This window comes from Phasianus colchicus, chromosome Z (genome assembly GCF_987193195.1).
Source record: "Phasianus colchicus chromosome Z, bPhaCol1.hap1.1, whole genome shotgun sequence".
In the NCBI taxonomy this organism is placed as follows: Eukaryota; Metazoa; Chordata; class Aves; order Galliformes; family Phasianidae; genus Phasianus; species Phasianus colchicus.
The window spans coordinates 6080306-6151876 of NC_143476.1; the positions used below are offsets into that span (position 1 = coordinate 6080306).

A 71571-nucleotide genomic window follows, 5' to 3' on the forward strand; every position below is an offset into this window, starting at 1 on the left:
CAAGGAAAAGCAATCTTTTACCTGCTGTGCCATGCTCATGGCAGCAGCAATGCAGATGCCAGCAGCTGATGCCCACAAGGACAGCAAGCCTGGACTTATTTTCATTACATATCTTTGTCCTGATGTCCTTCTAGAAGCTGGAACATTTCTCCATCTCAGCAGAAGAGGGCAGGAGGGGTCCAAGTTGCAGGCACACTCTCCACTTTTTCTGGCACACAAAGAGAAAGAGAAGATGAAAGCCTGATGTGTTTCCCTGCCTATGGCAAACACCAACCTTTCCATCCTTACAGTCCTTCCTGACATCAGCAGCAACTGAAACAAAATCCCACACACCCTTGCCATGTCTGGCAGAGGTTGCAGCTCTTTCTATTGCATCCCTCTAGCTGTCAAGTCAAGAGCTCCTGTGTCACACAAGGAAAAGCAATCTTTTACCTGCTGTGCCATGCTCATGGCAGCAGCAATGCAGATGCCAGCAGCTGATGCCCACAAGGACAGCCAGCCTGGACTTATTTTCATTACATATCTTTGTCCTGATGTCCTTCTAGAAGCTGAGACATTTCTCCCTCTAAGCAGCAGAGGGCAGGAGGTGTCCAAGGTTAGGGCACACTCTCCTCTTTTTCTGGCACACAAAGAGAAACAGAAAATGAAAAACAGATGTGTTTCTCTGCCCATGGCAAACACCAGCCTTTCCATCCTTACAGTCCTTCCTGACATCAGCACTAATTGAAACAACATCCCACTCACCTTTGCCATGTCTCGCAGAGGTTGCAGCTCTTTCAATTGCGTCACTCTAGCTTTCAAGTCAAGAGCTCCTGTGTCACACAAGGAAAAGCAATCTTTTACCTGCTGTGCCATGCTCATGGCAGCAGCAGTGCAGATGCCAGCAGCTGATGCCCACAAGGACAGCCAGCCTGGACTTATTTTCATTACTTATCTTTGTCCTGATGTCCTTCTAGAAGCTGGAACATTTCTCCATCTCAGCAGAAGAGGGCAGGAGGGGTCCAAGTTTAGGGCACACTCTCCCCTGTTTATCTGGCACTCAAAGAGAAAGAGAATTTGAAAACCAGACGTGTTTCCCTGCCCATGGAAAACACCAGCCTTTCCATCCTTACAGTCTTTCCTGACATCAGCACTAATTGAAACATCATCCCACTCACCTTTGCCATGTCTGGCAGAGGTTGCAGCTCTTTCAATTGCATCACTCTAGCTTTCAAGTCAAGAGCTCCTGTGTCACACAAGGAAAAGCAATTTTTACCTGCTGTGCCATGCTCATGGCAACACCAATGCAGATGCCAGCAGCTGATGCCCACAAGGACAGCCAGCCTGGACTTATTTTCATTACATATCATTGTCCTGATGTCCTTCTAGAAGGTGGAACATTTCTCCATCTCAGCAGCAGAGGGCAGGAGGGGTCCAAGTTTAGGGCACACTCTCCACTGTTTATCTGGCACTCAAAGAGAAAGAGAATTTGAAAACCAGACGTGTTTCCCTGCCCATGGAAAACACCATCCTTTCCATCCTTACAGTCTTTCCTGACATCAGCACTAATTGAAACATCATCCCACTCACCTTTGCCATGTCTGGCAGAGGTTGCAGCTCTTTCTATTGCATCCCTCTGGCTTTCAACTCAAGAGCTCCTGTGTCACACAAGGAAAAGCAATCTTTTACCTGCTGTGCCATGCTCATGGCAACACCAATGCAGATGCCAGCAGCTGATGCCCACAAGGACAGCCAGCCTGGACTTATTTTCATTACATATCTTTGTCCTGATGTCCTTCTAGAGGCATGGACATTTCTCCATCTGAGCAGAAGAGGGCAGGAGAGTTCCAAGGTGAGGGCACACTCTCCCCTGTTTATATGGCACTCAAAGAGGAAGAGAAAATGAAAACCAGATGTGTTTCCCTGCCCATGGCAAAAACCAGCCTTTCCATCCTTACAGTCCTTCCTGACATCAGCAGCAACTGAAACAACATCCCACTCACCTTTGCCATGTCTGGCAGAGGTTGCAGCTCTTTCAATTGCATCACTCTAGCTTTCAAGTCAAGAGTTCCTGTGTCACACAAGGAAAAGCAATCTTTTACCTGCTTTGCCATGCTCATGGCAACACCAATGCAGATGCCAGCAGCTGATGCCCACAAGAACAGCCAGCCTGGACTTATTTTCATTACATATCTTTGTCCTGATGTCCTTCCAGAAGCTGGAACATTTCTCCATCTCAGCAGAAGAGGGCAGGAGGGGTCCAAGTTGCAGGCACACTCTCCACTTTTTCTGGCACACAAAGAGAAAGAGAAGATGAAAACCAGACGTGTTTCCCTGCCCATGGCAAACACCAGCCTTTCCATCCTTACAGTCCTTCCTGACATCAGCAGCAACTGAAACAAAATCCCACACACCCTTGCCATGTCTGGCAGAGGTTGCAGCTCTTTCTATTGCATCCCTCTGGCTTTCAACTCAAGAGCTCCTGTGTCACACAAGGAAAAGCAATCTTTTACCTGCTGTGCCATGCTCATGGCAACACCAATGCAGATGCCAGCAGCTGATGCCCACAAGGACAGCCAGCCTGGACTTCTTTTCATTACATATCTTTGTCCTGATGTCCTTCTAGAAGCTGGGACATTTCTCCATCTCAGCAGCAGAGGGCAGGAGGTGTCCAAGTTGAGGGCACACTCTCCTCTTTTTCTGGAACACAAAGAGAAAGAGAAGATGAAAACCAGATGTGTTTCTCTGCCCATGGCAAAAACCAGCCTTTCCATCCTTACATTCCTTCCTGACATCAGCAGCAACTGAAACAAAATCCCTCTCATGCTTGCCATGTCTGGCAGAGGTTGCAGCTCTTTCAATTGCATCACTCTAGCTTTCAAGTCAAGAGCTCCTGTGTCACACAAGGAAAAGCAATCTTTTACCTGCTGTGCCATGCTCATGGCAGCAGCAATGCAGATGCCAGCAGCTGATGCCCACAAGGACAGCAAGCCTGGACTTATTTTCATTACATATCTTTGTCCTGATGTCCTTCTAGAAGCTGGAACATTTCTCCATCTCAGCAGAAGAGGGCAGGAGGGGTCCAAGTTGCAGGCACACTCTCCACTTTTTCTGGCACACAAAGAGAAAGAGAAGATGAAAGCCTGATGTGTTTCCCTGCCTATGGCAAACACCAACCTTTCCATCCTTACAGTCCTTCCTGACATCAGCAGCAACTGAAACAAAATCCCACACACCCTTGCCATGTCTGGCAGAGGTTGCAGCTCTTTCTATTGCATCCCTCTAGCTGTCAAGTCAAGAGCTCCTGTGTCACACAAGGAAAAGCAATCTTTTACCTGCTGTGCCATGCTCATGGCAGCAGCAATGCAGATGCCAGCAGCTGATGCCCACAAGGACAGCCAGCCTGGACTTATTTTCATTACATATCTTTGTCCTGATGTCCTTCTAGAAGCTGAGACATTTCTCCCTCTGAGCAGCAGAGGGCAGGAGGTGTCCAAGGTTAGGGCACACTCTCCTCTTTTTCTGGCACACAAAGAGAAACAGAAAATGAAAAACAGATGTGTTTCTCTGCCCATGGCAAACACCAGCCTTTCCATCCTTACAGTCCTTCCTGACATCAGCACTAATTGAAACAACATCCCACTCACCTTTGCCATGTCTCGCAGAGGTTGCTGCTCTTTCAATTGCATCACTCTAGCTTTCAAGTCAAGAGCTCCTGTGTCACACAAGGAAAAGCAATCTTTTATCTGCTGTGCCATGCTCATGGCAGCAGCAGTGCAGATGCCAGCAGCTGATGCCAACAAGGACAGCCAGCCTGGACTTCTTTTCATTACATATCTTTGTCCTGATGTCCTTCTAGAAGCTGGGACATTTCTCCATCTCAGCAGAAGAGGGCAGGAGGGGTCCAAGTTTAGGGCACACTCTCCCCTGTTTATCTGGCACTCAAAGAGAAAGAGAATTTGAAAACCAGACGTGTTTCCCTGCCCATGGAAAACACCAGCCTTTCCATCCTTACAGTCTTTCCTGACATCAGCACTAATTGAAACATCATCCCACTCACCTTTGCCATGTCTGGCAGAGGTTGCAGCTCTTTCAATTGCATCACTCTAGCTTTCAAGTCAAGAGCTCCTGTGTCACACAAGGAAAAGCAATTTTTACCTGCTGTGCCATGCTCATGGCAACACCAATGCAGATGCCAGCAGCTGATGCCCACAAGGACAGCCAGCCTGGACTTATTTTCATTACATATCTTTGTCCTGATGTCCTTCTAGAAGGTGGAACATTTCTCCATCTCAGCAGCAGAGGGCAGGAGGGGTCCAAGTTGAGGGCTCACTCTCCTCTTTTTCTGGCACACAAAGATAAAGAGAAAATGAAAACCAGATGTGTTTCCCTACCCATGGCAAACACCAGCCTTTCCATCCTTACAGTCCTTCCTGACATCAGCAGCAACTGAAACAAAATCCCACTCTCCCATGCCATGTCTGGCAGAGGTTGCAGCTCTTTCAATTGCATCACTCTAGCTTTCAACTCAAGAGCTCCTGTGTCACACAAGGAAAAGCAATCTTTTACCTGCTGTGCCATGCTCATGGCAACACCAATGCAGATGCCAGCAGCTGATGCCCACAAGGACAGCCAGCCTGGACTTATTTTCATTACGTATCTTTGTCCTGATGTCCTTCTAGAAGCTGGAACATTTCTCCATCTCAGCAGAAGAGGGCAGGAGAGTTCCAAGGTGAGGGCACACTCTCCCCTGTTTATCTGGCAGTCAAAGAGGAAGAGAAAATGAAAACCAGACGTGTTTCCCTGCCCATGGCAAACACCAGCCTTTCCATCCTTACAGTCCTTCCTGACATCAGCAGCAACTGAAACAAAATCCCACACACCCTTGCCATGTCTCGCAGAGGTTGCAGCTCTTTCTATTGCATCCCTCTGGCTTTCAACTCAAGAGCTCCTGTGTCACACAAGGAAAAGCAATCTTTTACCTGCTGTGCCATGCTCATGGCAACACCAATGCAGATGCCAGCAGCTGATGCCCACAAGGACAGCCAGCCTGGACTTATTTTCATTACATATCTTTGTCCTGATGTCCTTCTAGAAGCTGGAACATTTCTCCATCTAAGCAGAAGAGGGCAGGAGGGGTCCAAGTTTAGGGCACACTCTCCCCTGTTTATCTGGCACTCAAAGAGAAAGAGAATTTGAAAACCAGACGTGTTTCCCTGCCCATGGAAAACACCAGCCTTTCCATCCTTACAGTCTTTCCTGACATCAGCACTAATTGAAACATCATCCCACTCACCTTTGCCATGTCTGGCAGAGGTTGCAGCTCTTTCTATTGCATCCCTCTGGCTTTCAACTCAAGAGCTCCTGTGTCACACAAGGAAAAGCAATCTTTTACCTGCTGTGCCATGCTCATGGCAGCAGCAATGCAGATGCCAGCAGCTGATGCCCACAAGGACAGCCAGCCTGGACTTATTTTCATTACATATCTTTGTCCTGATGTCCTTCTAGAGGCATGGACATTTCTCCATCTGAGCAGAAGAGGGCAGGAGAGTTCCAAGGTGAGGGCACACTCTCCCCTGTTTATATGGCACTCAAAGAGGAAGAGAAAATGAAAACCAGATGTGTTTCCCTGCCCATGGCAAAAACCAGCCTTTCCATCCTTACAGTCCTTCCTGACATCAGCAGCAACTGAAACAACATCCCACTCACCTTTGCCATGTCTGGCAGAGGTTGCAGCTCTTTCAATTGCATCACTCTAGCTTTCAAGTCAAGAGTTCCTGTGTCACACAAGGAAAAGCAATCTTTTACCTGCTTTGCCATGCTCATGGCAACACCAATGCAGATGCCAGCAGCTGATGCCCACAAGAACAGCCAGCCTGGACTTATTTTCATTACATATCTTTGTCCTGATGTCCTTCCAGAAGCTGGAACATTTCTCCATCTCAGCAGAAGAGGGCAGGAGGGGTCCAAGTTGCAGGCACACTCTCCACTTTTTCTGGCACACAAAGAGAAAGAGAAGATGAAAACCAGACGTGTCTCCCTGCCCATGGCAAACACCAGCCTTTCCATCCTTACAGTCCTTCCTGACATCAGCAGCAACTGAAACAAAATCCCACACACCCTTGCCATGTCTGGCAGAGGTTGCAGCTCTTTCTATTGCATCCCTCTGGCTTTCAACTCAAGAGCTCCTGTGTCACACAAGGAAAAGCAATCTTTTACCTGCTGTGCCATGCTCATGGCAACACCAATGCAGATGCCAGCAGCTGATGCCCACAAGGACAGCCAGCCTGGACTTATTTTCATTACATATCTTTGTCCTGATGTCCTTCTAGAAGCTGGAACATTTCTCCATCTCAGCAGAAGAGGGCAGGTGGGGTCCAAGTTGAGGGCTCACTCTCCTCTTTTTCTGGCACACAAAGAGAAAGAGAAAATGAAAACCAGATGTGTTTCCCTGCCCATGGCAAACACCAGCCTTTCCATCCTTACAGTCCTTTTTGACATCAGCAGCAACTGAAACAAAATCCCACTCACCCATGCCATGTCTGGCAGAGGTTGCAGCTCTTTCTATTGCATCCGTCTAGCTTTCAACTCAAGAGCTCCTGTGTCACACAAGGAAAAGCAATCTTTTACCTGCTGTGCCATGCTCATGGCAGCAGCAATGCAGATGCCAGCAGCTGATGCCCACAAGGACAGCCAGCCTGGACTTATTTTCATTACATATCTTTGTCCTGATGTCCTTCTAGAAGCTGAGACATTTCTCCCTCTGAGCAGCAGAGGGCAGGAGGTGTCCAAGGTTAGGGCACACTCTCCTCTTTTTCTGGCACACAAAGAGAAACAGAAAATGAAAAACAGATGTGTTTCTCTGCCCATGGCAAACACCAGCCTTTCCATCCTTACAGTCCTTCCTGACATCAGCACTAATTGAAACAACATCCCACTCACCTTTGCCATGTCTGGCAGAGGTTGCAGCTCTTTCAATTGCATCCCTCTGGCTTTCAACTCAAGAGCTCCTGTGTCACACAAGGAAAAGCAATCTTTTACCTGCTGTGCCATGCTCATGGCAACACCAATGCAGATGCCAGCAGCTGATGCCCACAAGGACAGCCAGCCTGGACTTCTTTTCATTACATATCTTTGTCCTGATGTCCTTCTAGAAGCTGGGACATTTCTCCATCTCAGCAGCAGAGGGCAGGAGGTGTCCAAGTTGAGGGCACACTCTCCTCTTTTTCTGGAACGCAAAGAGAAAGAGAAGATGAAAACCAGATGTGTTTCCCTGCCCATGGCAAAAACCAGCCTTTCCATCCTTACAGTCCTTCCTGACAGCAGCAGCAACTGAAACAAAATCCCACACACCCTTGCCATGTCTGGCAGAGGTTGCAGCTATTTCTATTGCATCCCTCTAGCTTTCAATTCAAGAGCTCCTGTGTCACACAAGGAAAAGCAATCTTTTACCTGCTGTGCCATGCTCATGGCAGCAGCAATGCAGATGCCAGCAGCTGATGCCCACAAGGATAGCCAGCCTGGACTTATTTTCATTACATATCTTTGTCCTGATGTCCTTCTAGGAGCTGAGACATTTCTCCCTCTGAGCAGCAGAGGGCAGGAGGTGTCCAAGGTTAGGGCACACTCTCCTCTTTTTCTGGCACACAAAGAGAAACAGAAAATGAAAACCAGATGTGTTTCCCTGCCCATGGCAAACACCAGCCTTTCCATCCTTACTGTCCTTCCTGACATCAGCAGCAACTGAAACAACATCCTACTTACCCTTGCCATGTCTGGCAGAGGTTGCAGCTCTTTCTATTGCATCCCTCTGGCTTTCAAGTCAAGAGCTCCTGTGTCACACAAGGAAAAGCAATCTTTTACCTGCTGTGCCATGCTCATGGCAACACCAATGCAGATGCCAGCAGCTGATGCCCACAAGGACAGCCAGCCTGGACTTCTTTTCATTACATATCTTTGTCCTGATGTCCTTCTAGAAGCTGGGACATTTCTCCATCTCAGCAGCAGAGGGCAGGAGGTGTCCAAGTTGAGGGCACACTCTCCTCTTTTTCTGGAACACAAAGAGGAAGAGAAAATGAAAACCAGACGTGTTTCCCTGCCCATGGCAAACACCAGCCTTTCCATCCTTACAGTCCTTCCTGACATCAGCAGCAACTGAAACAAAATCCCACACACCCTTGCCATGTCTGGCAGAGGTTGCAGCTCTTTCTATTGCATCCCTCTGGCTTTCAACTCAAGAGCTCCTGTGTCACACAAGGAAAAGCAATCTTTTACCTGCTGTGCCATGCTCATGGCAACACCAATGCAGATGCCAGCAGCTGATGCCCACAAGGACAGCCAGCCTGGACTTATTTTCATTACATATCTTTGTCCTGATGTCCTTCTAGAACCTGGAACATTTCTCCATCTCAGCAGAAGAGGGCAGGTGGGGTCCAAGTTGAGGGCTCACTCTCCTCTTTTTCTGGCACACAAAGAGAAAGAGAAAATGAAAACCAGATGTGTTTCCCTGCCCATGGCAAACACCAGCCTTTCCATCCTTACAGTCCTTTTTGACATCAGCAGCAACTGAAACAAAATCCCACTCACCCATGCCATGTCTGGCAGAGGTTGCAGCTCTTTCTATTGCATCCGTCTAGCTTTCAACTCAAGAGCTCCTGTGTCACACAAGGAAAAGCAATCTTTTACCTGCTGTGCCATGCTCATGGCAGCAGCAATGCAGATGCCAGCAGCTGATGCCCACAAGGACAGCCAGCCTGGACTTATTTTCATTACATATCTTTGTCCTGATGTCCTTCTAGAAGCTGAGACATTTCTCCCTCTGAGCAGCAGAGGGCAGGAGGTGTCCAAGGTTAGGGCACACTCTCCTCTTTTTCTGGCACACAAAGAGAAACAGAAAATGAAAAACAGATGTGTTTCTCTGCCCATGGCAAACACCAGCCTTTCCATCCTTACAGTCCTTCCTGACATCAGCACTAATTGAAACAACATCCCACTCACCTTTGCCATGTCTGGCAGAGGTTGCAGCTCTTTCAATTGCATCCCTCTGGCTTTCAACTCAAGAGCTCCTGTGTCACACAAGGAAAAGCAATCTTTTACCTGCTGTGCCATGCTCATGGCAACACCAATGCAGATGCCAGCAGCTGATGCCCACAAGGACAGCCAGCCTGGACTTCTTTTCATTACATATCTTTGTCCTGATGTCCTTCTAGAAGCTGGGACATTTCTCCATCTCAGCAGCAGAGGGCAGGAGGTGTCCAAGTTGAGGGCACACTCTCCTCTTTTTCTGGAACGCAAAGAGAAAGAGAAGATGAAAACCAGATGTGTTTCCCTGCCCATGGCAAAAACCAGCCTTTCCATCCTTACAGTCCTTCCTGACAGCAGCAGCAACTGAAACAAAATCCCACACACCCTTGCCATGTCTGGCAGAGGTTGCAGCTATTTCTATTGCATCCCTCTAGCTTTCAATTCAAGAGCTCCTGTGTCACACAAGGAAAAGCAATCTTTTACCTGCTGTGCCATGCTCATGGCAGCAGCAATGCAGATGCCAGCAGCTGATGCCCACAAGGATAGCCAGCCTGGACTTATTTTCATTACATATCTTTGTCCTGATGTCCTTTTGGAAGCTGGGACATTTCTCCATCTCAGCAGCAGAGGGCAGGAGGGGTCCAAGTTGAGGGCACACTCTCCCATGTTTATCTGGCACTCAAAGAGAAAGTGAATTTGAAAACCAGATGTGTTTCCCTGCCTATGGCAAACACCAGCCTTTCCATCCTTACAGTCCTTCCTGACATCAGCACTAATTGAAACAACATCCCACTCACCTTTGCCATGTCTGGCAGAGGTTGCAGCTCTTCCTATTGCATCCCTCTAGCTTTCAAGTCAAGAGCTCCTGTGTCACACAAGGAAAAGCAATCTTTTACCTGCTGTGCCATGCTCATGGCAGCAGCAATGCAGATGCCAGCAGCTGATGCCCACAGGGACAGCCAGCCTGGACTTATTTTTATTACATATCTTTGTCCTGAAGTCCTTCTAGAGGCATGGACATTTCTCCATCTGAGCAGAAGAGGGCAGGAGAGTTCCAAGGTGAGGGCACACTCTCCCCTGTTTATATGGCACTCAAAGAGGAAGAGAAGATGAAAACCAGATGTGTTTCCCTGCCCATGGCAAAAACCAGCCTTTCCATCCTTACAGTCCTTCCTGACATCAGCACTATTTGAAACAACATCCCACTCACCTTTCCATGTCTGGCAGCGGTCGCAGCTCTTTCAATTGCATCACTCTAGCTTTCAACTCAAGAGCTCCTGTGTCACACAAGGAAAAGCAATCTTTTACCTGCTGTGCCATGCACATGGCAGCAGCAATGCAGATGCCAGTAGCTGATGCCCACAAGGACAGCCAGCCTGGATTATTTTCATTACATATCTTTGTCCTGATGTCCTTCTAGAAGTTGGAACATTTCTCCATCTGAGCAGAAGAGGGCAGGAGGTGTCCACGTTGAGGGCACTCTCTCCTCTTTTTCTGGCACACAAAGAGAAATTGAAAACCAGATGTGTTTCCCTGCCCAGGGCAAACACCAGCCTTTCCATCCTTACTGTCCTTCCTGACATCAGCACTAACTGAAACAGCATCCCACTCACCTTTGCCTAATCTGGCAAAGGAGGTGATGCTCTTTCTATTACACCCCTCTGTCTTTGAATTCACCAGTGCTTGTCTCACACAAGGAAATGCAACATTCCAGCTGTTCTGCCGTTCCCATAGCAACAGCTATGCAGATGCCAGCAGCTGATGCCCACTAGGACAGCCAACCTGGACTTATTTTCATTACATATCTTTGTCTTGAAGTCCTTCTAGAAGGTTGAACACTTCTCCATCTCAGCTGCAATGGTCAAAAAAGGTCCAAGTTTAGGGCACACTCTCCTCATGGCCTCTTGCACTCAAAGACAAAGGGAACATGAAAACCAGAAGTGTTTCTTTGCCCATGGCAAAGGGCACACCAGCTTTTCTATCCTGACAGTCCTTCCTAGAATCAGCTTGAATTGAAACAACATCCCCATATCTCTTTTTTGAAATTATTCATGCATGAATAATAATAATGAGAATTTTTCTGTAAATCTTATTTCTGCATGGAAACGATCAGATAACCGGAGCTTTTTTCTCTAAAACAATCCATCAAATTTGCATTGCTTATCTATGTACGCAAAATGTTTTTGCCATTCATCTCAAATATCAATACATATTGCAAAATAAGATAGAAAAACTATTTTCAGACATTTTTGGACATTGATTACTTCTGGTCAAGTGGGAAAGAATCCCTAAGCTGCAATCATGGAATTCTTTTATCAGTTTCTCTGATTTAGCCAGTGTTACTAAAAGGGAAATAAGACACAGGCTTTTGATAGCAGCTGCCAATTTAAGAATGATAATAACTTTTATTATTCTTGGCTAAGATCAAAGTCCTGCATTTCAGGATTATCTCCAGCTCATCAAGTATAATTAACAGTTTTGGATAGCCACATTATTCTATAGCAATATTGTCTTCCTGCAAGAAATTTCATTGTTTTGACACATGCCACAGATTGTTAATAGATTGCCTGATTGCCATTTATTTTTTTTATTGGCTTATGATGACTACAGAAAATTATACAGCAGCACCATAAAAACTTAAATCCTATCCCATGTATCTGCACTCATACGAAAATAATATTGGAAAGCATTGGTGAAACTAAGATTACAAAATAAAGCAGAGGACAATTTCAGTGAAAGCCTCCAGGTTTTACAGCTCTGCCCATTTCAACCCCCTGAAGACATCCACGGGTTTCCTGCTGTGGGACACATGCACTCACCTGCAGCTCAGCACTGCCTGCTCATGCCTGCGCACACCTTCAGGCTGGAACCAAGGAAATCCTCAGCAAAGACATCAGTACACTTTTGTTATGATGACTTTCATAAAGAAGCATCAAATATTTCTTCACGAGAAATACTGCAAGTCCCTTTGACACTAGCCCTTATTTTAAATGTTTAGATTTGTGCTTCATTCAGGCGTGCTGTCACTCCCAAAAAGATTCTTATTCTTTTTCATTCTGAGGAACACAGTGATTTCTGCCTTGTTTACTGACTGTAGGCACAGCAATACTCCTGCACCTTCAGGGAAACAGCAAATCCATCTCTTTCACACCCTACTTCTATCAAGCTCATTCACCTTACAAGGTATTTATTGCAAGCACCTCTTCCAAAAATGGAGATTAACAGAACCTGCAACCCAGGACACCTCAGTAAGCCAGTACTTTTCATCTCCTGTGTGTGTAGGTAGACACAGAGCTGGAACATCTTTTCCAGAGCTGTGTGATGCTGTCTCATCTGTGTTCCCTTACTGTTGACTCAGTGTCACTTCTTATCTAACCTGGTTGCATCCCAGGATTTCTGGTGCCAAAAATAAACTGACAGCTTTCATCACTAGTTAAAAGGAAACTGCAATAGGAAAAGCAATTTTTCTGATTTCTCTGTTGATCAAAGATGCTTCATGCAAGCCTGATGCGGTAGAAACAATATCAGCTTTAGAATGACAGTCATTAGAGCAGAATCCTTTCACTGATGAAATCCCACAGTCCTGATTCATACAACACTGACACTGGAGGACACAGTAGTTTAGATGAGAGCGCATTAAAAATGACCAAGTTAAAATCTCAGCAAAGAGTGACAAGTACGAAAAAAAGAAGTTGCAGAAACTGCTTCAGTTTGGCACTCTGGCATAAAGTATGACAACACACAACCTGCCTGTGCAGTTCCAGAAGCAGAAGAAAGCCGTCAACCAAGACTTGTTCTCATCTGCTCTGAAAGTCCACTGGGACAAGGCCACTTTTCTCTGACGTGCTTCCAGAAGTATCACTTCTGAGCACTGTGCCAGGGAGTTACAAGATACTGTTTGTGTGTACAGAGGAGAAAAAGACGTCTGTCTGGAAACAGACTTGGTGAAGGAGAAGCAGCATTTCCAGAGTACTTCAGAAAGAACTGAGCACTGCCCCAAGAGCTTCAGAGCGGCAGGCTGTCACAGTGTGCCAACCAGCTCAGCTGTGAGTTGGCACTGAAGCTGCACCACAGGGAGAACAAAGCCCCCTGTGCACCCTTGGAGAGCCAAGGGTTGGAGATTCATGAACCTTGAGCTCCTTTCCAACCCGGGCCATGCTGTGATTCTGGGATTCTCACCTTTGCCTCATCTGGCAGAGGGAGGCAGCTCTTTCTCTTGTCTCCCTATGGCTGTCAGGTCACCAGGGCCAGTGTCACACAGGGAACTGCAAACACTGTGTGTGCTGTGCCCTGCCCATGGCAGCACAGAGGCAGCTGCCAGCAGCTGATGCCCACAAGGACAGCCAGCCTGGACTTCCTTTGATTCCTTCCCTTTGGATCAGCGTCCTTCAGGAAGGCGGAACATCTCTCCAGCTGAGCAGCAGAGGACAGCAGGGCTTCGTTGTCTGGGCATGTTCTCTTCTGGCCCTCTGGCCCTCACAGACACAGGAGGAGGACACAGAGGCTGCTGTAACACAGCCAGCCCTGCCTCTCAGGTCAGCTCTCAGGCCATCCTCTCTCCCCTCAGCAGCAGCTCACTGTTCTGCACTCCTCTGGCCTGGGCTGGCAGAGGTGTGCAGCAGTTCTGCTGATCTCCCAGTGCTGGCCATGTCTGCAGTGCCTGTGTGAAAGACACAGGAAGCTGCCAGCATTGCACTGCTCTGCTGTGCCCCTGCCATCACCGAGTTTGCTGTCAGCAGCTGCTGCTACACGTCCATTCAGGCACAGGCCTTTCCTTCCTGGCCCTCTTTCCCCCCTCTCTCCTCTGCTCTCTCTCGTGCTCCCCTTTGGCCTGGGCTGGCTGAGCAGTGCAGGCCTTGTTGTTGCTCCCTGGGCCAACTACGTCACGGTTCCCCGTGACTCTGCCAGCTGCTCTGACACAGCGACTGCGTCCTCAGTGTGGATTCCAGAATGCGACAGACGTCCAGAGAAGACTTCCAGGGCTGATTGGAACATGCTGCCATCAAGAACTGCCATGGCTCAGGCCCCCTGGGAATCTGCTCACAGCGAAAGCTGCTGTCACTCTGTGTGGGCACAGCCTTGTCTGTGTAGGCCTGCTCACACTGCAGCCCCTGTCTGCACCAGAACCGTGCCGATCCACCTTCTCTTGGCCTCCTTGCCTGCATGGAAAAGGGCAGCTTGGGCTGAAGTCCCTCAACTTGCAGATGGCCGAGTGAAGTCTCTGAGCCCTGGTGACCCACGCAGCTCTTCAGCCTGCTGACCTGCTCTGCTGGGGCTGTCTTAAAAGGCAGAGGGCACGTTATCCTAATGTCCCCACATCCATCCCTCTTAGCATACTGTAGGCCAGTTCCTAAAAGGACACCTGCACAATCTCTCTGAATGTTAATCAACACGTAGTTGGTCTGTGCACTGCAGAAATTACATCTAGGTTTTCAGTGGTGATTAGCTATGTGTTTAGTCAGAGGTGCAATGGTTCTAATGGTGAGAGAAAGACATTCCCAGTTGTCATCAGGTGGAACACACTTCAGACTGGAATCCTCAAGCAGACTGCAGTCAAGCTTTCTTAATTATTCGTTGTTGTTATCAATTCAGACGCATCTCTTAATTCCTGCTTGAATGAACATTCTGTAATAATCTGCTGAGACAGTGCAAGGCTTGACAATGAGACTAGTTTATGAAAGCAGCACTTTTTACTTCCTTTACAAGTTCTTATCTGAATGCTAAATACAACATCAATTCACTTCTCACTGGGTTGAACGTTTTAAATATTTGGTAAACATAATGGTTCTAATTCTGACATCTAATATGAAAATATTAAAACTCCTTGTAAGTACTTTTTTGTTAGAATGCCAGATGCTAAAGGGATGAAGTGGCACAAGAAAGCAAAATGTCTCTGCTGATGGCAGGAAGGACTGTAAGGATGGAAAGGCTGGTGTTTGCCATGGGCAGGGAAACACATCTGGTTTTCTTGTTCCCTTTGTCTTTGAGTGCCAGAAAAATAGAGGAGAGCGTGCCCTCACCTTGGACCCCTCCTGCCCTCTGCTGCTGAGATGGAGAAACGTCCCACCTCCTACAAGGACATCAGGACAAAGGTAAGTATTGGAAATAAGTCCAGGCTGGCTGTACTTGTGGGCATCTGTTGCTGGAAAATTTAATGTCAGTAAACTGCCTAGATAATGACAGAATGAGGGTGACAATAGAATGGTACGTAATCACAGTGCAATGAAAAAAGTATGCAGGGTGCAGGAAGGGAGGTGTGGACATTCTGAGTTGCAACTCTTTATTTGCTCTAGAAAGGTCTATCAGAATGGAAGACTGAAGGAAATACTTTGAGTGTTTTTTTAATGTGACTGGATAAAAGATCCACGTGGCAAATTGAATAACTGGGTGGTAAAGGGACATAGATACCTCACTGTTTCATGGAACCTTTCAATTAAGCATCTGAGCACTGTGTACAGGACTTGGGAATATAAGTATTAGAGGATCATGGAATATCTTTATTTGGAAGGGACCTCGAGGATCATGTATTCCACCTCCTGGTTCCACACCGGACCTCCTATGGGTCAAGCCCTGTGTCTGAGAGCATTGTGCAAATGCTCTTTGGCCTTTGTCAGCTCAGTGCCAAACCACTGCCCTGGGGAGCCAGTGCCAAATTCCATGTATCTAGTTCATCCTACAGAATGATGCCAAGAACAGTTATAGAGATCGACTTACAAACAAAATTCTTGTCTTGAATTAATGGTACACTCACCATTTAAAAAAAAAAAAAAGGAGTTAGAAGAAAACATGTAAGTGTAGATTTAAAAGCAACCTGTATTGTTACTTAGAATTTGATATAGTGTAATCCAGTGCACAGTACTTGTAACGTGTGTTTTACAAAATGCTTTGCAATGTAGGGATCTATTAAGATAAATGCTGCAAGTTCTAATATGTCCATGACCTTTTCAAACTGTTCCTTACTCCTACACATCACTACGAGTAGTTCTTCTGTCAGGAAGGATCACATGAGTAATTAACCTGTGACCTTAAGTTTGCAATTAAATGCATACAGTGGAAGTAAGAGCTGTGGGTTATTTTGCTCTTTCAGTGTTGAACAGCCGAGGTGTTTTGTTTTGGAGGGTGGACGGTGATGGGACAAGTGGGGAATGGCTTTAAACTGAGACGGGGGGTGTTGAGGTTTAGGTTGGATGTGAGGAGGAAGTTTTTCAGCCAGAGGGTGGTGAGGCACTGGAACAGGTTGCCCAGGGAGGCTGTGGATGCCCCATCCCTGCAGGCATCCAAGGCCAGGCTGGACGTGGCTCTGGGCAGCCTGGGCTGATGGTGGGCAGGTTAGAAACCCAACAGGACTTTATTGCAGCCCTGGGTGCAGGGGGATCACTGCTCCTAGCATGCACACAGAAGAGCTGGAGCACACAGGTGATGTACATTCCACTTGTGAACATTCCTGCAATTCCAGAGAGCGTGCGCCTGTTCCAATCACTGCTGCACAGATTAAAAACTGATTGCAGATGAGCTGTTTTGGTATGGGCTTCTTGCCAACGGTCTGCAGTGGCTGTGTGATTCCTCGGGGAGTTGCTCTCCAGCCCAAAGGTCATGTCCTAAGTCGACCAGATCCCGTTTGTGTCCAGAAATGGCTTACACCAGATCAGCTGCTGGTCAAGTTTCTAACATCACACTGGCCTTGCTCCAGTGTCTGTGTCATCAGCCCCAGCACATACGGTGCACCTCTTCAAGGCTTTGGAGCACTGAGACTCTGCACTTGGGCTCCAGACATCCTGCTGCACCAAGAGGTTATTCTAGCTTTGGTATCTTGCAACTTTGTATATAACTACATCACTGTAATCATAAATGTCTAGGAGCATGGAGATGGAGAAATTAATCTTCCTGTAATTCTCTGTACTGCAGCCCCGTGGTTGTCAACACCTAATGCAATATTGAAATTTCAGTTGAGAAATTGAAAGCTGTCCCTAACAAAAAAACATCTAAATTTGTTATTGAAATCACACTGAGGATCAATAAATCCAAATGCTTCTAGCATAACCACGATTATAGGCAGTGTTTAGACAAGCTCTTACAGGAAAACCATGAACACAAGGCTAAAGAGAGACTAAGTGATGCACTCTGCAGGAATACTCATGGAAGTCTTCACAGTGCAGGAGTCTGATCTGATTACAGATGCTGTGCTTTAAGTACCCCTTATCATATCTTTTTTTTCACTGTTGTGCAGGGGTTGGACTCAGTGATCTCTGGAGGCTGGAGATGCTGTTAGCTAATGGAAGATGGAGAGAGGAAAAGCAAGTGCAAGGCATGCTGTGCATAGCCACCACATGGCATCTGCACCATTTCCCCCTGCACCAAGGAGGAGCAGCTCACAAGCTTGGCCTGGGCCAGGGAAGGGAGCAGACAAACATCTGGACCGACCCCAAACGAGCTGGTTCTGCAGGTTGGGTGTCTTCTGCTGCTTGTCTCACATCCTGCTGCTCAGCGGTAGATTTGTTCCTGCTCAGTGCTAACAGGAAACTCACACAGCATTTCTGTTTCAGCTGTGCCAACGCTTTGATCCCTTGCTGCTTGGATGGGGCGTTTGAAGAATGATGCCTGTGCTGATGTCCAGCCAGGCTTTGGGGATGAGTCTCCACACCAGAGTCCGTCTGACAGGACTGAGGGTTGGGGATCCAGCCAGGTCGAGTCCAGCGTGCTTTGCTCTTGTTCTTAGTGCTTGTTTTTGCTCAGGAGGGCAGGAGGTGAACCTCGTGAACCAATGCCTGCAGACGGGGTTTGCAGAGAAAGAGGTCCTGCAGGCCTTGTGTGACAGCCACGGAGCTGCAGCGAGGCTGCATCCGTGTAAAACACCAGAGATCCACGGAGGTGTGAAGGGGAGCTGTGGGCTGCAGTCACGCAGGAAGGGATGTGCATGCTCGGGGTTTGGTTGTTGTGTGTGTGTTAAGTGACTGTGATACCACTGCTGGGTCAGTGTGAGTGTACGGAACAAGTGTGAAAGCCTTTTTGATGGAGCCCTGTGAAAGGAGTCCTATGGACTTGAGATCCAACTGTCAGCCCGTGGGCATCATCCAGGAGTTGGGGTAGGGGATGAGGCAAGGGAAGTTGGGCTGAGAAAGGGATAAAGCAGTCTGGCAGCAGTTCTGTGTTTCTCCCATCTCCTGCTTTATTTCCTTCCAGGTGAAATAGATGGGTGCTGCAACATGCCCTTGAATGTAACAAAACCCACTCTAGTGTGGATTTGACATGGGCCCAGCACTGCAAGGTACGCTGCTGGGAGGAAGCGTCCATCTGGCTGAGGGCAGGAAGGCCCTCCAGAGGGATGCACTGAGGCCAGTTGTGCGAGGCTCAACAAGAGCAAGCGCCAGGTCCTGCGCTTTGGTCATGACGACCCCGTGCCAGCTTCTCCAGGATTTGGCTGGGGTAGAATTCCAAGCAGCCCCTGATTCCAGAACGTTGGGCTGGGCTGTTGGAATCTTCTGCCCTTGTGACTGGTCTTGCCTCCCCACCCTGTCCGTCGTGGTGGAGCAGCCTGGTGGCCCTCAGTGATGTCATAAGGGCTAGAATGAGGGGAGGAGCAGTGCGTGCTGCGTCCCTTCATTGGAGCGCTGGAGCTCTGACTGAGCAGCTCGCTTGTTGCACTTGTGCACCGACTGCGTCCCTTTGTCTTCACACCGTCCTGTGCAGCACCTTGTAGGTAAGCTGAGACAGTGTGGGAGAGACGGGGGGACAGTGAGTGCTGAGAACTGCTGGCTGGCGGAGCTCATAGGATCACATTATCTCCATCAGCAGAGGGGTGGCCATGAGGGACAGGGAGGTGATCGTCCCCCCCTGCTCTGCTCTTGTGAGGCCCCAGCTGCAGTACAGTGTCCAGAAAGACAGGGAGCTGTTGGAGAGGGTCCAGAGGCGAGCCACAGAGATGATCAGGGGACAGGAGCACCTCCCCTGCAAAGACAGGCTGAGGGAGCTGGGCTTGTTCAGCCTGGAGAAATGAAGGCTGTGGGGTGACCTCATGGCAGCCTTCAGTACCTAAAGGGAGCCTAAAAAGAGGAGGGGAATCAACTCTTTGAAAGGGTAGATAACAGCAGGACAAGGGGAAATGGTTTTAAGTTGAAAACTTAAGTTTTTAAGTTGAGGGAGGGCAGATTTTGGATTTTCCGTCGTAGTCTTTGCTAAACCGTGGAAGCAAACTGACCTGCTCTTTCTCTCTCCTCTCTCCACCCTCTGCCTGCTTCCCTGCTGCAGCTTTTGCTCGTGGAAGATCAGAGCAAAGTGACAAGGAACGGCTGCGGATTCGTGAGATTTCTCTTCTCGTTCTGATCTCTTGCCAGGTACCTGCCATGCTTTGTCCCCCCACATGCTTTAGCAGCCCATGACGCCCCGTGTTTAGTAACACAGCCTCATCCAGCTTTGATGGGACGCTGGTCACGTGTGGGTTTTCTCCACATGCTCTGCAGCTCAGCCCTCAGAAGGATGCTGTCTGTGGTGCTGTGACCAGCTGGTCTACAGGAAACCAATCCCTTAGGCAAAGAGTCCCAGCCCCAGCTTGTGCAGAGCTGCACAGCATCACCAGGGACACCAGCAGGCGTGCTTGGGCTGTGTGAGTGTGCCCGACAGCTGTAGGGAGCACAGCAGAGATGTGAACAGAGAAAATAAAAGTGTGTTTCTTTTCAGTTCCAGCTTGTCACACCTACGCTGATGGCTGTGGCGTGCAGCGAGATCAGCTGTGGGCCTGACCTGGCATGGACAGAGGTAGAGTATGAAGCTCTGATTGGTCTTTGTTCCCTGACTGCAGCCAGCAGAGTGAGCCGCAGATGTGCTCTCCTGCTTTCCAAGAGAGCTCCTCTGTGGCAAGACAGTAGTGCAAGCGTGGCAAGTTTATAAAAGTACCAGAGCCATCTCGGCTGTTGTGTTTGTCCTCTACTGACTTTTCCCTTGAAATGGCTGCAGAAACAACAATCATTCTCTGCTCTGTTTGGCCTCGCTGTTGGTTGGACTGCTCAAGAGAGCTGCTTGGTGCTTGCAATGGCACTGTTTGCACCTTGTAACTGCAGCCGTAGCTTTGGTTTCCCTCTTCACGGTCTCCTAGCATCTTAAACAGTCAGCCTTCCTGCACAAAGAGCGCAGGAAAGGATGTGGCAGAATACACAAGGCCACCTGTCTGCGTCAGTGCCATTGCTGATTAGTCTGGATGGGGAGAGATGCATCTTTGCTGGCGTGTGCCTGCTGCACACCAGGGAGAGAAACAGCCGTTATTAGACTTGCAGTTCCTTCTGAAGTGCCCATGATAAGGACCGAGTGCATTTCCTGCAGCTTTCTCTGCAGATGTGCTCCTCACCTTGAAATCCTCCTTGTTGGTTCCCAGCTCCTCACCGTGGCCTGTGCTCTCTGTTTCAGGCTGAGAACAAGGGGAAGCCCCTGCTAGACCATGAGGTGGCACCTGTGAATGTTCCAGCTATTGCTGCTGCCCATGCTATTAAGAGATACGTTGCCCAGGCAGCGGATGAACTCTCCTTTGAGGTAAGCAGTTCAAGGCGTTCCTTGTTGCTCAATTTTACAATGGCAAATGTCTTCAGAGCTGCACTGGTACAAGTGCTTTAATGCTCGGCGATGTTTGGCAGTGCAGAAGAATGCAGACATTTGAGCTGTGCTTTCCTCCCAGCTGTGCTGAAGCTGGGATTGACGTTGCAATCTCTTGCAGGTCGGAGACATCGTGTGTGTCATCAACATGCCACCAAAGGAGCTGACCCCCTGGTGGAGAGGCAAGCTCGGCTTCCAGGTAGGCACAAGCTTCAGACTGGAGAGTGCAACTTCAGTAAAGGCAGGAATCTCAGCTTAGAGCTGCTCTGCCTGCACAGGATGCCTAATGGACATAAACAGTTTCCCTGTGTCGGTGTCAGAGGACCTTGCCTTTGGCTGCAAATGCTGAAAAATTATTACCTTTATGCTGTGAACTATGGCCATTTTCTGCTGGATAGTCTTAGAAAGTGTCAGGCAAGCACGTTCCGAGGGAAATGTTATGTGGCTTTTGGTTTAACAGTTCAGATCTGAGAAGTGCTGCATGCAATATTTGGCTTCTCTTCTTGTTACAGGTTGGATTTTTCCCAGGGGAGTGTGTGGAACTCATTAATAAGAACATTCCTGAGGCACTCATCAACTCTGTGCCAAAGCCAGGTACGGATGTTACATTTGATGGTGTGGGGAAGCAAAAGGGAGTCTTTTTTGGGGTGTGTTCCATGTTTAGTACCTCATTTATCCATCCCACATTGTCCTCTGGGTTGATGATTCTTCATGCACACCATGGGGCAGAGATTTGGCCCAATCCTCCTGATTTTATGATTGGACTTGGGGAAACTATAGAATACTCATGGAATGGCTTGGGATGGAAGGGACCTCAGGGATCATCATGCTCCAACCCTCCCGCCTCAGGATGGTCTCCCAGCCCCCACATTTAATGTCAGATTAGACCAGGCTGCCCAGGGCCCCATCCAACCTGGCCTTGGGCTCCTCCAGAGATGGGGAAAATCCCTTTTTGTATGTACTGGTTGGTAATGTTCTTCCCGTTCTGACGTGCTCTGTAGAATGTGCTGTGCTCGGCCTCGTCCAACGGAGCCAGACCTGAAATGACCTGGTTTCTTCCTTTTGTTGTGCAGTGCCCAAGAAACGCAGCAAGATCCTCACCTTCCTTCGTTCCTTGGTGAAGGCCCGCCCAAAGAAACCGACCGAGCGGGAGGTGGAGAAGGAAAGGGTGTTTGGCGGTGACCTGGGAGAGCATCTTCTCCACTCCGGTCGTGATGGTAAGGAGCTGCCCATTCCTGAGATCTTCCTCTGCTAGGCATCTAAAGAAGATGAAAGGGAGCTCATATCTAGCAGGGGGCAGGCTGATAGCCGCGGAGACACGTGCAATGGGAGTTGATGGCTGAAGGATAAAGTGAGGCGGATGCTCCTAAGAGACAAGCACATCTGTATTTGCTTCAGCCAAGCCTGGCTGGGCTTAGTGGATGGGATGTGAAGCACAGCCTGCAGCAGGACTTGAATCAGGAGCTCCACTGACGGCTGGCACGTGTTCTTCAGTCCCCCAGGTCCTCCAGAGCTGCGCTGAGTTCCTTGAGCAGCACGGCGTGGTGCAGGGGATATACCGCCTGTCCGGCGTCGCGTCCAACATCCAGAGACTGCGGTAAGAGTGCTGCGACTGACACAGCCTGAGTGCATCTGGTGTGGCTTTGGGCTTGCCTTCCTCTCGCTCAACCGGGTTTGTGTCCCTCTCTCCAGGCAGGAATTTGAGTCGGAGCAGATTCCTGAGCTCACCGTCCGGGACATTCACAGCGTGAGCTCCCTCTGCAAGATGTACTTCAGGGAGCTCCCGAACCCTCTGCTCACCCACCAGCTGTACGGCAAGTTCTCGGTAAGCACAAGGCCACAAGGTCTTTCATTTCCCTCTTCCTGGGCCTCTTGGCAGATGGCTGCAGCAGTGCCCCAGCTCGGAGGCCCTTTTGCTGTCAGCCCCACGAGGTTTACTCGCAGTGGTGTACTAGCCTGATTGGTGTCTCGCTCCCTTTCTGCACTACTCCAGGATGCTGTTGGTGCCGCTACAGAGGAGGAGCGGCTGCTCAGAATGCAGGACGTCATCCAGCAGCTGCCCGCTCCTCACTACAGGTCAGTGCTGCCCTCAGCCTGCTGAGCTCAGCCCTGCTGCATTGCAGAGGGCAACGATGCGGTTCCAGCCTTTGTCTTTCTGAATTGCAGCACGGCATGCTCGTTGGTGCTGAACGTTTGCCTCTCTTGTTTTCCAGGACACTGGAGTTCCTGATGAGACACTTGGCGTGTCTGGCTGGGAGCTCCACCATCACAAACATGCATGCCAAGAACCTAGCCATTGTGTGGGCTCCAAACCTCTTAAGGTAAACTGCTGGTTCTGTTTCAACACAACGCTTACATCTGTTCTCCATTAAAAAAAAAAACAGTGCTCCCTTTTTCTCCATCAAATGTGCTCTTCTCCTGTAAAATCTGTGGCTGACAGAAGAGCAGGAGCCTGAGCTGTTCTCCATCCCCACGGGCACAATGTCTAGGTGACAATTTCTGCAGTCTTGTTGAGATGGGACTGACGTGTCCTTGATCATCCAGGGGAATTTCTGCAGTGGCATCACTGATTGCCCACTGCGGAAGTCTCCAGAGCCTCAGCTGACAGCTTTTGGCTGCAACAATTCAGACTCGGGGAAACGGTCTTGGAGAAATGACTTCTAAAATCTGCCTTTTCTACAGATCACAGCAGAACGAGTCTGCCTGCGCCAGCGGAAGAGCTGCCTGCATGGAGCTGCAGACGCAGTCGGATGTGGTGGAATTCATCATCAACCACACCGACGTCCTCTTCGGCTCCAAATCCGGAGCAGACATTGCAGATGCAGCAGGTGAGTGTCTTCCTCCATTAGCTTGATCTTGACCTGACACCTTGACCAAATGCAGGCCTTCTCCAGGATGTTTGAGATACTCTTTTACCATCAAGGGGACAGCAGACCTCTGGGCTTCCATTAGGGTATGGCATCCTGTTGCTGGATGCTGAGAATGTCCAAGCCCAAACTTCACAAGGAGGAAACCGTCATTATTATGGTTTGCACGCAGGAAAAGCTTGATGCAAGTGTGGCAGCGAAGCTTTCTCAGTTCCCTGCCCCCATTTCCTTGGGTTTTTCCTTGCCTATTTTGATACAGTAAGCTGCTCTTAATGATGACCGTGTCCTTTGCCATAAACACACCTCTTCCCACATGGTTATTTTGGGCTCCTCTTCTTCCAGTGGCTGGGATAAGCAAGCCTGAGAAAAATACAGCACCTCCCCCAGAACTGTGGTGGCTGTGCTGCTGCTTTCTGATCCTCGCTCTTACCTGTGGTTTTCCCTGACAGGGCACAATTCTCTCCCAGGGCCCAAGTCTGTGGGGGTCTCTTCTGCTGCCACAAAGCTGCTCAGCCTGGAGGAGGCACAGGCACAGAGGCGAGGCCACAGCACCTCTTCTGTGGTAACAGAGAGCAGCAGGGACATTGAAGTGGAAGAAAGCCCTGCAGCTGGGCAGGGCAAATTCCACACCGTCATTGACTTTCCATCTGACAGGTAAAGAGGACTTTCTTTTCCAGCACCTAGCATCATTGTTTGGGTGGGTTTTTGTGTTTTCCTGCAGAAACCAGGCAGTGCTAGGAACAAGCAACTGCTGCCAAGAGCTCAGTGCAGCTCTTCCCTCACCCTGCACCACGCACGACTCACAGCATTGGCTGTTTTCTCTCTCCAGACAAAATCCACCCAGCAAGAATGAGGAATCACCAGCTAGCAGTTGGTGTTGCTGCTTCAGCCTCAGGAAGCCATCCTCTGGCAGCAAACGCCAACTGCAGCGCAATGCCAGGCAGCCCTCTGAAACAGCAGTGGTAGTCCTGGCAGGTAAGGGTGCAAATGCAGCTTCCAAATCCCTGCTTTTCAGGAACATACAATTCAAGCTTGCTCTGCACATGTATCTCTTTCTAGCGTTCAATCCCGTGCCTAAATCTTCACCCCTGATCAAGTACCACTGTCGTAATTCAGCTTGTGAAAGTTTGACACTAACCCCTGTGTATCCTTTCTAGGTGAATCGAGCCCTTGCCAAGCCATAAGATCCAGGGCAAGTAGCGAGGATGCTCTGTGTGCTTCCATCAGTGGAGAGCTCATAGGAAGCACAAATTGCTGCAGTTCTAATAGCAGCCTTCCATCTGACATCAGTAATGGAGAGAAGGAGCTCATCGAAGTCCATGCTCTCATTACACCTGGCTCTGCTGAAGTTGCTGACCTGAGCCTCCCAGACACCACAGTCACAAGTGTGGATTTTAACCCAGAGTCTCTGCAGTGCAGCCCATCTGAAGCACAGTGTGAGTGCCCCGACAGCAGCACCTCCATGCAGGAGCAGGTCAGTGTCAGTGAGGAGGAGCAGAGCCTTTTGCAGGGGGACTTTCAATCAGACCTCCAGTCCCAGGCACCGGACAGCAGCACTGAGAGCTCTGAGCCACTCTCTCCATGACAAGACAGGATGAGTCCCATCTTCACCGTGGACCTCTCACACCCTCCTGTCCTTTATATAATAATAAAAGCACACTCGTGCTCAATCAACGCCTTGACTGCCTCCAGAGTCTTCATTCACACGGACTGGGATGAATGCAGCACACAGCAAGGCACCCCAGCTTGCAATGCTGTGGCTGTGGGGTGCGTGCAGCACAGCTCCGGGTTTGTTCCTGTTTTGTCTGGCTTTGGGATGTCTGCAGGGGGAGCTCTGCTACCATTTGGCATGGTAGCAAATAATCTCTCGCATCCTGGATGCTGCTCATGATACTCCCAAGCTTCCTGGCTGTGGCTTTGTGATGCTTTTCAGGGCCTTCTGATGCATTTTGATGCCTTGGCTGTTGCTTAACACCTCCCTCCTCCCATCATGTCCTTTCCTGGCTCCCATCTACGAACTGGCCCTGCAGATCATCTCCAGACCTGTCATCAGCACACTGCGGCAGGAGAAGCTCCCCTGGCCAACGTCAGGCAGTACTGCTTGGTCTGCAGCTCAGTGGCCATTTCCCTTTTAGGCGGCTCCTGCAGAAGAATCAAGCAGCAGAACCTTTTGCTCACCCTGCACCACACAAATGCTGCAAAAGCAGAAACAACCTGGGAATCTCTGGTTTGCAAGACTTCACAGACACTTATTGACTGTGTCTGATGGTTCCCTCCCATCCTTGATTTCCTTCTCCCCTTCTCCTCATCTGATCCCACTGCTGAGCCATGATGAAGCTGCCCAGTGTGGCAGAGCATCGTGCAGAGCCGTGCTGGCACCTCCTCCCCTTCCTCTCCTGCAGCTCAGCCTGCAACCTGAGCAAGTTTTTTTCTGAGAAAGTGACCAGCTCTTTTCCATCCCTTTGCCCCTACAAACAGTTGTCCAGAGGATCTCGTCCAAGAATTCCTGGAACAGCCTGCAGCTGGCTCTCCTGAAGTTCAGGCTCCTGCCTTTGCTTCCTGCCAGGCCCGCATTCCTTGAGATCACCAACTCAAGGAGGGCATGGTCACTGCAGCCCTGACCGCCTCCTGTCGTAACCCCTGGTGTGCACCATGTCCAGCAATGCTTCCCTTCTGCTTGCTGTGCCCAATGCCTGCACCACAGAGTGATTCTCACTGCACTCCAGGAGTCTGTCAGATTGCTTGCAGCCAGCCATGCTGATTTCCCAGACTGACTGGAATCCCCCATCAGGATGAGAGTCAGTGAGTGCGATGCTTCTGCTGGCTGCAGTAAGCAGCTCCCACCAACAGGCTCTCTTTCCAGGCGGCTGTAGCAGACCCTCACCTCCAGAAGCCCTGCACTGCTGCACTTCCTAATTTTACCCACAAGTTCACAACCTGCTCATGGCTCTTCTGAGTTCTTTGCACTCAACTTCTCATCATAGAGGGCAAATCCCTTGCCTACCAGAATTCCATAGTATCAATTGTGTCTGCTTTATGTCAGGATTTTTTGTCTTTCCTTTCTTTTCCCATTTTCCAGGTAGGAAAATTAATTTCTGAGCCAGGAGAAGCAGAAGTGAAAGAGTCTTCCTGGCACTGCTCAGCTTGCAGGAGTTGCCAAGTGCTTCTCAGGTAATGTGTGCTGAAGAGCTGACCTTGGTGGCAGGGGCTGTGGCTGCATTTTGTGCCTGTCATGCGGGAATCCAAGAAAGCCTATTCAGAGCAGGAGCTGCAGAGCGAGATAAACATCACGAGAAGGTAAGGCTGAGAAGCAAGGACACCTCCAGAAAGAAGAGAAAAACTGAGTCAAGTGAGCTGCGTGACGGCCGTGTGATGCTGACCATGATTGGAGGAAGAGCGCATGGCTGGGAATGACTGATGGCTCTGGTTGGATGGGTGCCTGTGTGCACAGAGTTAAGGAGTGTTTGTGGGATGTTTTGCTGGCATCTAACGGCTGTAAGGGGAAGTCAAGAGAGAAAACTTGTGAATGCATAGAAGGGATGTTAAAATCTGGAACAGACTGTTTGGATCAGTCACAGCTGAGTCCAGATTGCCACACTGCCAGAACCTGGGGCCTAGGATTTTCCTTTAAGAGTGCCAACTGCTCATTTTGAATGATAAAAAGTAACATTGATAGAAGCTTCCCTCCTTGCATTAGAATAAGGCATTGATATTTGATGTTTCTGTCTTTCCATTCCTTTAGCAGCCTGGGTGTTGATGCAGCTGCATGCATCTGCTGCCCTCCCCTTCTGTTTTGTGTAAAAGAACAGTAAAATATGCAATCAGTGTGAGATCTTTCTGAAGTATTTTACTTTATTTGCCCCTAGGCTGCAATGGCTGGGAAATGGCAGTGTCACCCAGGAGCCCACACGGCGACCTGATGTCTCATTGTTGGGGTCTATTGGAAACCACCACGATGACAAAAGAATGCCTGGGATTCCTCCGGCCCAAATGCCAAACCTTGCACTTGGCTGTGCTGAACCTCATGAGGTTCACCCAGGCCCACCTCTCAAGTCTGCTGAGATCAAACAGATGTCATTTTTCTCCTGTCCTTCCATTCCGAGTCCATCTGTTCCCCAAAGCAAAAGAATTTGGAGGGAACCACCGACAGTTATGTGAGCGATTTCAGCGTCTATTTCTGATCATGGCAACAACTTCAGAGGTCACACTTAATTTACGGTGCCCGTTGTAATTCTGACCAAGGCTGCAGTTGCAGCTGACTTCCCAAGGCTGCAAGACGTGGTGGTGACACAGCCTTGTGCTTCTGCATTGGTGCTCATCCCACGTTTCCTTTCTCTGTCTCGCAGGTCAGCTCCTGCTGGAAGCAGATGGTATCCCAGTGTGAATGAAGGTCAGTGCAGGAGCAGCTGCTGATGGGAGGAAGGAAGTCCATGCTGAAGAGCTCTGAAGCATCTGCAGGTATGGTTCTGGAGGAGGCAGCAGTGATGTCGGAGGGCTCCCAGCAGGAAGCTGTCTCATCCAAATGCTTGCTGAGTGGTTGGAAGGGAGCTTTCTGCATGACAGCAGCACCAGTTGCTTGCTTCAAATGCTGCAAAGACAAGGATTAGCACGAGTTCCAGTATCTACAGTATCATCACGAATCACGATAGCATTACAATGTGTCCTCATACAAACGCAGCCATTTCTCTCTGAGTCCAAAGGCTGTCCGGAAAGCATCTTTGAGGTCTCTCACACCAAACCACTGCTGTCCGTGTGGGATCTGACTCATTAGGGTATAGGGGTTAGGAACCACAGGCTGTCTTTTGAGAACGGGTTCAGTCATTTCCTTACATCTTGCACCAGCCGATACGTGCCGTCTGCCTTCCGTGCCGACAGGATTGGGGTGTTATAAGGCCACAGACAAGGTTCCAGAAGACCATCCTTAAGCACTGTCTGTGTTACAGCTTTTAGACCCACTCTCCCTTCTAAGGCTATGGGATATTGTTGCTGTTTCACAGCTCCACTCCCTCCTTGGGCAGTTCTTTGTAAGGGAAAATTGTGAGTCCACCCCGATTTCCTTCCCCTGCCCACACCTTTGGATTCATTTCTTCTTCATCACAGCTGTTAACACATTCATTGACCCCTGATATCTGTTTCACAGACTTGCAGCTGTAATCCTCATTTAACTGTTAAATCTCTCCCCCATAAATCGGTCCCTGCTTCAGGCACACAGAACAATTGCCCTGCAACTATTTTATCTTTCCATTTTAGTTCTGTGGTCTCCAAGAGTGGAGCTGTCACTTCTGATCCCTCAGCCCCAGTTATGCACAACAGCCACATCCAGATACACGTCTGGTACCTCTGAACTAGCTAATGCTGTAGGATGGAATGTTGTTTCTGCAGTGGCTATCAAATGTGGGATTGCTCTGAAGCAGTACAGCACCATGTGTTTTGTAATTTGCCCTTAGAAACAGTTTGAAAAAGTAGAACGACTTTATTAGTATTAGTAAAAAGAAGTTATTTCATAACATATTTTAGAAATACAGTTGTTCAATCATGTGATCAATTCTCACTTACAGAACTGTAATAGTTACAAATTGCATGGGTATAGCATTAAGGACCAGAAAGCATGTTGTAAGGCCGTTCTGTTTGGATAGGAGAAGCTCAGCAAAAGAAAAACAGACTCCAAAGAAGCCAGGGCCTCCACACAAGGCCGAATTGACTCACTCTGTGGGCAGGTTGTCAGCTGTCAGACGTTCAATAATTAGCAGTATACCTGCTGAGCAAGCAACAATTGGTGTTTAGCCAGTCACACACACACACACAGAATGGCCTGGGTTGAAAGGGACCTCAAGGATCAGGAATCTCCAACTCCCTGCCACAGGCAGGGCCACCAACCTCTGTACCACTGCACATATGCACATTGCTGGATAGAAACAGCAGTGTGGGAAAAAACTGTATGCTGTGGATGCAAAGGGTGAATCAGAATGGCTTAACAGCTCAAATTATGAATGTATTTTCACCTTCACATTACCCATACAATGTCTGAGAAGGAGCTGTCAGATTTTTTTGTAGCCAAAACTTACTCTGCTAGTTGAAAAGATGTGGCAAGAAAATGAGATCAAAAGGGGAGGCAAGAGCAGCAAAGGCAGCAGCCAGATGTTGGAAAAACACCCAAGAAGACTGAAACAAAGCAGACATCATCTCTCCAGAGTGACTGTTGCCAAAGATCAAGCTGTGGCACGTAGCTCATAACAGGTCAAAAGGCTGCAGACCTTCTAACAATGGCTCTCTCTGTCTCTCAGCTTCCTGCATTTGGGCCTTATGCTCCCTTTCTTTCACCAGCCCTCATGTGAAGTGCCTAGCTGATGGCAGCCCTGCTCAGCCTCAGAGAAAGGTGACCCCAGCCAGCATTTCTGTGCTTTGTGTCCTGTGTCAGCAATAACTCTGAGTAACTAATGCATTCAGGAAAATCAGGGTCTGTTTGTGCACCATTTGCAAACATAAAGAGATGCAGAAACCAAATGGATAACTGACCTGTTATGAATGATTATCCCCACCTCTTCTGTTTGCAGCTCAGAGACTGTGGGCAGCCAGTCGAGCCAATGCACACCCCAGAAACATCAGACAAGGCACTTCTGACCTCGTTCTTCCTGTGACCTTACAGCACTGCCCTGCAGAATGAATGTGTGTCTTCAGAGATCTCTCTTGGCATGACTTCAAGAGCAGCTCAGTCAGTAGTTCACAACTTCACACCCATCTGGCTGTTAGATCTACGAGGGAACTGTTGATGTCAGAGCTAGAACATTGCCAAGCTGCAACAAAAGCTGCATGGCAACGCAGTGTTGATGATCTCCACATCTTTCCGGCAGTGAAATTTATTTTTAATTCTCTGCAGGAAAAGGTTTGTGCCAAATGACAAAGGAAAGAACCCTTCCTGCAAAACGTCTGTTAGAAAGCAGCACGTTGTCAGCTGGAATCATGAGTTATTTCAGCCCTCACTGGGCTGATCTGGAGAAGGGCTGTGCCAAGGTATTTACAGATGTCTTCTGATGGGTTTGAAGCATTTCTGGCTTGCGGGGTAGGCATAATTCTGCAAAGCTGGTGGATTGCTTGATCAATCTGAAATACAGGAAAGATCAATAAATGACCAAAAAAAAAAAAAAAAAAAGCACCCAGATATATTGATAGCTGCATTACGTACTACATGATTCCTTTCAGCTGTATGTTTTTTTTTAAATAAGAAAGTGTAGAGCTGCCAGTTCCCTTATCCATCCTTTCAAGCTCCAGGCTAAGTAAGAAATGTTATTCCTCTCAACTGGAAGATGCATTCTGGGAAGAATGGTCTTCAAACTATTTGCGTTTCTTTAAGACATTCAGTTATGGGAAAATAAAACAAAGCAAAACAAAACAACAAAAAAACGCACCAACAACCTCTATATTCTGAAAATGAAAAAAAACCCTTTTGACTTTCTCTTGACTGACTGAAAAGTATAACACATCACATACAGATGTTTAAGGAACAAAGAGCTGTCACGGAAAAGGAGGGAGCTGCTCTTTTACCTATCAAACCTTCCACATCTTTGAGTGTCTGCCAACAACCAGAATGTGTGGAGGCACCTTCAGTAAATGGAGGGCAATGATGGCACTACACTTACATTAATCCTTGATGAAATAGTACAGCACTGATAGAAACTTCCCAACAGTCTGTGCTGATCTGAAATGCTCTGGCAACTCTTTGCAAAAGGCACTTCATGCTGAGTATTTTTATGTCATTGCTTGCTTGCTGGTATCACCTGTGCTGAGCTAGCTGGACAAACCCAGAGTGGCAGCTCCTCATGTGTGTTACCAGCTAATTTCTCACTGATCATTAGAAACAGAAAGTTAATTCTGCTGGGAATTTTGACTCAGCACGAAAAGGAGAGCAAAAGGAAGGGCAAAATGAATGAAATAGCGACACAAGTTACCCAGCTGTTATGTTGGAAAGACCATTTTTAAGCCAAAAGAACTGCAGAAAGAAGGAATGGATGGATTTCCTGGAGCATCTAGTTCTCCAGATGCCTACAAGAGACTGCCTTTCTGCATGTGGGACACAGAGCAGATCCCCTCTGATGTTCGGCACAGGGATGGATGGTGCTAAAAGCAGGTTTGTGTTTACCTGCAGGGCCCATTTGTTGCTTTGTTTCCATGTACAGAGAGCCCATAGGAGGTATCAAAACCATCTCACAGTTTGTGCTTGTAGGTTCAGTGTTTGGGAGCACTGACCTTCTGAACAGCTGAAACCAAAATCTGCAATTCAAAACCTTCAATAATATTCACATAATAATTAATTAAGAAATGCAATAGATAAACCTTTCACACCTGGAGCTCAGCTGCCATCACAGACCATTGCAGTGACTGCCCATGCATTAATTCTGTGTTGATAGTATCACTGGTGTCTCTCTTCTAGAGATGGATCCAAGCTGAAATGTGACTGCTGGTCGAGTTTCCACCTTAGCAGCTCCTCTACTGCTGCTGCCACGACTGCATTGTCCACCTGAACTGCGGGGTTGGATGTGACCTTGTGAGCAGCAGTCTGCTGGCAGACTTGTGAGTATTCTCCAGTACGTAGTTATCCCTGGTCAGTAGAAGGAGGAGAGAATTAATGCATATATGCATATATTACAAATACTTTAATTATATAATTGTATAAAGTACACTTAATTACATAAATTATATGTAATTATATATTATAAATCTATGAAATAGACATGAATATATACAAACAATTACAAATCCATAAACATTTTTGTGCATATTTAAATGTAGGAATGCATTCTATTGGAGGCATTGATAAGCAGGCATTTAAGCACACCTTGCTTTGCTGTTTAAGCAGGTCTGCAGCAGAATCCTGACTGTAAGTGACATCTGTGAATGTCTTGAAAAGGACAACTCAAATCTCAGGTCATGCACGAGCATGGAGAAGCTGATTTCCTCTTGATTAATCCTTGATTGTTCAGTGCATAGTGGTCAGATGGAAGACAACATGTAGTCCAAATGTACTGATTTGAGAAAACAGCTGCTCTGGGTACTAGGAAACGGAGAGAAAATGGAGAAATAGACACTGCCAGAACTCTGCTGTGAGCACTTGTCTCATGAAGGATGTATCATAACAAGCCCAAAACTAATGGAGGAAGAAATAGGCTTTCCAGCTGTGTATTCATCCTTGGCATAACTAATTCTGTCTTTAGACATGTTTTGGAAACACTCACACGTTTTACCAACATATAAGTAGATAAGAGACCAAAATGCTGAATGGGAATGAAAAAAAAAAAAGCCATGTCAAAACAACAACAACAACAAAAATAGAAGAATTAAAAGTGTTCCAAAAGGTTAAAGATGTGGAATGAAAAAGTCTCAGCCAAAAATATTTCTGAGGAAGTTTTAAATTTATTTCTGTATTTCTTCTACTTGCCAAGAAAGCACGATCTTCTCCAGCAAAATTGGTGTGCCCTTATCTTACTAGAGAAAGGGCCTCTCACCATGGCACAAAGCTGCTAGAGTTTCCCAGGACACAGGAACAAGATTTTCTCCACTTTTCCACTCCTCCACTGTAGCATTTTGCAGTCAATGCTTTGGGGTTTTGGCAGAACTCACGGGTTACCCTAGTGTAGGATACTGGCTTCTACATTGCCAAGATATCTCACGGTAATTTTGGTCGCCCAGATTTCAGCTCTGTTGGGGATGAAAAAAGAGGCTGAATTTCCCACCGTCAGTCCCACAGATTCCTTCTCTCCCATTGGAAACGTCTGGGACATTACTGAGAAAAACACTGCAGTCTTTTGTTCAGGGGTTGGCAAAGGCAATGCTCCCTGCATTCCTTGCAGGGGGCTTTTTCCATGACTTTTTCATTGCTGTACACAAGTGCATACGGATACTTGGACACTCCGATGTAGGTCGCTCCAAAAGTAATGCCTGCTGTTGATTTCGATGGAAACTGCAGCTCTGCTGCCATCTGCTGGCACGACAACAAAACGTAATGGAGTATTTAGGAAGGTTCAGCCTCTGCTGCCGTACCACCAACAGTCACCTCTGATATCACGGGCATTCATCATTATCTGTCATCACAACACCTGAACGTACGGCCACTGACACAGATTGCTGACAAGGCCTACGATTAACCTGCAGCAATGAGGAAACCCATGAAGTCTACGTGGAAATGATAAAAGCTGACCAGGATAACTGCCAGCCAAGTTTTATGTTACAGATCGGTGCATCATTTCTGTATTTGGCAGGGTTGAGCAGTCGGCAGTTGGAAAACAAAGCACTGGATTTTGCAGTGTTAGTGACAGAGTGAGATGTGAACAAATGAACCACTTGTCACGTACTGCCTTCTTCTGTAGCGACATTAAACTCTGCAGAAATACATTTTTCCTGTGTTTGCCTGCATTTGTGAGGAACCGGGGCAGAAAGAGAGCAGCGTCGGGCAGAGGGGATGAAAGATGGAACCCTGCTTTCTCGGGCTCTCCTGCTTGCAGGAGGCCGCCACCGCAACCGCGAAGAACGTCTGCTTTATCCGAGACGCCGTCCCAGAGCGTTATGTGGAGACTTCCCACACTGCGGCACGTCCTCCGGCATCACCGCGAAGTGCGGACGCCTCGACCGCCGAGGTTCGCCGCTTCGGAGCCGTTCCCGCCAGAAGCGCAGCGACGGCCCGCGAGGCGCGGCGCGGTTCCGGCCGCTTCCCTCACTCACGGCTCCCCGAGGCGACGGAGCGGCCGCGCGGCTCTCGGCCGGGCGGCTCTCGCGAGAGCGGCCGACGCGGCGGGGACGTCGCCGGGGCTCGCCTGGAAAAAGCCTCGGGGGCGGAGCGGAGGCGGCGGGGCGCGAGGATCGCCCGGGCCGCTTTAACGAGGAGAAGCCGCGAGCCGCTCGGACGCGGGACCGCGCGGCGAGGGCGGCCGTCGGCGCCGCCGGGCGAGCGGTGAGTGCGCGGCTCCCGTTGACGGCCCGGCGGCCGCAGCTCCGGAGGCGCCGAGTGGCCGCGGCCGCGCCCGGCGGAAGGCTGACGCCGCAGCTGCGGAGCCCCGGGTGCTGCTGGGCTGATGTTCTTTTGTGTCCGTGAGATTGGCAGTGGGGCTGAGTGTTCCCTCAGCAGGTCTGTAGATGACACCGAGCTGTGGGCTGTGGTCAGCACACCGGAGGGATGGGGTGCCACCAAATGGACCTGGACGGGCTTGAGCACTCGGCCTGGGAGAGCCTCAGCAAATTCAAGTGCAAAGTCTTGCACCTGGGCTGAGGCAACACCCATTAGCAGTACAGACTGGGGGATGAAAGGATTGAGCGCAGCCCTGCTGAAAAAGTCCCGGGAGTGCTGGTGGATGGGAAGCTGGACATGAGTCAGCCCGGAAAGCCAACCGTGTGCTGGGCTGCACCCAAAGCAGTGTGGCCAGCAGGGTGAAGGAGGGGATCCTTCCTCCCTGCTTTGTGCTGTTGAGACCTTACGTGGAGTCCTGTGTCCAGATGTGGAGTCCTCAGTACAGGAGAGACGTAGACCCGTTGGATTGTATTGAGTGGAGGGCCATAAAAATTATCCAAGGGGTGAAGCACCTCTCCTATGAGGACAGGCTGAAAGAGCTGGGGCTGCTCGGCCTGGAGAAGAGATGGCTCTGAGGTGATTGTGGCATTTCAGTATCTCAATGGGAGCTACAGGAACAAAGGTGATAGACTCTTTATCAGGCTCTGTTGTGATAGGACCAGGGGAAATGGTTTCAAGCTTAAAAAGGATGGATTTAGGTTAGGTATAAGGAAAAAGTTTTTTTTTACAGTAAGGGTGGTAAGGCAGTGGAACAGGTTGCCCAGAGATGTGGTGGATGCTGTGTCCCTAGTGACTTTCAAGGCAGTGTGCTGGATCAGCCCCTGGGGAACCTGATGTAGATGTAAATGTCCCTGTTCATTGCAGAGGAGTTGGACTAGATGACTTCTAAAGGTCTGTTCCAACCCTAGGGATTCTATGACAAAAGACACAACCCTAAGGACTTTATGATAAAAGACACTATACACACTCTCTTGGCTTTGATTTCTGTCTCTTGCCACTTACTCTTCCTTTCCTCCTGTCACTAATACAAACATCTCATTTGCTTTTCTCTATTTTGTTTCCATGTAATCTTCTAGTGTCTTCGGATGCCTTTCTTGCACTCAGTTTCTTTCTTTCCTACACAAAGGAAACCCACCCGTGACCCCTCCCTCCCCCCACTCTTCTAACTTCTTTCCAGGCATTCCATTCCTAAACTTATTGGTATTCTGAACTCTCCTCCGATTTCATCATGGCTCCATCCTTGGCATCTCTCTGGAATTTCTCTCACTAAAGCCTTTGATGACTGCAGCTGAATCTCAGATCCACATCAGTATGCTTATCTTTTTCAAATTATCAGACACCTGCCTCACATTTAACCAGGCTTTTCTTACTGAATTCCTGCCCTTCCTCAGGGACTGTATCCTCTCTGAGCTTCTCTCATTATTCTCCAACATTTTTTTTCAGTTTTGTTTTGGGGGTGTGGGGGTGGGAGCAAGACAACACCTTTAACTTCCTATGGGTTTTGGATAAATTTTTTGTCTCTATCCACGCTGTCTGTGGATAATTTTGTCAGAAAACAAAGTCAGTTCCAAATTCTGAGACAGAGAAGCAGATTAAAACTTGGTTTTCTCTCTTTGGTGCTCTCTTCCAAACATTCAGCAATCCATTCTATTTAGCTGTGACTAGAGGAAAACTCATTTTCTCTTGGTCACCTGGCAGCTTTGTGTCCTGTTTGTTCAGTCCTTAGTCACAGGTTATGGCCTGTGACTAGAGTGCTGCAGCAGTGTGACAACCAGAATAACAAATAGCCGCAGAGTTGAATTAGGTAGAAACAAGTCAGTTTTGAAACGAGTGTCACAGTACCTTGAAGAACACCTACATGAAGATTTACTGTCATTAAAAGCTAAGTATTTGACTCGGTTGTTCAGCATTTGTGTGCGTGCTGCATGGCCTGAATTCAGTGCTCTACAGCAGTTTCTGTTTGGCATAAAAGAGGTCTGGATCCTGTACTTTGCTACCCTAGTATCTCTGGTTCTGCTGGTACATCTCTTGTGCCTGGAGCTGGCTCTCCATCTAACTGAGGCATCATCTTTAACACTTAAAAAAACAAGCTCAAGGAAAAAAGGTTTTGGTGATGTGACATGAAAATAGACAGCACAAATACAGACCTGCAGTAACAGAAGATATACGTGCTAGGTGTTGAATATAATTTGGAAACCAAGCCACAGATGAGAGGTCTTACTTGATTTGGTTTATTTTTGCTAATCAGAAAGTCAGTAGATGTAAACCACAGATGCAGCATAGGGATATTCAGTCAGGTGATACAACATGTATCTAATTGTTTTTTCATAATTACAATGATTAATAGATATTAGCATGATAATGACTCTCTTCCTAGCTTAAAATATGTTATCACTAAATTTGAAAATGGCACACTAATAAATAGGGCTTCTAAAAGAGGTGTGTTGGTAAAACCTTCTTTTATCTACTTGTTTTTAACTGTAATATCAATATATTGAAAACATTTGCACGGGGCCAAGTAATTGTGAGGGAATAAAACAGCATATGAGGTTATAATTACTATGTTAGGTAAAACAGAGCATTATCAGTCTTCATTGTTGTTGTTTTTTTTTCCCTTCCAATTACTTGATAGTCCAGGAAACTTCACAGCTGAGCCATTGTGTTTTCTTCAGAAGTTAGAAAGAAGATTGGCAGATTGATGTCCGTATTCAGCCATGCAGCCAAGTACTGGAAGAACTGCCCTATTTCATCCTACTCTTCTGTGAGTTTCTATTATTTACCACATAAGAACAACTTCTTTGTAATGTCTCCCTTGTAGAAAAATGACATGTTTATCTTCAGTGCCAGCCCTTGATTTCCAGAGCATGTTCAAAATAGTTAATGGGTAAAGGAATGCTGGCTGGTTTTATGCTAAGAAAAAAAGCCTCCACAAGTTCACAGTTAGTAGAGTACAATTTTTTTTTTTTTTTTGGCCAGATGGTCTGCTGGTTTCTCAAGTCTTCTTATGTAACATGAGGGAGCATTTTGTTGTTTGAATTGTTATAACTGCCTATTTTCTGTGTTCAAAGGAATAGATTCCCTTACATCTGGGGTATTTTTAACTGGATAATGTAACTCAGAGTGATAATATATAAAAACAATCTTCTGTGTTGGTTGTTGGAAAGAAAGTTGCTTGTTCATTAGAAATACTAGAAATGTAATAATCCCATTTAGTAGTTAGTTTTTCATCTGAATATTAAGTTCTGAGCAGAAAAGAAAATAGCACCAAGTTTAATTGCATGCTTTGAACAAGGTTTAATAACCTATACACTTTCTTAAATATCCCTCAGTAGCGTATGCTATTATTGTCCTTAGAACCCCTGGATGTCCTTGTTTTAATGGTTCAAAGCATGTGAAAAATCTTTATCACGAAGGATATAACAACTGGGATTTTTTACTTGTACATGATAACACACTAAATTCTATCGCCTTTAATTAACTTGATGCCATAATTCACTGCTGCAGATCTGAATACAAAGATTGCTGGGGCAATGCTTTCAGGGCCAAAACTTCAGCTAGACTGTTGTGTCTTTTGAAGGAATTATGCAGATCCTTCCTATTTGAGGGTCTAGCTTTTGGCTGTCATCTTATGAAGTCACTGCTTTCCATGGACTTCCTGGCATTCGCCTTAATCAAGAGTTGGTGAGGGATAAAAGCCCCTGGCTGATCTCATATCTGCACTTCTTGCATAACCATTGTAGTAAGTATCATCTTTAATCTAACATTGTGAAATGGTTTAATTTATAATGATTAAAAAGGTGCAAAAATATGTCAACCTTCACATACCTTTGGAAGATCATAGAATCATATAATGGCTTAGATTGGAAAGGACCTTACAGGCCCCCCCAGCCCCAACCCCTGCCATGTGCAGGGCTGCCCCCCACCAGCTCAGCTGCCCAGGGCCCCATCCAGCCTGGCCTCGAGCGCCTCCAGGGATGGGGCACCACAGCTTCTCTGGGCAGCTGTGCCAGCGCCTCACCAACCTCTGGGTACAGCATTTCCTCCTAACATCTAACTTAAATTGCCCCCTTTTTAATTTAAAATCATTTCCCCCTGTCCTATTACTAGCAGACTGTGTAAAAACTTGTAAGCTCCCTTCAAGTACTGGGAGGCTGCAATCAGGCCTGCCCAGAGCCTTCTCTTCTCCAAGCTACACAAGCCCAGCTCCCTCAGCCTTTCTTCACAGGAAATGTTCTCCAGCCCTCTCATCATCTCCAAGGCCACCTCTGGACCTGCTTCAGCAGCTCCACATCCTTACTGTACTGGGATGCAGTACTCCAGATGGGGCCTCACAAGGACAGAGTAGAGGGGAGCAATAGCTCAGGTTGGGTAAAACCCAGCATCCTGGCCGAGAAGCAAGGATGTGTAAGCAGTGTGCTTGCATGTATTTCTGAAGCTGTAGTTTGATTTTTATGGTGCATATATGTATGGGAAGAATGGCCTGAACCTCTGATTGATCACCTGAGGCGAGCAATGAGTCAGCCCTGGGAGCACAGGTGAAGGCAATTCAGCTGTGCTGCTGGAAGGAGTGGAGCCTGGCTGCACCTCTCCTAGACCCATTTAAGAGCTGACTACCAGTGGGGAAGGATCTTTTTCTGGAGATCCCTTCTTTGGGGTTTTACACCAAGCCCAGGTAAGCGTAAGCACTCTATCCATTCTTTCTTTAGTGTATGTAATAATCTGCTTAGCCAAACTCTCTTGTGTTTCGTAATTATAATGTCTGTGTATTCATTGATTGTACAGTATAACTAAGGTTTTCTAGCATGTGTTCACTGCAGTTGGGAATTATCTAGGGCAAACACGAAAACCTGGCAAACTGTAGCATTGTGGAGTAAAGAGAAATCCTGCAGTAGAACAACTTGCAAGCAGAGGCATCTAAGCAGTGAACTAATCGCTTAATAGTATTTTTTTATCGTTTGTTTTCTTGAGAGCAAGAAGGCAAAATGGAAGTGAAGAAGTAAGAATGGACATCATGAAAACATCAGTAAGAATTTCTGTTCTAAAAGTAAGCTAGAGAAGGAGTCTGTAAATACTTAAAATGCCACATTAATCATAAATTGTTTTTCTTGAGTTCCTATATTCAAGTTTCTTTAAATAAGAGGTTGACATAATCTCTGTTTATGCTTGTGTGTGCATAGCAGTATATTTGGAGATGCTCAAGTTAATGGTGGGCCAGTAGCTCAGTCACTCTGTTATAGCAAGAAAGGGATGTTTTAAATTCTTTATTTATTAAATATTTAATTATAATATTATATATATATATTAATATTTTATTTAAAAATTTAAATAAAATTTAAATATTATAGAATTAGTTGCTAGTCAGAAATGGATTTTTTTGGTTCCCAGTCCTTACCAATACATTTCTCTGGTCTTGAGTCAACAGGTGGGTCGCTCATTACAAGATGAAGAAAATCCAGCAGAACTGTGTGGAGCACGGAGGGCATAGCCAAATAATGGATCGTCAGTACCAGATGGATGTATGTATTTCTTAAAATTCCTGTCTTTTTATATAGCAGTATAGATGGCTCTACTTACCTTGTCCTTAGTACACTTCAAATACTTTGATTCCAGCCTGTTCTGACTTCCTTGTCAGTACCAACTGGGGTACAAATCATCTCACTTGACATCAAACCTGTAACCGTTAGGTGTGAAGTTAAGCTGGCTGAAGATCAGATTTGGCTGCTATGGACATTCTAAGTGCATCTACAGAGGAAGCTTAATCTTTCCCATCTCAGATGGCTGTCTTGAAAGGGTATGGATTGCTATCCTTAATCGCTCCTTTCTCTTATAAAGGAAATGTAAATACTAACTTAAGATAATATGTTTTAATTTTTGGATGGCTGATTCTAGAGAACAGAAATTCTATTTTAAGGAGGCACACGAATCCTTCCATGCGGTACTGTTCTTTCTAGGATGTAGTGTCTTATGTACTTCGAGGAAGATAACAATTTAACTGCTCTGTCCTGTACTCCTGGTGTATTTGTTTGGTGCTGGGGGAGTACTGGTCCATTGGGATCCTGGTATGAAAGGCACTCAGAGTCTGTAAGAGACCATTTGACCTGCTGTTTATTAGATCGAATGCTAAAAGGACAGAATAATAAATAACTGATGTCCCTTTAGATGCTAAGAACCCCAAGTTATGCAGCACCGAAGAAGCATCTGATCCCTGCACAATACTATGCAGACCCCTTATTTGAAGGGGTACTCCCATTTGGATAATTTCCCAACATGCCAGCTTTTTGCTGTACTTACAGACAAAGGCAGGATAACCCAAGTGGCATAATCACTGTTACTAAATGGGAGCTGGAGTTTTTGTGAAGGAAACTTAAAACTTGATTGCAGTACTGAATCAACAGGTGAGAATGATGCCTAGAGCAGAGATCCACGGCAGTTCTAGCCGTTTGGTTCTGTTCACTTGTAGCCTTTAATGTCAGGAAAGGAGTTGAGCACTGAGCTGTGTATGCTCTGTTTTGCTGAGAGTTGCAGCGTGACTTATTGAGTCAAACTGCCATCTCTTCCTGGAAGGCAGGTTCCATTTAAGACACTTTTGTGGCTCACACACTCCAGATTATGCAGATGCACGTTTAAAGGTTGTGAATGACTGGCTCTGGGTCTTTTGAAATGCTCCTTTCCTACCTATCTACTTCAACAAGTAAATAGTTTTGTGTCAAGTTAAAGATCAGAGTGCATTATTCTACCTGATCGTATTTGTGGCTTGGAGACAATTATTATAGCAGATGTCCTGCTCTGAAGAGTACTGCTATGGCGTTTAGATAAGAAACAGAAATTCTATTGAAAAGACAGACCTCTTCTGTTACTGAGGCTTACTGTCTAGAAGTGCTTTTTTTGGGAGAGCAATTTGAAGGAAATTGTCCTGGGAGCTTGAGACATGTCTAACTGTAGACAGAGCTGTTCAGATCTGTTTCCAACCACCACAGAGCCAACAAGAAAGCTGCCCCAACTCCTCTGCAGAGGTCTGATGTGACTGATGATGGGGCAAGGCCAGGGCCTCCTTCTGTTACCTATCCCCCTGTCAAGGAAGAAGCATTGCTGCACTTGTGTTTTCCAGAAGAGGTGACAGGTCTTGGCAGTGTGACGTCTGGGATGCTAGCAAGGGAGTCAAGCTGGCCCTAAGAAAAAGTGAAAAAGCATCTGGATGTAAATATTGCCTTGATAACCTGGGATTCCCCTATTGCATCTGTTTGCAGAGGGACTGGGCTTTTTCTTGCTGATGGACTGACAAATTAATGAAGAAGATTCAGTATGGATCAGATAGATAGAATTGGAGCTGGAGGTCTCAGCAGCAGTATAAGATGCCTAAACAGTGTCATCCTATGAACTCAGAAGGCTCAGGGTGCATTACAGTCATACATGAATTCATGGAGGTCAGTAAAAGACTCATGGTAGGAGTTGCATGGTCAAGGCATTTGTCTTTTGATCTGAAATATGCTGCATTTAACACACGACTCAAACTGATGGTGTGGGGCCAGAGCAATGGAAATCTGTGTCCTAATATGCAATTAAGTCATATTATGGGCCTTGCAGACAAATTTAATGTCAAATTATTATTATTTGGAAGAGAATATCAGTGTACAGCATGGCAAACACAGATGAATGAAAGGATTTTCATTTGTAATTGGCTTAAGCTAATTTCTTTTCTATTAGCATCTCCTCTACCAAGACTTAATAGTAATCAGAGGGCTAAGGAGGCTTCCCGTGCTCTTCAGCTGCAGTAGCATGTGCAGTGTCAATTTACTGGATCTGTAGGTGAAGTCTGTGCCCTTTATCTCAAATCCCTGGGCACTGCCTGCCTTTTAACTACATTTCTGGCTTTTCATCTGATGTTCCTCCCCTTGTTTACAGATTGTTGATTTTACCTTGGTAATCCAGTTTGGCTTGAAACTTTATTCTGGACGATGAGCTTTAATCTCTTACTAAGTTAACAAGAAAACGGGCATGGTTTTAGGTTTGCTCAAAGAAAGCTTTGCAGTGATTATGTGGGGACGTTTTAGAAGTCAAAGGTCTAGTTTCATTTGATTCTGTTTTCTGTATTGTTTACCATCTCTATCTTAATGTTTGGTGGCATAGCTGACTTCATCTCCCCAGCGTCACCGATTCATTCGTAAGTTTGTTGCTTGGATGAATCTCAGCTGTATTCACTCCTCTCTGTGCCTTATTCTCAGATTTGGTCGTTTCCTCTTTTTTTTTTTTTTTTTTTTTTTTTTTTTTTTTTTTTTTCCCAGGCATTTATTGAAGTGCAAACTTTTCCATGTAGTCCTCTTTTTCCTTTGGTGTCCAGACAGTACTACCTCCTCTTCATCCTGAGCTGATGAGATTTATTGCCACCCTGCTTCAATCTGATCAGGCAGTCAAGAATTTCTTGCTGTTGATGGAATTGTTAAAACTTTCCCAACTGTGCTTTTTAAGAGTTTCCAGTCTCTTGAGTTTACTGTGGCAAGATCAAGGTTCTCAGAATTCTTGTATGCCTATTCATTATGAGTAAAAACAATGTTTTTCATCTGTCAACTGAAGACATGCTCAGAGTGCTAAGTAAACATGCTACAACAAACAGCCAGAAGGCTAAGCCTTTAAAATCCCCTTCATTTGCTGTGATTTGTGACTGCTGTCTTTCATTTTTTGAGTTTTGTAGGACTTGTATCTAACCCGCTTACCCTGTGGCATTCATTCAGATGTTGTGCAGGTCAGAGCAGAAGTCTGCATTTGTGCGTTTGAGATTTGCTGTAGTTTGAGTCTAGCTTTAATATATTGATTCCCTGGATGAAGGACTGATTCAGCCTTGATGTGACTGTTAAACTGCAGTAGGTAGAGACCTTGACTACAGCTTGCCCAGCCTTGAACTTGGCCGTCATGATCACTTGGGCACTCCTCCTGGAAAGCTGCTGAGTATAAACTTAGCCTGAGAAGATGAATCTGTTAAATTATGTAACTTCTAACAGATGGACTTGCTTGAACACAGAAGTCTCTGTTATTGTATGGAAAATGCCTTTCAGAATTGAGGAAGAATGTATGAAAAGGAAAAATATGCAAAATTTGCATTTTCTTTGGCTGTGGGATACTCAGTACAACTTAACAGTTACGGTTGGCATGTAAGTAATGTGAGATGAGATGAAGCTTCTTTTTGAATCTGAAGTTTTCAAAACTTCAGAGATGACATAGGTGTTATTGCAAAATAACATAGTGGTTACAAGTGACGTGCCTTTTTACCCATATAACAAGCAGAAAAGATTGTGTATTATTTAGAATAATTTAGAATAATTCAAATAGAATTAGAAAAAATCCTTTATGTGAGCAAGAATGAATTTGGTATTCCAAGCACTGTCATTCATGGAAACTTGTCAGTGCTCATGTATCATAGATATCTACTGGGATACTTACAAATACATGCACTTAGGTACAAGACCTAATATTTGCAAACTAATGAACGTCATTTAGTTCAGACACTGAAACTAGCAAAAAAGAATAACCTTAATAAAATAACCCCACAATTATCAACTGTTAGGATTCTGATAGGCTTTTGTAACAAGTCTTTGTCTCAGATACTAAAAATACCTTTGGAAAAGACAGATGGGGAGCTTTCTGACTGGTTTTGTGAGAACAGCCAAAATGTGCTCTGAAAAGGCATTTCCTCCTGTATGACCTGATGCACTGATGTGTGTCCAAGCTGCAGCTCATTTCACAAGTGTTGCTGGGCTTGTTAATGGTGCGTTGAGAGAGCTTTTCCTCATCTGAAACTGCTCATTAATGACACAGAGGATCTAAATAACCTTAATTGGTTTCAAATACCTATATGCTGAACTCAATTACGTAAATTTGATTTCTCTTCATTTTTTGGAGATAATTTGATAGGAATATCTTTATCTTAGCTAAAATGATCCCATTCGCTCCTGCTAGTATAGGTATTGCTATCCACATTTCTTAAATAATCACAGATTTCTGTAAATTGCATAGTTAGTCAGGATAGGACAGCTGTTACATTCTCCAGACTGGCTCATATTGCATTGTATACATTACTGTTTTTGAAACATTGCATATACCTCTGCTGACAGCACTTTCATATCTTCAAGATTAACCTTCTATTGAGTACAGTGATACCATGGTTTTCATATTGCTTTACCCCAGCCTATGCACATCTGATTGCTGTTGTGGGTTCTTCCTTGTATGGGTTTGATTTCACACATCTTGACAGTATTGACCTGTATTAAATTGTATAAAACCTTTTGCTTGGAGAGTAATAAATGACTTTACCCCAGAAAGAACAGAAATATTCCTTCCCTCCTTCCTTCCTCCCTCACTTACTGCTTTGGCTTATTATTGGAAATGCAAAACTCCTAGAGATCTCATTTCAAGTGTTTCAAATATTCTCTACAATACTTGTCATTAATTTCTGTTATTGCTTTTTTGCCCACATTCTATTTATTATATGGAGCTGGCCTCGGTATGAACCTTGAGAGGTTGCCATCCAGGAGCATTAAAGAGATTTAAATCCCTTAATGTTCAATGCATTAAGAACTATTTTATGATATGGCAGTTAAAAATGACATGCTGTGGAAAGTAAGAGGATCCCACAGAGTATGTTACAGGTATGGCTCAGCAGAAAATGAGCAGTATGTCCAACTTCTCCCCTTGGCCTCTTCTTATCTCATAAAAACTGTAACTTTCAAAACGTAAAGGAAGCAATACAGATCTCTACTGGGTTGAAGGATGATGTTTTGTTGCAGGATGGAAAGTTGCAGGTTATTAGAAAAAAATGACCATTGAAAGTGGTCAATTTATGGTGCAGGAAATCTAATTTCTGGAGCTGTGTGTGCATGTATGTTCTCACTTCATCACTGTTTCCAGATGATGGGGCTACAAACTCAGGCAGTAACCATCATCAGTCATCGTTAGTCTCAAAGTTCAGATCTTTCTGACTTTTTAGAGATCATTTGAGATGTTTGTAGCAATGGTCATGGCATTCTCTGTTTGGCTGCAGCTCTGACTAAATGGAATAGAATGATGAAGGAAAATAGAGAAGCTGATATTCCCTGGGCAAACCTGCATGCCAAATGTACCTTTCGCAGAAAAAGATGTAATGTTTTAGAGCTCAGGAGAGCTGTAGCCACACGCTGCAGGCATATTTGATGAGCTTGCATTCCCCTTCTGTTGAATCAAAAATCTGGGCTAAGCAGGAACTTTGTAGGGAAGAGAAGATAGAACGTGTTCCTTTCCAGGCTCGCTTGGGAAATGTCAGGTCTTTCTAAAGGCACCATTCAGCCACTGGCCTTTTTGCCAAAAAGATAACAAGACAGCCAGCACTGCAGAACTGAGTATTCTCCATGTATTTACTCATAGCCTGAAATAGACTATGGCAGTTGTCTTTAAGATCATCAATATACAGTTAAGAAGTGAGCAGCTGACAAAGGTAAGGGCATACCAATGAGTCTTTCCATTTTGAAAGATTTTCATGTAGACCTTAACTCTAAGTATTACAGATTGATCACAGTCACAAATCCCATCTTTCATCCCAAACCTATTAAGCTATTGCAAATTGACCTTATCTGAGGCCTGTTCTTTTTTCTTTTTTTAACTTAACTGCTTATTATGTATTCATTTTATGTATCTCTTATTTTTGCCTTGCCTCGAGCTGGAAGTCACTTTAAGAAAGCCATCTAAAAAGCTCTCTGTATCTCTATTTAGTATGTAAGTAAATCTTGTTGTGAATTGTAGTGTATGCGTATCTTTGGTTCATCTCCTGTACTGCATAATGTGGCAGTATGGCTTTACTCTTTCCAAAACAGTATGCCTTTCCAGAAAGCACTTCACTGACAGCTGAAGCTGTTCCTGTGGTTTTGAAATGTCAGGGGGATAAGAAATGCCATGTGGCAGCAGCAGCTGTGCTGGCTGCATCTCCTCTGTTGTCTGGGGGAACATCTGATAAGGTGCCCATCTTGCACCTTATCTGTGGCTGCAGTGGAATGTGTAGCAAGGCAGAAGCAAAAGACTTGAGCTTTGCAGCTGTGAAAAAAACCTACAAAATAAGACAGTTACTCACAGCTTGAGATAAAAGTGACAGATATGAATAATGAAGAAGTCCATGTGGTATGTAACCTTCCTCATGTTCCTCAAAGCAGAGATTCACTGTCAGACAGGCTGCTTCAGACATTGATCTCGTATTATCACACATCTGGAGCAATGACAGCCTTTGCTTACTGCTTACAGGGAGACCTCTAGGGTAAATGCACACACAAGTGTACAAGGAGAGTTAGCAGTTGTCACTCTTCCCAAATGCACTGTGACATGGGATGTGTTCAAGGTAACAGACTTGCTGGAGGGGCAGATTTCCTTGCAGCTTTATAGGAAACCTGAGAGCTCAGTGCAGAACTCTATGATAAAACACCCTTAGTAAAATCTATTTGAGAGGTGAATCCTCCTGGTTTCCATGAAGTTTGGGACTCCCTAATAATGAAATTAAGATTTGCATGATTGGAAATTATGTGTTTGGTTCTTTTGATCCCACTGGACTTTAGTTTTAATATTTACCTTCCTGCCTATTGGGGTACTTGAGTAATTTTAATCTGCCACAATATTATGCTGCTCCTCTCTTTAACAGAGTGGGGTGGGCTGTTACCAGCTTGGCTGAGGGAGCTGGCATTGTTCAGTCTGCTGAAGTGGAAGCTCAGGAGAGACGTTATAGCTCTCTCTACCTACCTGAAGGGAAGTTGTAGCCAGCTGGTCTCTGCCTCTTCTCCCATGTAACTAGTGATACGACTGGAGGAAATGGCCTCGAGTTGCACCAGGGGAGCTTCAGGTTGGACATTAGGAAATACTGCTCTGAAAGAGTGGGCAGGCACTGGAATGGGCTGCCCAGGGAGGTGGTGGAGTCACCGACCCAGGAGGCATTCAAGGAACGTTCAGATGTTGTGTTGAGGGACGTGGTTTAGTGAGAAATATTGGTGATGATCTTGCAGGTCTTTTCCAACCTTGGTGATTCTATGATAGCAGGAGAAATAGTTATTGCATATCCTTTTTTTTCTATTCCACCTCACTTTGTATTTGGGCTGCTGCTTGGGATCTGCTCAGGATCACAGATTATCTTAAATACTTTTGATCTACAAAGATGAAATAAGAATGAAGATGGGGTGGATTTTAATATTAGCTTTTGGGTGAATACGAAAGATGTAGAAAGGGATTAGAAATATTTTGATGGAGAGAGATAAAAAAAGATCTAGTGGAGATTGTAGAGATTGAATTGTCTTGCTTTCTTCATGTCTCAAATTTGTTAATAGAGAAAGTGCTCTTTAAGATCAAGCGAAGGTGACAAATTTTAATTAAATCATGTCTTTATGGATTTTTTTTCTGTTCTTATAAAATCATCTAAAAATGTTGTAAAGAAGACTGCAACATTTCAGAGGAAGAGTGAGATTCAATTTCCAGTTGATTGCTTTCCTGAACATAGGTGTCCTCATGTCGGTGTGCACATGGAGCTAGGAACTTGGCTCAGTTCCCCACATGCAGGCACTGATGAAAGTTGAGGTGCTCTGGGGTGCTCCTTGTTTCCTGCTGCTGGCACAGACGAGTCTGGGTGTCTCTGAAGCTGCCTGTCACGTTCAGCAGTCCTGTATGTGCTGAACTGCAGCACAGTTCTGTGCACTTTTAAGGCCATGCTGTTGGATAAGGTGATGAGAGCACTTGACCAGTATAGGGCAGTGCAGGAACACAGGATTCAGTATTGTCTTGAGACTTTGGAGAGGAGAAATAAGATTCAGCTACAAACAGGTCCCGAACTGGGAAAGGGTCTTCCATCCCAGACAGATCCTGCTGATGAACTGCTCAGCATAGAGTTGCCTCCTGCTCCCCAGTGAGGAAACATCAACAAGAGCTGAGCTGAAAGCCTCGTGATCAGGGACTTTGCCTGAAAGAGAGTTAAATGTGGCTCTAATTCTTAGTCTGAAAACCACATCAATAATTTATTCAATTACTGTTTATAGTAGAAGTTTATAGTAGAAGTAGCTACACAGGCTTACAATCTATACAGGCTCCCAGAATGCCTTCTATTTATGTGCAGTTTTTGTTTGTTTTCCCCTTGATCTCCAGATGGGTTCTTCATTTGTTCACGTGAGAAAAAAATGAACAGAAGTAGAGATGTGTGAATTGAGTGTGTGTGTATACTTCTACATCTGTTCCTTGTGCTTCGCATGCTCTATAGGAACGTAGGTGACCTGGATGCAAACTCCATAAGGCTGTGGGGGAAACTTAAATATATTCCTACTCCCTGGGTGGCAATTAAGTATTTGTTATCTTACAGAAGGAGGCTGTGTATGAACTGAGATGCCTGTCAATTTCTAATGACATTTCTGTAAGTCTTGTGGTGAAAGTGGTGAAGACAGATGAAAGGCAAGTAGGTTGGTTTATTAAATGATCATTCTTCACATTGAATAGCAATTTCATGCACTTTGAATCCAAGTATTAGAGCCTCTTGTTTTGTAACTTGATCACAGCACAGGAACTCCTAAGCTAATTTCTTAAAGGCTCATCTGTAGTCTCAGCTGATTATGCTCCGACAGTGAAATGTTTGGGATGGAAAACAGCAGCAAATGTAGATCACTGATTTATTTTATTGCAGCCATTATGTCTACCCTTGGAGGCCTTATAAGCAAATTCTGTTTTCCATGTATTCAAGCTAGAGTAAACCTTTGCTCCAACAGTACTAAATGTAACTATCTGAAATGTTTTGTAGTGTATCAGTAGTTAAGAGTGAGCACCCTATTCAGAGTCACTGAAGTCCAAGACTTGCAGGTAGCTGTCAGAGCTGAAGACAAGTGGCTCTGTGGGCATGTTGCATAGCCACGGTCCCGCATGCATCCCTACTAGTGGACGGGCTGTCGAAGTGCCCTGTGGTTCCCTTCCAGCCTCTGCACTTTCCTTCTCAGGGAATCAGAGTAAGAGATCAAAGGCAGAGAGAAGGTGCACAGTGTTTTGCCCACCTGTATTTTCTGGAGAAGTGCCTTCAGATGTCTTGGCACAAGTTTTTCCCTAATGATTTCGTAGGGCTTTGCACATGGCTGCAGACTAGCACTGTCTGAACACACAACATAAAGGTAGTGTAGATGCCCTGCTCACAAAGAAGCAAAATTGCCTCTGACAGATTCTTGGAGATACCAGGCAAAGTATTCACAGGTAGACCAGTAATCATAGCAAGAAAAATTGTGCTCCCCCAACTGCTGAAGGGGCTCTATGGCCACACAGCACTCCTTCCCAGGAAGCAGCCTAGTTCCAAGAGATACTTTCTTGTTGTGGTCTTATACTGACCAAAAATCATTCCACATCATAACATCACACTGTACTGGGAGTTAAAGGGTTAGTACTGCAGTTCAGTGGCTTGTCAGCATTTCTGGTTTCCTGGTCTCAGAAGAAAAGAGTGAGCTACAACTCCCAGAAGACTTCATTATTCCATTTCCATTTGAACAAAAAGATAAAACTGGCGGAGTCTCAAGACTGCCTCTCTTTGCTCTCTGTGCTCCTGGCTGTCTCTCCTATAGCATTAGAGTAAGGAATGCAGTTTTGTAAACTCTCTCCTGTTTTATTTGAGTTATTAACTCCAAATCCCATCGTATTCTATTATCTCACATTGTGCCACTGTATTTTTTAAATTAAGATTTTCCCTTAGTTCACTGCTGCTGGTTTTCTTGCCTCTTCCCCCACTCTTTTGTCTTCCCAGTCCATAGATCCCTTAGCTCCCTCCCACCAAACCTGGCCAAACTACGACAACTTCCTTCAGTGACTGGCCCTTACATGAGCCCAGGCTAACAGAAGGAGACTTATTTTCTGGAGAACATTTTTGTCCTTTTGTTTTTCTTCTAAAAGTGTGCAAGCTTTGGGTAGCAATGTCATGGTAGGGAAAGGAGAATGTGTGGACTTAGCAACAGGTAGGACATACTGCCACCTGCAGAGCCTGAGTTGACTTCAGACAGAGCACAGAGGGCACCTGAAGAATGGGGGATAGGGCATAATGGATATACCTCATCTTACTAGAGGATCATTAGATGAGGTAACTGGAGGTAAAAGGTAAAGGAGTTTACACTAGACAGCAGGGATTTATCTGAGCATCAGCTTAGTACGGGCTGTGCAGAATATCTCATCGTGCCAACCTAGCTTCTCCCCATCTCACTTTTGAGCACTGCACAGACTTTTTGACGTGCTGTACTTTCTGACGTGGTGGGACTCAATAGTCAGGAACCAGAGGAGATAGACCATACCCTCTCAGCCCACCTGGAGGGTTTGGTTTGGAAATGTCTTGGGCTGATGCAAGCGAACAAATCACGAAATAATTTTAGCTGCTGTATTTTCAGTTAGTGAGCAGGTGTAGCTTGTGAGCTCTCAGGGCCAAATCAGAGAGTATTCAGGAAAAGCAGCATTACCTTTAGAGTGAGGGTGGAACCACTGATGTGATGAAGTTCTGAAGTGTGGTCTAAACTACTTAAATTAAATTCCAGATTGAATGAATATAGCTTCACGTGAAAAATGAAGCTGTGTAAATGCTTACAACACGACAGTCTTGAAAAATACAGCTCTCTAGGTGTTAGATTCTTATATCCTATTAGGGAAAGAAGTTGTGTGATTCCCAATGATTTCATCTGGGAGCACCCAAAGGTACAAGAAGAGTAATTTCAGAGAATTTCAATTGGAATCACAGATTCTGGATGGGCACCTTTGGAGATGTTCTACTCCACTGCTTGCTCAGGCAGGGTGCTGCTCGCAGACGTGTCCAATTGGGCTTGAGCATCTCCAGAAATTCCATCACCTCTCTGGGCAATCTGTTCCAGTGTTTGACTTCTCCTGGAGTAAAACTGTTGGTTTTTTGTTTGTTTTTCCTATTTATAGAGACTTTCACAGGTGTTCACTTTGTGTTCATCACTTGTTATCCTGTCACTCGGCAGAATCTGGCTCCCTCTTCATCATTCCTTCCTATCAAGAATTTGTATCGTCAACAAGATCCCCCTAAGCCTCTTCTTTTCCAGGCTGAACAGTCTCAGTTCTTTCAGCTTCTCTTCATGTCACATTATCCTCTTCCTTTGTTATTTTTGTGCCCCTTCACTGCACCTGCTGCAGTAGCTTCCTGTCTCATACCAGTAAGCCCAGAGCTCCAGATGTATCGCACCAGAACTGAGTACAGGAGAGGGAATTCCTCTGCTGACCTGCTGTCAATGCCTTGCCTAACGTGACTCTGGAGGTCACTGACCTCCTCTGCTGTGAAGGCACAGTGTTGGCTTGTGGTCAGCTTTTTGTCCTGCAGAACCCAGATTCCTCTCTGTAGTGCTTCTCCTCATCCTGTCATTATGTACTGGGGAGTCATTCCTTGACAGACACAGGACTTTGCATTTCTTCTTGTTGCATATCACATGATTCTTTTCAGCCTAATACTGCAGCCAATCCAGCTCCCTTTGAATGGCAGCACACTCAACTAGTGCCTCAGCAGCAATGTTGTACCATCTACAAACTTGATGAGAGTGCACTTTGTCCAGACGTTCAGGTCATTAATGAAGATGGACAATGTTGCCAGGGGACAACATCAGGGCCATACTTGTTGTGGTTTCAAGATTTCTGCTATTGGTATTCCACATCATAGCATCAGGTAATGCACGGGGAGTTAAAGAATTAAGGCCTCAGTTCCATGGATTGTTGATAGTTCCAGGTACATTTCACAGAAGAGAAAGAATGAACTGTATCTCCCAGAATACTTCACTGTTCCATTTCCATTTTCTGTTTAAAGGGAAAGAGAAAACTGGGAGTCATGAGACTTCTTTTTCTGCTTGGCTCTGCAGTGTATGCTCCCTATCTGTCTCACCTTCAACATTAGAGTAAGGCCTTTGGTTTTGGACAATCTCTTGTTTATTTAATGTATTAGCTACAATTCCAATTGTATTGTGTTATATTGCATTCTCTCACATTGTGCTCTAATACTTAGTGAACTGATTTTCTCCCTTAGCTCGTTGCTGCTGTTTTGTTTTTAGACCCATCACAGGGTCCCCCTGTGCCATTTAGTCAGGGAACCAGGTCGAAGCAGGCCAGAACTGTGACAGTGCTGTATCTGAATAACTGGGTAAAAGGCACGAGGTGCACTGAGTAGGACTTCTGCTCCACCATACGTTTTTGTTGAGTTTGTAGTATAGAGCTGGTTGTATGGAAGTGGAGCTTAATTGTAACTTTCCTAAAATCAGAATGCTGTAATGTTGTAATTCCAAAGATGTTCACCATATGTTTCCCATTTACAAGTATTTATAGCTGACCTACTGTTACTGAATCCTCGCTAATTTTGTATTTACTTTTATTCTTTGAGAGATATAACTGTGAGGTGAGAAGATGAAAAATTCATTGTACTCTGCAGAGAAGAAAGACAATTTTCTTTGCATGAATGGCAGAACAGCCCCATGGCAAGACTTGTAGGGTGAGTTAATACCTTTTTCTGGACTAACTGAAAATCTATAGAGAAGACATGAGAGCTGCTTACAGTTCTGAAATGGGGAATGTATGGAGAATAATTAGTATTGACCTCCAAAGGTAAATCCAGACTGAGAACAGTTGTAATGACTGCAACTGCACAGTGTTGCTCAGTTAAGGAAAAATTAAATGTAACACATTGGAGAAAAGGAGAAAGAAATGAAGAGTTTAGTGTTCAGATCACATACACGGAGCCAAAAATTTCCATATATCACATGTGAGATACCTCTGCTAAGTGAAAAAGCATCATTGATTTTTACCCCTACAGACTAAAGCACCATGAATTTCTACCAAACGCTGTGAGTATGCTTGCTTCATCACATTTTTTCCACTCTCTGTCAAGACTAGTGGGGTAAGAATCCTCCACAAGGGAAACACTGGGGCAAAAGTACTATGAGAATCTGCTGGGAAAAGGTGAAAAGGAGTTGGGGGGTGTTGTCTGTAAGAGTGGATGTGATGATGCCCCAAATTGCAGGTGTATTTTGGATGTTGGCAGCAGTATTTTCTTTGCATAACTCTGCTTCATGGTGTGAGTGGTGAGAGGCAGTCAGAAAGCTCACCTGGCTGTCTGCTCAACAGGGATCACACTGAACCTCTATTTCAGTAGCGAAAGAATGGTGAATATATGATGCCTGACTGTCTGCTAGCAGTCAGTTTGGGTATGCAATTTCTGTGGGAAGAATGATGGAACTGAGCAGACAGCTGGCCTTCTAGTTGTCCCTGAAAAGCAGCTTATGCTACCATGGCTTGGAATCACAGAATCATGGAATCATAGAATGGCCCGGGTTGGAAGGGGCCTCAAGGATCATGAAGCTCCAACCCTCATGCCACAGGCAGGGCCACCATCCTCCAAATTTAGTACTAGACCAGGCTGCCCAGGGCCCCATCCAGCCTGGCCTTGAACACCTCCAGGGATGGGGCATCCACAACCTGGAAGGTCTTCCTGGAAGATCTGGGCATTCACTTAGGGACCACCTGAGTTCAGTAACTCCTCTGCTATCCATAGAAGTACATGGAAATTGTGAGTAAATGATACTACAGCACATCAACCAATATTAGTACTGCTGCTGATGCTGATGGAGGTAAATGAATAGATGTAAGAAAAACTGGGAAGTTAGAAGACACAAAGTTCTCCTGAAACATTTGCTGAGAGTTTTACTCACGTAAGTGTTTCCATGTGTTAAAGTGGGACTGTTCATGCACATGAATACATCATTGAAGGATTCACTCGTTAGCAACGTCATCTTTTTCACTTTAGAAGATTTTAATGTGACTGTTGTACTTTCTTGAAAAGACAAATAGATATTTTACTGTAGTATTCTTTTCTTCTACATCTTTTTCATTAAGTTTTACATAAACTGCTTACATATGTGATTTTTTGAGACCTTTTATGCTTCTCTTACTGTATGATTGTCAATTTCTATATTTGATTCAAATGAATGACTTTTAATATTGTAATACATTCTGTTGGTTATATTGCAATGAGTCACAAATATGTCTCATGCTCAATTTCCCCTCATTCCCTTTGATCACTCTGTACGACTGATTTCTCAGTACTGGTGTGCTGTCTTTCATGGTTTTTGTCTTTTCCTTTTGCAGAAATTGCTGACCTTCACACAGTCACCATTCATCCATACTCTGTCCTCATCAAAGTTTATATAACCACAAGCTTTAGGCTTCTTTTTAGCTTTACTCTTTCTCATTTATCATAGATGAGCTGCATTTAAGTTACAGCCAACAGTACCTCCTTGCAGGTCCACGCACTGGAGATAACGGGGGTCCTTGCTGTGAAGAAAGGGGAATAGAGATACAAGGGAATGATGCAGCTGAAAAGAAGTACAATGGCAAACTTTTTTCACAGAACAATGATTAATCAGTTTGCTCTCTTCTATTTATGAATCATCTGGAAGTGGGCTTTGCCACAGTGTATGCTCGATCTGTGAGTTGCTTTTGAGTTAATTACTATGACTATCAGCCTTTCTATTAATTTGTAAAGTGTAATAATCCAAATCACCTGTGTGATATCTTTTCCTTAGTTCAAAGATTCATTAATCCCACAAATGGCTTTCACTATAAATGTGAGTACGTTGATATAACGTTCTGTTCACAAATCTATGTTCAGAGAATAGAAGTAGTCTTATCTTAATTTTTTTTCCGCTTACAAACTGCCATAGAGTGCACTTTCAAATTTACATGAAAAGAACATGAACAATGTGTTGAAGGAGAATATACAGACATAGAGATGTCATTGTGCAATATTTGCCCACGTTTAAAGTGTTTGTGTAAGTACCAAACGTGAGGAAGAATCAGAAACTCATTAACAGAATTTCATGTACATTTAATGTAAACACTATCTACTAAAGTCTCCAATTAGGAAAGCATAACATGGTTAATGTATGTGACTCAGCTGAATCCCAGTGTTAAACATGCTGTGATTAAGTAATGGATGGCTTTTGGGAAATGAATTCATGGTCTCAGGCTTGTTCCTGCTGGACAGTTATCACTGTCATACAAATGAATTTGTTATCCTGTTGCTTTACGAGCTAAGGAGAAGGATAATGAACAGAATAGATAAAGCAGCAGAACTATTCCTTGTCCTTAAAACATTTAAGTGGCATTTAATCATCTGGATGATATGGTAGTAACTTATATTGCCACTGGCCTCGCTGAAATCTTTGTGGCAAAAAAAATAACTTCCAAGGTCTCTAACTCTTTCTTATCAGTGACATCTCAGATGTAAATGTTCACGCAGGTTCCTACATCAGGTTGCTTTTTACTGTCAGAATTTTACACAGAAAGTTTTCTAGAAGCTTTACTACTTACTGGGAAATGAGTCCTCACGTGGAAGGAACCCAACCCTTGAAAACCAAAATGTTGGTTAAAATAAAGCAAAATAACAATATGCAGTAATGCAACATTAATTAAATAACTTTTCTCGGGGAAAAAGTTCATAAGGTATTTTTCATCAGCTCTCAAATGTTTGAGAGGAGTCCATTCTGTTAAAAAGAGCTCAGATACTTCCAGTACTTAAAGCTGAAGATACATGTTATGAAGTATGAAATGTCAGGAGATGCCTTAAGGTACCGTCTACTCCATCAGTGCCTAGAAAGACAGGATCAACCACAGATGTATGTCATTCTTTACCACTGTCTAACTTGTTATTGAAACTCTCAGATGACATAGATCCTGTTTGTTGAACCAACAGTACATCTCATTGTTTAATTAGCTCTGTTTATTCTTCCTCATGTCTGCTAGGATTCTTCTGTACTTCAGTTTAAGCCATGTTTTGTCTTACTGTCAATGGATTTATGTAACCCATACGTAATATGTATGTATGATGCCATGGGCTTCTCCTGCCCTATTCCCTACAAGGCTTTCTCCTCTCTATTGTGTAAGCCAGTTGTGAAGATTCTCTTTAAATCCTAATGATTAATATTTTTCATCTTTATTATTTTGTCGGTCTTCAAGGAATTGAGAAAATGACAACATGGCATAGAACTGTGGCTTAAACTCTCTTCTAACAGCTGTCACTAAACCAGCCATCTGTACAGTATCTGTAAGGATTCCTAAATATTCATTTTTCTCTGTTTTTTTTAGAAAAGATGATGGCTGTACCACGAGACATGAAGGACCCGAGAAAAGATGAAACGAAGGTCACTCATCTCTGGGCCCTGCAAACAGTGCAAGGCAAAAAACTCTTACCATCCCGAAGGCCCATTGTTGTGCACACCACTGATGAATCATCAAATATCCAGTGTGGAACCCTGCAGATACCAGTAAGGTGTGCCAATTAACAGAATGATGATGTAGATTGCTCTTACTCATAATAGGCCATTAATTTTCTGGTAACTCATAATACAAATAAGACGGTAGCTATCCAAGCATCCCAGTCACCTCAATTTCATATAGTAGCTATTGTTGCTAAGAATCGTATTGCCCCTGTGGGTTTTGGATCAGCTGTATCCTTGAGAAGTCTCCTAAAGTCTCTCTGCTCTGAAGCAGACACTCATGCAAAGAATAGGAGTGCTGGAGATGGAATACCAGACGTGCTTCAGAGTTTACACACTGCGTAGTGCTACAGGCAGAGGCATAAAGGAGGAAATATGCAGAGCAAATGTGGAAGTTTCATGTGAGATTATCTTCTCCTCTTTTACCAGACCACCACTAGATTAATTCTGATGTCTTTTGCTGACAGGTTTACAAATTATCTCATTAGTTCCTGTGAGTGTACATTCTTCCACTCAGTGAACAAATAAGCAAAGACAAAAGCAAAACCAAAAATCACAGCAGGCTGGAATTCCTACACTAAGTACAGGTCAGGCAACACAGCTATATGATAAAAGGAATTCACACAACAAATCTGAACCAAATCAAACCAAAAACATCTTGGTGAAGGCTTTTAGTTAGGGGTATCTGGTTCAGCTTGTTATTGAAGTAATATATTGATCAGCATTATTGTCACATTTTCCTGGACCACATAGGCATTCTGCATTGCCACTAATTGCTACTGAAATATTTCCTATTTTTCTGTAATTTTCTATGTTTCTCTAATTTTCTTTCAGAATTATGTTCCTACTAAAAAATCCAGCTTTATACAAGCCCTGTTGTTAAGTACTATATATTAAAAATATAGGTACATAAATATATTTAAAATTTAAAACAAAGGGTATAATTATACCCTTTTTCAAAGTGATAAAATAAACCCTTTTCATTTATAGCAATATTTGAATACTGTCTATTTATTGACTACTTACAAATCATCTTATTTCTAGATGAGCAAAACTATTTTTGGAACGTGATGTTGCATGTGTCCTTTTTAAAAGCTAGAAACTATACAATGCTTCATAAAGTCTTACAGGTCTTACAGTCCATGCTTGCAGTATTGAGTTTTGAGGCATATGGCTTTTAAAGCTCATCTCCTTAATGTCGTTTGTGTGCCAAGTTTACAGCTTGGCTTCCAGACTGGGATTCTCTTCTTTGTTCTAACAACTGTGAATGCCTAAAGCCCTAGCAGATTGTCTGAAGAATTTGTTTCCAATAGCTGCTCATATGGAAATAACAGTCAGCTGCTCATATGGAAATTACTGAGCTACTTTGACACTTGTGAAATACACGGATCACTTCTTAGAGCTTAAACATGGCTTTTTTTTTGTTGTTGTTTTTTTGAGGAATTGAAGTTGAATAAGATAAAATGGGATAAAGATTAAAAAAGACTGTGGACAGCTTAGAAAGTAGGTGGAAGGGAAATTTTCAGGACTCTAACAACAGTGCACAAATCACATAGGAATGACAGAGAACAGAGGCTCATGGAACAAAGGCTGAATAAATTACAGAAAATATCAGATATTGTGAGTGAAATAAGATGCCTGTAGGTGGAAATTCCACACCTAAGTAGGTAAGCAGAGCATGAAAGCCATGCAACTGCCTGCCTCTCTTTATCCAGGTGATGCCAGTGACTATGGAGAGCAAGTGACCATGGGATGCTGCTACTTCACAGTAATCTGATTGGAAAGGGGCTTCAGGAAGTTTCTGTCCCACCGTAGGACAAGCTTTGGGGTCAGACCAAGTTGCTCAGGGCTTTGTTCATTTGAGTATCTAAAGCCATCATAGCCATATCATTTGCATACTGATGCCAACACATATCAGGGCAACCTGCTCCACTTTTCCAGGATAATTAAGAGGCCTTACTGTGAGCAGCTCCCTTCACTAGGTGCATCCCATCAGGTTCCTTGGGCTCACGTCCTGTTTTATTGAAATGCATCCTAACCTGATTGTCCTCTGCTCAGGATAGGTCTTTATTTGGCTTCTGAACTTCCCTCTTTTTCTCAAGGGTCAGGAATTCCTAAAGGCCGGTCTTACCAGGAAAGACTGAGGTAAGAAGGGCACTGAATACCTCATTCTTTTCAGTGTTCTGCAAAGGGTTCCTTCTTCATTCAGCATTGAGCCCTTATTTTCCCTCGTTTTCATATTCCTGCCTGTGTACCTGTAGAAGTCTTTCCTGTTGCCTTTTATGTCCCTCACCAGATTCGCCTCCAGATGGACTTTGGTTGGAATAATGACTCTGTGTTTGTCCTCGGTCATCTGTTGCTGCTTATATTTGAGTTTAGTCAGGATATCTACACTTGATCTTTTGGTCACCTGTGTCAGGATCATCAGTGCACTCCAGAAATCTGGATTGTTTCTGATTTTGCTGGACTGCGTTGTCTCTTTCGCATTTATTAGGCTGTGCAAACAAGAGGTTTCTTCCAGTTATCTAATAGGCTCTAATTATGTGAGGTATCCGACTGCATTCTGATGAAGTCATAGCCCTTTCCCTGCATACAGGCCTCCATTTCATGCTTTTGTTCCCATGACGTGGGCATTAGTGTAGAGCACTTCAGCGAGTCACAGAGATGTGCTGGTTTTCCAGAAAGAGTGTGGAAGCCTTCCCCACGTGCTGAGGAGACCTTTTCAGGAGACTGAGGCAAAACAGAAAAGAGATGAATAATGTCAGATATTTGTAACTTCACTAGACCACTTTTGATTCAGAAAAGTTGTATTACTAGGATGTACTTGTTATGTATTCAAATAACGTTACCTCTGCTCCTTAGAGCACATTGTCCTGCAGGCAAAAAACAGCTCATGACTTAATTATAGAATCAGAGAATTGTTTGAGTAGGAAGAAACCTTTCAAGGTCATCTTGTCCAACACTCCTGCAATGATCTGGTGCTCAGTGCCCCATCCAGCCTGACTTTGAGTGTCTGCAGGGATGGGGCAGCCACCTCCTCTCTGGACAACATGTTCCAGTGACTCACTACTATTATTGTAAAAATCTTTTTCCTTATGCGCAATCTAAATCTCTCCTTTTAGTTTAAAACTCCCCCTGTCCTATCACAGCAGGTACTGCTAAGGAGTCTGTCCTCTTCTTTCTTATAGTCCTTGTTTAGATACTGATAAGAATGGCAGTAAGTGCCATTATCAGTTTCGTCACGCTAATTATTCTCCTAGATAATTTATCTCGACGTAAAATGAAAGATGAGTCAGACTGAGCATTATAGATCTTTCTGTGTTCCCTACCTGTCTCGTGTTAGCACTTTTACTCAGTGGAGCAGTGTGGGAATCAACCAAGAAAAGAATATTTTCTTTCTTTCCAGTATCTACATCTAAAAGATCAATTTGTTTTGCTCATATATGTATACACATATTCTTGGGATATCTGTTCCCAAATTAGAAGATAGTTATTTGATGGATATGTTTGATTTTTATTTGGGTTGTTTCTTTTTTTCCTCCCTGAAAGCATCAGTTGGTGAGCTCTTCTCTGTGAATTTTCCCTTCTTGTAGCAAGCTGGGGAGAATTTTCTTGCCTTTCTCAAAACTCAACGGCCCTGAAGTGTGATGCCTGTGGGCTGGAGTATCATCTGGTCTGCTTGGGTTAGCATGCATTCTACTTTGCTGAGCATAAATGTTAGCATCTTTGATAAAGCAAGAAGGTGCCTGCCTGGAGGCAAGTACTGATACAAATAGGGAAAACCTCACTCTTACAAAACCTTTGACAGCACTGATAACCTGAAAATGGCTTTCATTGCTAGCTGAGAGCAACATATTAAAAAAACACAGACTTGATGTTCATGGAGAATGAAAAAATCAGGTACAGTTCTTGTTCATAACACCCAAACATTCCTGAGTCTTTTCCTTTAGGAGCGACAAAATTGGTTTAGCTTATTCACATCAGCAGAAAGCTTCATTAGGGAAGTTTAATAATTTTTAATAATGTCATGGCATAATATTATTAAACTGTATCTCACGTATTAGAGTCTTTCAGTCAAAATAAAATACAATAAACTATTTCTTTTGTAAGTCTAATGACTAGTAACAAGGTTACTGATTACCTTTCCTACACAAAGGGAGACTTGTCTCTGTGAAGAACTGATTGTCTTCAGATGCTTGTTGGCAGCAGGCGACGTAGGGTGTTCAGGTATTCAGCAAGTATTCTTGTCCAAAAAAACCTCATGGCCTTGCTATGTTCTGCCCTCAGAATGAATCTGTACCTGTCTGCAAAGTGGAAGGCTGCACTGGAGTTCTCAAACAACTTCACACGTGCAATTTGTCAAGGACAAAAGCCACCAGTCCCCAAGAAGCTGATAAAGGAGTGGGAAGTTCATTCTATTGCTTTGTCTCTGTCTGAATTGCACCTGTTCTGTTTATATCCAAAACTGTGCTGAATCTTACAGATATTGCTGTCTTATACAGGGTATGAGGACTCTGGGGAGCCAGATTTGCTATGTTATGATCCCACAGATGGAAAAAATTCTGTCAATTTATTTAAATAAGAGGCATAATTTACTACATCTTTATTCTAGGAAACCAAACATTGTGTGATAGTAAGTTTTCAAAAGCACTAAAAATATATTTCAGCTATTTTTTATGTCACCAGTTGTGTAGGCTTCCTATTTATTGTTTCTTTTGATACTCTTGGGAAGGAACCAGTCTTTATCTCTTGGTTGTCCTGAACTTTGAGCTGCAGGGAGCCAGGGCAGTACCTTCTTAATTTGTATATACACATTCCAGTCCATGGGTCCATGTAACAGTCAGAACAATTACTAAAGGGAACAGAAGTGATTTCTGTCACATAGAATACAGTCTGACATTGCTGACTTAGTGTCTTTCAGAAGTGTTGTCTACAGAGTCTTTCCTGACCAGTGACTAGGATCCCTGCCTCTTTTGTAATGTTATCCTTGCTTCTTATATGCCAATACTGTGGGGATTTGGAGATGCAGAAATGTTATTTAGTCATGCACCACCAGACTAAACTCAAGTCACCATAAAGTGACCCAGCCCAGATCCATAGAGTGGTGTCTAAATTTGTCATTTAATAGCAGGTGTTTGGACGTGGTAGGAGTAATAAGGGTATCTGACAATCTGGGCAGTTTTGGTAGGGTTTCCTTCTCCAGAGAGACTTCTCCTATCTTTTTGTATCTTCTCTGGGAATGAGCTCTGCATAAGCCTCAATGGAGTTAGTCTGGTTCCAAAGGGGAAATAGAAAAATGTTGCCTTTTATCCATAGTCTAGCTCTTAATACATGTAAGAGTACAGGAAGAATTTCTAAGTATTTCAGGAATCCATGAAGGAAAAGGACAAGATTGGATGGGGCCCTGGGCAGCCTGGTCTAGCATTAGGTGGGATGGTTAGTGGCCCTGCATGTGGCAGGGGGGTTGGAGATTCATGATCCTTGAGGTCCCTTCTAACCCTGGCAATTCTGTGATTCTGTGAAAAGGAAGCAATCCAAATTTATCTGCTGTCAGAATATCAGCAAATAACAGAAAGTCCCTATGCCTACATTTTCCTACCTCTGAGTCTCTAACCTCTAGAGAAGAGTAGTGATACGGCTTGAAACATCCCCTTAGGAACAAGGTCTAACTGGAGGTTGAACTGAGGATGTTATCAAGATGAAATGATTTCTTTTAGCATTGTGCTGAATTCAACCTGATAGCAGTGAGAGCCCTAGGCAGAAAATACCAATTTTATGATTGCTTGGTAGGCTTACGACACCTGAGTAAAATTTCTTAATTTGCTATTGCTAGTGTCATACACTGCTACAACTGAGCAAAAGTACTTTAGATGCTCATTGTGCATTCTTATTAATAAGACTTTCTTGCCTCTGAGCCCTTGCAAATCCAAAGTTGATCAGTAGGAGATAAAAGGAAATATCAGAAAGGGATATTCTTAGGCAAGTTCTACGAGATTATAGGAATTTTTCTCACTAGGAAAACAGACCATACATTTGGCATATTACTAGGTTTTTTTCCCTATGTTCAAAAGTTTTTATGAAAAATAATCAAAATAAGCCTGAAGACAAACAGCAAGAAGAGTACTCTTCTTTTCCAGTGGAGATAGTTCAGCTTTTGATTTTCACTTTTCAAATACTGTTAGCCATGAGAAAGCTATGGAAAAAACAGAGTCTGATAACTACGTGCAGTGATTAATGTAATTGCCTGCAGAACTAGGCCCCAGATATGTCTCCTGTTTTCATCTTGTGGGTACTGTTGGTTTAGGAAAGCTATCAGATGTGTGGATTTCTCCTCCAGGTGTGTACTAGAACCACAAAATTATATAGGATGTAAAGGACCTCTGGAGGTCATTTAATCTAATGTCCTGTTCAAAATCAGGTACAAGCTAGATCTGGGTGCTGAAGGCTTAACCAGTCAAGCTCTGAGTATCTTCAAGGATGGAGGTCTCACAACCTTTGTGAAAGAACCTGTTCTAGATTTTGACTACAATTTTTGTTACAAGACTTTTTTTCTAACATCCAATCATAATTCCTCTTCTTGCAAGCAGTGTCTCTTGTCCTTTGTCTTTTTCTCTATGAATCTTCAAGAAGTGATGAGTCTTGTTCTTCTAGCCTCCCACTAGCCAGTTGAAGATACGGTCTGGCCCCCTTCCACATCCCAACACTGAACAAACACAGTTCTGTCAACCTTTCCCACATGTTCTGTAGACAATGGCATAAAAAATAAAAGAAAGGGATTTTGGAAATATGTGGTAGAAGGGAGAAAGGTCATTGATGGGCTGCCCAATATTAGATCAGAAATATCCTTAACATACATTAACTTGTATCCTTGACACTAAAAATGTCAATAGGTGTTGAGTGCGGGTTTAATTTTTCATTTGTTAAAAGTCTGTAGGAAAGAGAAGGGCTCTTCAGCCACAGTGCAGCCCAATGGAATACAGATTTTCATGTCTCCTGGTGTGTGTTCATATCTTCCAGGTTCCCACAGTCACAGTGCTTTATGTATCAATGTTGCACTGCAAGCAGATAACTATTTTGATCTTCAGGCACAAATTGGAATATTTTTACCCTACATATTTTAAAATATTCCAAACAAATGATATTTTTGTTTTGAGTTATTCTCCCCGCAGACATCAGTCTACATATTTAAAATCTAACCTCTTTTTTATTTCCATTTCTCAATCGTCTAGATTCCTTTTCCCTCTATTTTGCTAGAGACTACAATCTTTTCTACTTGAATAGAACTTGCAGCACACTATTGACTCTTTCATCAAGTTATGGAAGAAGTCAACTGGGCAGTCTTTCCTGTACTCAACAAGAATATCCCTCTGCACTGTGCTGGTCTATTGTGACATCCTGCCAGCATTGCTCCTCTCTGCTTATAGCCCTTCACTGAGTTCATTACTGCTCTAACCTGCCATTCCATGCAAAACAAACTGCAGTACATTTCACTCTTCAAATAAACTATTAACCTGTATTCTTAGAGAGGGAAACTTTTCGAGCTGTGTCCTACAATAGAGATTGAGAATATCAGTAGAAATGAGCTCAAAGAAGTGTAAGGAAATATTACCAAGAAGTTAGGAATTAATGTTAAAGCATTACATGTCCTCTCCAGATTGATGCAGCTATATCCCACTTAAAATGTCAGTGCATATGCAGACACCATCTTCAAAGAACTTCTACTATATGCATACACGTATATATAAAACTATGTTAATAAGATCAGCCATTTCTGTCTTTGCTCTGAATACTTTTGAGAAAGTGTAGGTGGTTTTCTGTAGTATGATGAATATCTTTTCAGATTAAGAGACTGTAAAAAGAGTTGATTCATCAAAGATGTGCCATCAAATGATATCCAGACAAAACAGTGAATGACTGCATTTCTTTGTGCATGGTTACTTCTTTTCCCTGTTTTTCAAGATACCTTGCTGTTTGTTTAAAAATCCCACTAGAAGAGTTTTTCTGTTAAACAGACAGAAACAGCCATACTGGATTGGACAGAAGATGCCCTAGGGTTAAGTCTTTATTGTCTTTTGAGATAAGCCTGAAAGCAACCTTACAGCCAGTGTGCTATGCCACATGGACTCACTCACGCTCAGCCACAGGCACATCAATCACACATCAGTCTTTCAGGGACATGCAGGCAAACTCCGAGCATGCCTCTGGGTCCTGCTCTGCTCACTCATTTAGAACAGGCTTTGGGATCTAAAGATGTGTAAAGCAGTTGGTATCCCATTTCTTAGAATCGTAGAATCATAGAATAATTTAGGTTGAAGGTGACCTTTGGATGCCATCTAATCCAATCTGTTGCTCAGAGAGGGTCTGATTATATCAGTTTGCTCAGGGAGGTTTCTAATTGAGTGTTCAACAACTCCAAGGCTGGAGATCCCAAAAGCTGTCTGAACACGTTCCAGTGTTTGACTATCCTTATAATGAAAATATTTTCCTTATGTCTAATTGGAATTTCCTGTGTTCCAAACTCTGCCCACAGCCTTTTTTCCCCCTGCTGTTCTGCACATCTATTAAGAATTTTGCTCAGCCTGGCTCCACCTGCTCTGAGTCTTCTGTTCAGGTACCAACTTGGTTGTTCCTCCTAATCTAGAGTTGTCTGCAGACTTGCTGAGAATGCATATTGTCCTGCCATTGGGGTTAATAATGAGGACATTAAACAGTATGAACTTCAGTGTCAGCCCCTGAAGGGTGCTGTAGTTTCTGGCTGCCAGCTGGACTTTGCACCGCTGATCACAACATGTTGCTATGTTGTTTTCGCAGGGACTGAACTGAGACTGACCAGCCTTTAAGTGACCTGGATCCTTACGCCTGCAATTCCTGAAGCTGGATGAAGACCTGCTGAAATGTTCTTGCCCTGTAGGCTCCTGTGGTTGACAATTATTGTATTCTTTATACGTAAGAACTTACAAACCTCATAGATAGTGTATCTAGACTTCCATTAAATAAAAAATGCTGCAGATTTCTTGGCTCTAAGAGTAAATTGGGTTAGCAAATTCATGGGTCTGAAACTGTTCCTGTCGATTGTTGTTCCTGAATATGAGCCAGTACCAATTTTTAGAAGTTCTACTTCTCACTAACACATCTTTATTAGGTTCCTTCAGAATCCCTTGCAATCTTCTCTGATCTTGCCAAATGAAATAATTTTCAACCATCTGCAAAATTAATTGACTGACTCACTGTTCACATTTTTTTTTCTCAGTGATTGTACTCATACAAAACACATGGGGTTCTATCAGACGTTGGTCCTATCATGTTCCCTGAGATGTTTTAAAAGACTATTTTTATTTAAATTTTACAAGATTAACTTATATTGAAATAAAACTCTATGATCTGCGTTTCTCCCGTTCCCTACCTTTTCTTTTTTCCTTTCTTTTTTTTTTAATAGCTGGAACAGTTGTTACCCTGCAGGTCTCCAGTGGAGCTGCTGATTTTAACCAGAGATTGAATATTTTGATAGCTGTTAAATCCTTTCTGTCTTCAGCATCCGCAGAGCTTTGGAGAGGTACCAGCTAGTCCTAGTGAGTTGTTGTTTGCCAGTTTGTGCCAGCCTCGTTTGCTGTACTTTTAATCTTCAGTCTCTGTTTGAGGCCCATCTTCATTACTTGAAATTTCTGATCCTGGATTGGTGAATGAATACTCTTGTTGTGACATAGTGGGAAGGGATTATTCAAAGAATTCTTTAAGTTTATTTGCATTTTTGTTGTCTTTTAGTTCGTGGTCGTCTTGGGCTTGGAGATAACTAATTCACTTCTGACTTCCTGCTTCTGTAATACCTGGAAAGTTTCATTGGGTTTGTTGTATCCCGTGCAGTTCTTCTCCAAATTCCTGCTTTGCTCTTCTGTCTTCTTTTCTGCACACTGTCACTAATGATTTTCCCTTTCCTGTTGACTTCTCTTCTCTTGGGTCAGATTTCTTTCTTCTCAGTGAGATTAAGTGCACGGCAGTAGATTTTTAACTTTTTTTACTTATCTAGCTAACTTCCTCAGCTACTGGCTTATATTTCATATTAGTCTTTCTTACGTGTATATATATATATACATAAGATTCATTGTATCATTTTTCCCACAAAGTAAAACTTCTAAGATACTTCTGTTACTGCACAGAAAAATCCAGCTTTAAATAATGTTTTGTGGAAAACCCAGCTAATCATGAAATCTTTGGCTGTCAAGAAACGTGTTGCTCAGTCCAGTAAAGCTACTTCTGTTAATTCAGGATTCCGTTAATTAAGCATTCACTTCATCAATGGAGACCACAGTGGAAATGTCAGGAGATGAGGAAGTGGGAGATTTTCCAGCAAGAAACGTTTAAAGCAGTAACCCTGAAGTCAGCTTTAACAATAACCAGAGAACAAAAATTTCAGAGTGCTTGATAATGGCCTTTAAGGTGAAGGATGAATACTGATCACAAATCAAGTTATCTTTTATTCTCTTGGAAAAGCTTTTGTAGCTACAAAAGCTAGTGGCTATAACAAAAGACAGCTCATCCCTCCTACTAGCCTTCAGTTCAGTTGACACCTGTGCCACTGGGTCTACCCTGAGGTCAAGTTGAGTTCGGGCTGGGTTTTCACCCTTCTAATTTTCTCCCTGCATATCCTAAGAACTTCTCTGTACTCTCCCTGAATTTCCCGTCCCTTCTTCCACAGGAATAAGGTTCTTCTTTTCTCTTGGAGCTTCAGGAAAAGCTCCCTGTTCATCCACGCCGGTGCTCTCCCCCACAGGCTCATCTTGCAGCTCAGGGGGATGGGCTGCTTTTGCACCTTCCAGACTTCCTTCTTGAGGAGGGACCAGCTTTTCTGGACCCTTACCTTTCAGGAAATAATCCAGGTATGTATGGGGAGGCCTCTCAAGCTTTGCGAAACACAGTTTGATTTCACTGCAAAGGAAAGCGTGCAGCATGCTTCACAGCTGGAAGGATCACATTTCCTTCCTCAGTGGGTGAAGCATTCAGAATTAGAAGTGGTGCCAAGGACAGCATCCGGACAGGGAGAGCTGGGTGAGGAGTCTTACAAAACGCGTGCAGTGCTGCTTGTAATGATGCTGAGTTTGGTCTGTGGTGCAGCTCAAAGTGGTGGCTACAAAACATATGAGGCGAATTAATGGGAAATTTAAGCAAGAATTATCAAATCAGAAATGAATAATTCCTAACAGCTGATGAAAGAGGATTTCATACACACAGTTCACCTCATTTCATGCTTAATGGTTGGGCTTTGATGTTAGTGTAATTTTTCCTCCTTTGCCTAACAATTATTTATATTAATACTGAGATGATACTGCAGTCGTGTTTCTGCATCTTCCAACCAAATCCTTGTTTAATGTCATAGGCAGTGTTCTTCAGCCAGTTTTTCTCAAGAGAGTAGCTCTATTTCATGAAACAATTAAATTCAAATTTGCTTGGTGACCTAAAAGTCCTCAACTGGATTTCAAGCTTATAAACACAGTGGGAAGAAAATGATTCCTGAGAAATGAGAACGGAGTCAAGCTGGGGATAAATACTCTAAATAGTGATCTCAGCCACAAATCCTGTTTCAGGAGCAGAGAGAATGCAGACAAGGTGGTGATCCAGACTGACAAGACATGAAACTGCAGTACTGGTTTATTAAGTCTAGCACAAGCATGTTAATCAAAGTCAGTGAAAGAAAAAAGGAGTTGCTGGACTGAAGTGATAAAATCAGATACAAAATCTGATTTGCTAAAACAATCTGCAAGAGGCAAAATTTCATTGTAGGGAGCACAGTCACAAAAAGGTAGAGAGTGCTGTGCTCACTTACACTGAAGCAAAAAGCTGTGTAACAGTGAGGGATAAAATCAGTATCATATAGGAATATACAGAAAGAGTATGTGCCAGCAGTAAGTCCTTTCATTCTGTTTGAACTCTAGGAATCTGTGGGGACTGCACTGGGATCTGAATGCTAACTGCATTGCAACTCTTCTCAGGTTAAAGGTAAGGATCACCCCCAGACTGTCTGATTTTCCACTGCATTCACATCAGTGCATATAAAAGCAGTTAAGCAAGATAAGAGCTATGCCTGAATCACAGAAACATATAATCGTTAAAAGGTTGGAAAAGACCACTAAGATCATCTGGTCCAACCATTCACCTACCACCAGTTAAACTATTCTTGGATATTCTGTTTTAGGAAAGCCTCAGTCAATGTCTTGCTAGTTCATACTTGCCTTCTGCAATACTTTTTGAACAAACAGTTCATACATACATTCTGATGGGGGGACATAACTGTGGTCTTTGGCACTATGTCTGACATTTTCCTTAACTTGCTAGCAGTACCTTACTCCCCTCCCATATACTTACTCTACCAAGCTTTCTCCCTGCTCTGATCCAAAGGATCACTGCATTTTCTGTTGTACGTGGCCCAAATCTTGGTCTTCAGCAAAGTACGTATTTCTGTGTAGATGTTCACTGTTCCAATTGGTCTTTTCCATGGAAAGGATGACTAGGTTCAAGTGAAAACAGATTGTTGTAAAGTTTTTTTCTATGCCTATTTTGGCGCATGGAAAGGATGGAATAATGCTGCTCCAGTGCCACACTTGTGCTGCTTTTGAGTTGTGTCAGGGAAGATATGCTGCCACAGTGAGACCCGGTGTGAAGGGCTCTTGCCAGTGCAGTGGCTGTTTCCTGAATGCAGTCCCTGTAAAGATGGGAAACAGATCTGACTGTGAATTCTTGTTCTACTATTTTGTAACTGCTGGAACTTTTACTATTTGATGCAGATGCTCTTACTAAAACCTCTGTCAGTTGCCATCCCTAGGGAAGTGCTGATACTTGGCTGAGAGTAGAAAAGGGAAAACTCAGATAGAGAAAGCAAGAAGCCTGGGGCAAGGAGCAGGGGGAGCACCCACCATAGATTTTCCTGCTGGAACCAGCAGGGAAAGGCTTCATGCACTTCTCTTTCTGCTCCCTCTTTGCTGAGTGGGAGGCAGAACACTTCTCCCCAGACATCCCCTGGTGCCTTCTGACGTGTCCTGTGCGGCACCTCTGAAGCACACAGCAGTCCCTGCAGATGAGAGAGCTGTCCTTCCATGCTTTCCTGGGGACGTTCGAGCAGATTGCATTCTTCAGGGTGGTTACTTTTTGTCCTAATTACCAAGCACAGCTTTACAAGGTTACTCAAACAGTGGTCTATCCAGAGGAAGTTGTGTAACTTGTGACCTGATGGCACTGTGACTGACTCAAATGGTTTTGAACGTTCAGATCTGGCGTTATTGGCTTTTGTTGTCCAATACAGTTTCTTTTCAACATGGCAGAGTGTTGAAATATTTCTTCAGTACACTGCATCTTTGACATCACACAGGCAAACAAGAGCCTCACAGCTCCTCCCTTCAAATTCATGACAGTTATTTAAATACCATAAGAAACATCACAAGAAAGATTGTATTTTTCTTTTTTTTTTTTTAATACATATATTTTTTCTCTGTTTACAGCCTTTAAATTTATGGCTATGGTGGGTTGACTCCAAGTGGCAGCAAAGTCCCCACTCAGTTTCTCACTCCTTACCTGCAGTACTTGGGAGAAAAAATTGGAAGAGCAAGAGTAAGAACAGATTATGGTTCAAGACAAAGACAGTGTCTGTATCCCCAGCTTTTATGGTTGAGCATGACGTCATATGATATGGAATTTTGTTCAGCTGGAGTCAGCTGTCCCTCCCAGCTTCTTTTGCAGCCACAGCATCCTCACTGGCAGGGCAGTATGGGAAGCTGAAAGTCCATGACTTGGTGTATGCACTGCTCAGCAGCAATCAAAACACTGCTGTGCTATCAACATTATTTTCATCCCAAATTCAGAACACAGAACCACCCCAACTGCTGTAATAACTCTGTGCTACCTGAGACCAGGACACCTCCCAACCCTTACCTTCTCTCCAGCCTACTTTCAGTGGGGCCAGAAAGGGAAAAAAAGACAAGGCCTATATACTGTGCAAGCGCTGCTCAGCAAAAGCTGGAACACCAGTTTGTTATCACCACTCTCTTGGCCACCAATCTAAAGTAAAGCCCCAAAGGAGCTATTACAAACTCCAGCCTAGGTGGACTCAGTTCAGTCTCTGCCCCTTTTTCCATGCCATTTACATCATGGTCAGTAATGCCCCACTATCTAATGCCTCTTTGTCAGCCACACCTCTCAACCTCACCTTCAGCACATCTACCCATTCCCTGTGTAACATCTGTAAAATGTACAACAAATATCCACCAGGTTCATTCAGCTCTGCCTGTCCATGCCCACCCCTGGGCCTTCCCTTGCCCAAGCCCAGGCCCCCACACCATCCTGGGGCTGTGGTCCCTTTCCCAGCAACACAACAGCAGGCTGGGCTTCGGCCCTTCACAGCCCTGCCAGGTCAGCCCTTTGCCCAGCTGAGCCCACCTGTGGCCCAAACCCACCCCAACTTGTGGGCCTGTCCCCCCCCAAGGAGACTCCACACCCAAGGTCTGCACCACTGTCCCTGACCGCCTTCCTGTGCTTGGGAACATAGGATGGGATCAGGTTGCCAGGGCCTGCCCTGAACTCCCCATGGGGACCCCCAACACTCTTGTCTTACAGGGTGCCCCTGGCCCATCTTCCCATGCTGTGTCACTGAGTGGCAGAGAACTCTTCCATCCTCTTAAAAAAATTGTTGTTGTTTTCAGCTTTTGTTTGTTTTTTACTTTCTGCATCCAAGCTGTGTTTCTTGCCCAAGCGTGAACCTTAGAGATGAATCTTTCAAAACAACAGAAAATAAAACCATACTTCACAGCAAAATCGT

The 71571-nt window shown here is 44.6% G+C and overlaps 1 protein-coding gene and 2 long non-coding RNA genes across 7 annotated transcripts; all 3 read left to right on the forward strand.

Moving 5' to 3' along the window:
• Positions 1 to 18473: 18473 nt before the first annotated feature.
• Positions 18474 to 20517, forward strand: LOC149912315 (uncharacterized). The gene is made up of 4 exons (XR_016461451.1): positions 18474 to 18700; positions 19249 to 19334; positions 19678 to 19755; positions 20401 to 20517. It is a non-coding gene; the product is annotated as an uncharacterized LOC149912315 (long non-coding RNA).
• A 1391-nt stretch (positions 20518 to 21908) lies between these two features.
• Positions 21909 to 34533, forward strand: LOC149912316 (rho GTPase-activating protein 32-like). The gene is made up of 9 exons (XM_090130990.1): positions 21909 to 21914; positions 22086 to 22180; positions 22276 to 22408; positions 22577 to 22659; positions 22797 to 22904; positions 23266 to 23411; positions 23900 to 24104; positions 33597 to 33679; positions 33947 to 34533. The coding sequence occupies exons 1-9, from the start codon at positions 21909 to 21911 to the stop codon at positions 34531 to 34533; spliced, it is 1446 nt and encodes a 481-aa protein (XP_089987116.1).
• Positions 34534 to 37147: 2614 nt separating this feature from the next.
• Positions 37148 to 57046, forward strand: LOC116241755 (uncharacterized). Of its 5 annotated transcripts, XR_016461635.1 has the most exons (4): positions 37148 to 37267; positions 38084 to 39529; positions 39922 to 40022; positions 52885 to 52984. It is a non-coding gene; the product is annotated as an uncharacterized LOC116241755 (long non-coding RNA). The 5 variants fall into 5 exon arrangements; XR_016461632.1 differs by lacking the exons at positions 37148 to 37267; positions 52885 to 52984 and adding an exon at positions 56641 to 57046 and having other exon boundaries at positions 37305 to 39529; XR_016461634.1 differs by lacking the exon at positions 37148 to 37267 and having other exon boundaries at positions 37305 to 39550.
• The last annotated feature ends 14525 nt before the right edge of the window (positions 57047 to 71571 follow it).

Bases quoted from the DNA above. Each gene is read 5' to 3' on its own strand.
- LOC149912316 (XM_090130990.1), top strand. The intron at 22,181-22,275 runs GTAAGAGTGCTG...CCCTCTCTCCAG, and splicing joins TCCAACATCCAGAGACTGCG to GCAGGAATTTGAGTCGGAGC. The intron at 33,680-33,946 runs GTGCATCATTTC...TCCTGCTTGCAG, and splicing joins AAGTTTTATGTTACAGATCG to GAGGCCGCCACCGCAACCGC.